This window comes from Phyllobates terribilis, unplaced genomic scaffold, assembly GCF_046119375.1.
Source record: "Phyllobates terribilis strain yellow unplaced genomic scaffold, ASM4611937v1 Scaffold_4__5_contigs__length_816908805, whole genome shotgun sequence".
Lineage (NCBI taxonomy): Eukaryota > Metazoa > Chordata > Amphibia > Anura > Dendrobatidae > Phyllobates > Phyllobates terribilis.
In genome coordinates, this window is record NW_027362764.1 from 679,804,107 (window position 1) to 679,859,724 (window position 55,618).

General features: G+C 47.5%; 1 non-coding gene and 10 pseudogenes across 1 annotated transcript; all 11 read left to right on the forward strand.

Moving 5' to 3' along the window:
- Nucleotides 1-11,202: 11,202 nt before the first annotated feature.
- LOC141267386 (5S ribosomal RNA) lies at nt 11,203-11,322 on the forward strand (annotated as a pseudogene).
- A 932-nt stretch (nt 11,323-12,254) lies between these two features.
- LOC141267942 (5S ribosomal RNA) lies at nt 12,255-12,373 on the forward strand (annotated as a pseudogene).
- A 620-nt stretch (nt 12,374-12,993) lies between these two features.
- On the forward strand, nt 12,994-13,113 carry LOC141269657 (5S ribosomal RNA; annotated as a pseudogene).
- A 7,628-nt stretch (nt 13,114-20,741) lies between these two features.
- LOC141268772 (5S ribosomal RNA) lies at nt 20,742-20,861 on the forward strand (annotated as a pseudogene).
- A 933-nt stretch (nt 20,862-21,794) lies between these two features.
- Nucleotides 21,795-21,913, forward strand: LOC141269406 (5S ribosomal RNA; annotated as a pseudogene).
- A 621-nt stretch (nt 21,914-22,534) lies between these two features.
- On the forward strand, nt 22,535-22,654 carry LOC141270252 (5S ribosomal RNA; annotated as a pseudogene).
- Nucleotides 22,655-23,586: 932 nt separating this feature from the next.
- On the forward strand, nt 23,587-23,705 carry LOC141269012 (5S ribosomal RNA; annotated as a pseudogene).
- Nucleotides 23,706-24,326: 621 nt separating this feature from the next.
- Nucleotides 24,327-24,446, forward strand: LOC141268615 (5S ribosomal RNA; annotated as a pseudogene).
- Nucleotides 24,447-33,375: 8,929 nt separating this feature from the next.
- On the forward strand, nt 33,376-33,494 carry LOC141266601 (5S ribosomal RNA). Its single transcript, XR_012320632.1, has one exon. It is a non-coding gene; the product is annotated as a 5S ribosomal RNA (ribosomal RNA).
- A 621-nt stretch (nt 33,495-34,115) lies between these two features.
- LOC141267623 (5S ribosomal RNA) lies at nt 34,116-34,235 on the forward strand (annotated as a pseudogene).
- A 20,310-nt stretch (nt 34,236-54,545) lies between these two features.
- On the forward strand, nt 54,546-54,665 carry LOC141268004 (5S ribosomal RNA; annotated as a pseudogene).
- The last annotated feature ends 953 nt before the right edge of the window (nt 54,666-55,618 follow it).

The window sequence follows — 55,618 nt, forward strand, 5'->3', positions numbered from 1 at the left end:
TGAAAAAATATTTGGGCTTCTAGCAGTGTGTGGGACTTGGTCTATTAGTCCATCTATACTGACCTCCATCAGGTTGCAAATTAAAAATAATTTTTTTCTTCATTTAGCTCTGAAAAAATATTTGGGCTTCTAGCAGTGTGTGGGACTTTTTCTATTAGTCCTTCTATACTGACCTCCAGCAGGTTGCAAATTGAATATAATTTTTTTCTGCATCTAGCTCTGAAAAAATATTTGGGCTTCTAGCGGTGTGTGGGACTTGGTCTATTAGTCCATCTATACTGACCTCCATCAGGTTGCAAATTAAAAATAATTTTTTTCTGCATCTAGCTCTGAAAAAATATTTGGGCTTCTAGCGGTGTGTGGGACTTGGTCTATTAGTCCATCTATACTGACCTCCATCAGGTTGCAAATTAAAAATAATTTTTTTCTGCATCTAGCTCTGAAAAAATATTTGGGCTTCTAGCAGTGTGTGGGACTTGGTCTATTAGTCCATCTATACTGACCTCCATCAGGTTGCAAATTGAATAAAAAAAATTTCTGCATCTAGCTCTGAAAAAATATTTGGGCTTCTAGCGGTGTGTGGGACTTGGTCTATTAGTCCATCTATACTGACCTCCATCAGGTTGCAAATTAAAACTAATTTTTTTCTGCATCTAGCTCTGAAAAAATATTTGGGCTTCTAGCAGTGTGTGGGACTTGGTCTATTAGTCCATCTATACTGACCTCCATCAGGTTGCAAATTAAAAATAATTTTTTTCTTCATTTAGCTCTGAAAAAATATTTGGGCTTCTAGCAGTGTGTGGGACTGGTTCTATTAGTCCTTCTATACTGACGTCCAGCAGGTAGCAAATTGAATATAATTTTTTTCTGCATCTAGCTCTGAAAAAATATTTGGGCTTCTAGCGGTGTGTGGGACTTGGTCTATTAGTCCATCTATACTGACCTCCATCAGGTTGCAAATTAAAAATAATTTTTTTCTGCATCTAGCTCTGAAAAAATATTTGGGCTTCTAGCAGTGTGTGGGACTTGGTCTATTAGTCCATCTATACTGACCTCCATCAGGTTGCAAATTAAAAAGAATTTTTTTCTGCATCTAGCTCTGAAAAAATATTTGGGCTTCTAGCAGTGTGTGGGACTTGGTTTATTAGTCCATCTATACTGACCTCCATCAGGTTGCAAATTAAAAATAATTTTTTTCTGCATCTAACCCAGCCAATAGTTTTGGCCTAATACCACAGTTTGGCCACTCAGCTCTGCTCGGTTACCATCCATTGTTTTTTTGTGCAAACAACTCCAGAGTTGTGAATTAGTTAACCACCAAAATGAGTGGAAAAAGGCCTGCTGCTGGTGGAAAGGGGAATAGGCGTGTTGGGAAGGGGAAAAAAGGTTGTGTCCGTGGGGTAGGTGCAGAAGAAAGACCATCTTCCAGCCAAACTAAAATGTCTACTTCTTTTAGCGGACAATGTGATAAGATCCCTTTCTTACGGCCACGCCAATCGCTACAAATTCCAGATGAGGCACAAAAACAGCAGGTGCTTCAACGGATATCAAGTGCTCCTTTAAGTGGGCTCTCCTCCACATCAACTTCAACATCACAAATACTCCAGTCCTCAAAGGTGTCACCCAAATCGCACTTGCTTCCTCACAGCTCCCAAATCTCCAGCTGCCCGTCTGAGTATGAGGTAGAACAGATGGTTGAGTCTGCAGAGCTGTTTACTCATACTATAGCCTGGGAATCAGAGGTCGACTCCAGCGCTTCTGTGAATCCAGACGAGGAAATGATCTGCACTGATGCCCAGAATCTTTATGAGTCGGATCCAGGACCAGACGCAGAAGGTTCTGACCATAATGTAGACCCTCATTCCCAAACTGTAACTCCTGTTGGTGGAGACAATGAGGAAGACGATGATAAGACTCAAATACCTGATTGGAGCGACAACTTTAGTTTTTTGTCAGGGCAGGAACAGGTTGGCTCTGAGGACGACGGGTGTGATAACGCACAGGGTGATGATGATGAGGTCGGAGATCCCACTTACTGTCAACCCACAGTCAGCCAAGAGATGAGGTCAGCAGAGGAGGTGGAGGAAGATGCTAGTGACGACGAGGTCAGGTTGCGCCTTCCTGGACAGAGACGTAGTACTGGAAGCACGTCAACAACTGCATCCTCAAACACAACTCTGCCTCTCACCACAAGTCGTGGTGGCTCTTCAGGTCGCATGGGTGCTAAGCCTTGCATAGCCTGGGCATTTTTTCAGATCGATAAAGATGACCCAACTCGTGTTATCTGTAACATTTGTCAGCAAAAGCTAAGTAGAGGCCAAAAAATACATAGTTTGAGTACTTCATGCATGAACCGGCACATGGACATGAAGCATAAGTTGCAGTGGGAAGCTCAGTGTGCTACAATGCGGCCTAGCCGGCCGGGCCAATCACCGTCTGCCATATCTTGTGCATCCACGGCCTCTTCATCCTCTGTGACTGGGGGGACAGCAGTCACACCTGTTTTGGGGCGCAGACCTGCCACCTCTTTACCCGCAACAGCCAGCGTGATTGGCAGGTCATCATTTTCTTTGGAGGTGGTAACACCAGCTGGTGTTGAGCGCTGTCCGACATCGATAGCACCACCTTTGGATCAAGGCAACCTAACATGTCCGCCTGCATCTTCCTCACAGACCGGCAGTTTGCCGGGGACACCCTTATCAACCCCGTCTAAGCACAATAGCCAGCCCTCGGTCCCTCAGATGTGGACAAGTAAAAGACCATTTCCTCCTAGCCATGAGAAAGCTAAGAGGTTGAATTTCACCATCTGCAAGCTCTTGGCTACAGAAATGCTGCCTTTCCGCCTGGTGGACACAGAGGATTTTCGAGACCTTATGTCCGTCGCAGTGCCCCAGTACCAGATGCCCAGTCGGCACTACTTCTCAAAGAAAGGTGTGCCTGCGCTCCACCAGCATGTCGCACACAACATCACCGCTTCTTTGAGAAACTCTGTGTGTGACAGGGTGCATTTCACCACAGACACTTGGACGAGTAGGCATGGACAGGGGCGTTACATGTCGCTGACTGGGCACTGGGTAACTATGGTGACAGCAGGACAAGGGGCTGCTGTCCAAGTCTTGCCGTCCCCACGAGTTGTGCGTCAATCCTCTTTATGTCAAAGTTCCTCCACTGCTTCTGCCTCCTCAACCTCCTCTCGGTCTTCCACCTGCACCCAAAGAATGTCTGGTCATGCCACAAGCTTTCTAACTGCGCAGAAGGGATCCTGCACACCTCCTTACTATGCTGGCAGTAGGGCTCAACGTCATCAGGCGGTTTTTACATTGAAATGTCTGGGAAATGTGAGTCACACAGCTGAGGAGTTGTGGTCAGCTCTGGAGAACCAATTTCATGAATGGTTGTCTCCACTGGACCTGAAACCAGGGAAGGCCGTGTGCGACAATGCTGCAAACCTGGGTGCGGCCCTTCGCCGGGGCAATGTCACACACGTGCCTTGTATGGCTCACGTGTTGAACCTGGTTGTCCAGCAATTTTTAGCCCACTATCCCAGACTAGATGGCCTTCTGCAGAGGGCACGGTCGCTGTGTGCTCACTTCCGCCGTTCGCATCCCGCAGCTCAGCGACTTACATCTCTACAGAAGTCGTTGGGCCTGCCACTTCACCGGCTAAAATGCGATGTGCCTACCCGGTGGAATTCAACTCTGCACATGTTGCAGCGACTGTGGCAGCACCGACAAGCCCTGGTGCAATACGTTCTGACGTATAGCCTGGGCCAACGAGATTCAGAGGTGGGGCAAATCACGCTGGAGGAGTGGTCTCAGATCAGGAACCTATGCACCCTTCTGCACAGTTTTGAAATGGCGACGAAGATGTTTAGTGCTGACGATGCCATTATCAGCATGACTATTCCGGTGATTTACATGCTGGAGCACATGTTAAACAGAATTCGGAGTCAGGTGGTGGCACAAGAGGAGGTGGAGGAAGTAGAGGAGGAGGAGTTGTATGCGGAAGGGCTAACATCTGCAAGGTCCAGACGGTCGGCAGCACCAAGGCGGCAGGCATGTGAGGGTGGGGGAGATGGTTTTACCAGGGCGCATGGTAGCAGCCAAACTAGTGAGGAAGGTGCAGGAGCCCAGGAAGAAGTGGAGGACGAACTGATGGAAGACTCATCAGATGAGGGAGACCTTGATCACATTTCTGTTGTGCGAGGTTGGGGGGAGAGGACAGAGGAAGGAAGCATGATTGTTACCTCGCCACCAACACAACAGGGACTTGGTGCTCCTGGATGCGCAACACACATGAGTGCCTTCTTGCTGCACTACCTGCAACATGACCCTCGAATTGTGAGAATTAGAAATAATCCTGACTACTGGGTTGCCACACTGTTAGATCCCCGGTACAAAAGTAAATTTGCAGAAATTATTCCTGCCATAGAAAGGGATGCACGCATGCAGGAGTATCAGCAGAGACTGTTGCAGAATCTTACATGTGCTTTTCCACAAAATACCAGTGGTGCACGTAGTGAATCTCACAGTTCCAACTTGCCAACCGTGGGACCGTCAAGTGTTCAGCACTCAAACCGTAACAGAACCACAGTATCTGCTGGTAACATCAATTTTGCGGAATCATTTCACCACTTTTTTAGCCCATCCTTTGCAAGGCCACAGGAGACAAGAAGTCTGACACATAGTCAACGCCTAGAGACGATGGTACAGGAGTATCTCCAAGTAAACATTGAAGCCACGACTGTGTCACTGGACCCTTGCTCTTTTTGGGCTTCCAATCTGGATAAATGGCCGGAGCTAGCCACTTACGCCTTGGAGATCTTGTCATGCCCCGCAGCCAGCGTTCTGTCTGAACGTGTGTTCAGCGCTGCTGGTGGTGTGCTGACAGGTAAGCGCACGCGGCTCTCCACTGATAATGTAGACAGACTCACGTTCATAATGATGAACAAATCATGGATCCGAAACGACTTTTCTACCCCTTTGTCATCCTGGGGAGAGTAAAAGCTTGATGATTGGTTAAAATCACCCTACCAACCGTTTTAAGCTTTCAAATTACTAATCATGTTTATCTGTATCTTGACTGGAAAATAATTTGGGCTTTGTAGCAGTGTGCAGCACTGATCCTATTAGGCCATCTATAATAAGCTTCACCAGATTTAAAATTAAAAATAATTTTTAGCTGCATCTAGCCCGGAAAATAATTTTGGGGCTCCGAGATGCGCAAGACACATAAGTGCCTTCTTGCTGCACTACCTGCAGCATGACCCTCATATTGTCAGAATTCGAAGTAATCATGACTACTGGGTTGCCACACTCTTAGATCCCCCAAACTTTTCGATCAACCTTTTCATTTTAATAAAGACCAAAAAAATGGTCATTTTTGAAATTATAAGCATTAGCAGGTTGTTAGAAACTGAAATCAAACAGTTTTCAACTCAAAACTTTATTCTAGTTGATGTTACATTTTCACATAGGACACCTTGTTCGAAAGGAGCTTCTGAACTCTCTCGTCCATTGAATTTGTCAGGTTTTGGATGGTTTCTGCTTCAATTGTTTTGCATGAGGACAGAATACCCTCCCAGAGCTGTTGCTTAGATGTGAACTGCCTCCCGCCATCATAGACACTTCTTTTAATGATGCTCCAAAGGTTCTGAATGGGGTAGAGGTCAGGGGAGCATGGGGGTCACACCATAAGTTTGTCCCCTTTTATGCCCATATCAGCCAGAGATGCAGATGTTTTATGTGCAGCATGAGATGGTGCATTATCATGCAGAAAAATGATCTTGCTGTGAAATACACGGTTCTTCTTCTTGAACCATGGCAGGAAGTGCTGTTTGAGAAAATCCACATACATTATGGAGTTCATCTTTAGCGCCTTCAGGGATCCTAAAGGGGCCGACAATCTCTCTCCCCATGATTCCAGCCCAAAACATTACTCCACCTCCTCCTTGTTGGCGCTGTAGCCGTGCTTGCGTGGGGTGTCCATCAACCAGCCATCCTCCACTCCATTCATCTGGACCATCGAGCGCTGCACGGCACTCATCCGTGAACAAAACAGTTTTGAAATCAGTCTTCATGTAATGTTTGGCCCACTGGAGCCGTTTCTGCTTGTGTGAAGTGGATAGAGGAGGTCGACAGGATGGCATATGCACAGCTGCAAACCTCTGAAGGACCCTGCATCTTGTTGTTCGGGGGACGTTGGAGGCACAAGCAGCTTCAAAAACTTGTCTGCTGCTATGACAAGGCTTTTTTGCCGCTGCTGTTTCAACCTGACGTAATTGCCTGTAGGAAAGAGTCCTCAATTTGCCCTTATCAGCACGCACACGTGTGTACTGTGAATCAGCTACATACTTCTTGATTGCCAAGACACTTCATCCTGATCATCGCACAATGTTGATTGTAGTCATGCCTTGACCTAAACACTCCACAATTTGTTGCTTCTCAGCAGCCGACACATCCTTTTTCTTTCCCATTTTGGCAGAAAATGTAGGCTGCTTAATAATGTGAGAGAGCCTTCTTAAGTAGTCTTGCCTTTCATTGGACACACCTGCCAAACTAATTAGCACAGGTGTCTGCAATTGCTTACAGTGATATAAAGAGCCCTGACACACATCACCATCAATGAGTTTAACTGACAAACAAACAAATTCTTCCCTTATCACTCCTAAACACTTTTTGCATAATAATTTGGAACGCGGTGTACATGTGCTTTTCCACAAAACACCAGTGGTTCACGTAGTGAATCTTACAGTTCTAACTTGCCAACCGTGGTCTGTATGGAATTGTTCAATAAAGGGCCCAAAATTAAGATAACATAGATGGGAGAGGTCTCTATGAATAGGAATTCCTAAGTATTTGATACCCTGTGAGGGCCAGGCAAAGGGAAAGTTGGACTGGATGGAATCCTATATGGATTTAGGGAGGGAGACATCGAGGGCCTCAGACTTCGCTGCATTGATTTTAAAATTTTACCATGTAACAAAGTGATCTATTTCAGCCATAACAGCAGGGATGGATATATGTGATTGAGTGATATATACTAGGACATCATCAGCAAATAGAGAGCACTTGTACTCAGTGCCTCCCACCTCAATCCACCTAATATTGGGGTTATGGCGAATTGATGAGAGCAGGTGCTCCGTCACTAGGATGTATAAGAGAGGGGACAGAGGACATCCCTGCCTTGTCCCATTGGTGATTGTGAAGTGATGAAAATGTTCTGACGCACCCCCTGGGCCTTGGGACACCCGGAGCCGGACCCTTTTTGGTGGATGCTGGTGGTTGTAGTCTTCGTGGCGGCGATCCGGTTCCGTGGCTCAGGGCGGTCAAACCAGTGGCGGAACTATTTATGTGGTTTTGATGTTTAAATGTCCGACTACGCCACCCGTGGATTGCGGTCAGAGTGAACCGCCGCTACAGGGCAGACCGCTAAGGCTGGTGTTGTGGGTGCAGCAGAGCGTAGCATAACTCCCCACGGGAGGAGTATAGCCTCAGGGCAGTGTATGCGGAGGATGGGGGTGATGGTGCAAGGCAGCAGCAGTAACGACACGGAGTCAGTGATGCAGTTCAGGGCCTTTACTCACAGTTCTTATTATCCAGACCACGTCTGCAGGTAACGGCTGCCCACGTCGTACTGTGCTCACCAGGTGAGGGGCTCAGACAACTCCCAGATAACTTTGGAGCGCTTCACAGGACCCCTTTTGTGTGTCCTTTGTCTGGCCTTTCTTACCAACACTTCTGTCCGGCTGCCTCGGGCCTCCTCTTGGTAAACTTGGCGCCAGTTTCCCTGACCCTATGTGGTGCCTTCCTAGCGGGTGGAGCAAGGGGATGCGCCACATAAAATGTCAGAGCCTCCGGTTTCTAGCTGAGGGTCGTTTCCTGCCTCCACTAGTTCGGGGACCGGTCTCCCCCTTTGGCCTGACCCCTCCACGCAGGTGGATTCGGGCGTGCGGTGGCGACTCGCCCGTCCGCACCCCTGGGATCCCTTCATTCCTCGTTCCTGGAGCCTTCTCCGCTCCTCTTCCTTCCTTCTCCCTCTTGCAGGCCTGGACCTCTGTTACTAGGCCCGCCTCCGGAGCAGAGCTCATGCAGAGCCCCTGCTCCCTGCCACTTCTGCTCAGACTTCTCTGCACTGAACTAAGATGGTGCCCACCTTTTATACTCCCTTCTCAATGCACCCAGGAACTGCTTCCTCCCTGCTCCTGCACTGCAGGGTTCCCCTTCCTCAGTGTTCCCTCCCCCCACTCCAGCCAGGGACAGGGACTGTCGTGCCCATCTCAGGGGCATATTGGTCGCCCTGCCCCACGGCAATGTGGTGTAATGCATGCAGGTGTCGGGTCCTGATCCACACTCCATCCTTATCTGAGAGTGAGATATCACACCTCTGGGTGAGGTGCAATACGTCTGTAGCAACCGAGCCCTCGGTGCTACAGTTCCATTTATCTTCAGCCTAGGTGACGTATTGTGATACAGGGCCGTGATTTTGGCTATAAAAGGGTCCCCTAGACCCCTACCCCAAGCTTTTTAAGAGAATCATATATGGCGTGCCAGGAGACTCTATGGAATGCTTTCTCAGCATCCAACGAGAGTATCTACTTACAAATTTTTAACTGCATCTAGCCCAGGAAATACTTTGTGCCTAGTAGCAGTGTCTGCTAGTCAGCGGATTATCCCGGCTGTTAAGCAAGCTACACCACCTGTAGTTTGGACACTTAATTTTTTCAAAGGAAATGCTTCGGGACCACGGGATACTTAGTGAAGAGCATCAGGAGGCACCCCAAGGCATAGGGGCTGGGACTGGCACTAGGATGCCTTGCGGTGGACAGCCGAGCTCGATCCTTATAAAAGCTTTTTAACTGCAGCAGCTTTAGTGGACGCTACTGGAGCTGGAATTACGCGGCTGCTGGCATGAGACTTGCCCTCCAATAGATCCTTGTAAATGGATTTAAAGTGTATTCATTCAAATTAGAGGGACAATTTAAATTAAAAAGCTTAGAGCTGCCTCCACCACAGGGGGGCTCTCTCGACCCACCAGCGGACAGGCACCAGTATTGGGAGAGGGGGGCTGGCCGTCAGGGTTCACCGCGGCTCTGGCACAAACCCGGCGACACGGAGGTGGCACGGGCAGGAGCGGACTGGCCGTCTCGGCTTCTCACTTTTTGGATTTTAGAAGGGCATGACATGCCTATATCTGTGTCTCCCCCTCCTTTTACTCCTCCACCTCTTTTCTTTTCGCATGACTATATGTACTTGTCACTTTTCCATGTGTTAGTTGTGTCTTCTGAGCAGTTTGTCAGCTTTTGGACACCTTTGAAGGTGTTTTCTATGTGTTTCTATGTGTTTTTGTTTGCCTGCCATTGTTTTTAACGGTGTTCGAAGGTGTTCGACGAACAGTTCGACGAACAGTTCGGCGAACACACGGGTGTTCGACGAACCGAACCGAACTCGAACACTACGGGGGTGGCTCAACACTAGTTGGCAGGTCATCCAGGAATTTCTGAGACCAAGAGAATTGTGGGTCGCAGTTTTTGGTGGCCTGGATGGCAGAATGAAGTCATTAAGTGGGTGCGCCAATGTACTGTGTGTGCAAGATCCAAGTCTTCGCATGCTCCTGCTGCGGGGTTGCTTTGCCCTCTGGAGGTTCCTAGTGCACCTTGGACACATCTGGCTATGGACTTTATTACTGACCTTCCTCCCTCTGAAGGTTTCACGGTCATCTGGGTGGTCATGGACCGTTTTAGCAAGATGTGTCACTTGGTTCCCTTCATCAAACTGCCTTGCGCTAAGACACTCGCTAAGGCCTTTGTCAAGGAGATTGTCAGACTACATGGTGTTCCTACTAACATTGTTTCTGAAAGGGGACCTCAGTTCGTGGCTCGTTTTTGGCGTGCCTTTTGTGACAGGTTGGGAGTTCATTTGTCGTTTTCATCCGGATATCATCCTGAGTCTAATGGCCAGACAGAAAGGAAGAACCAGGATGTTGAGCAGTTCTTGCGTTGTTTTGTGGCAGACAATCAAGAGGGGTGGTCTGAATTTCTGCCACTTGCTGAATTTGCTCTTAACAACCATACATCCTCTTCTGCTGGGTGTTCGCCTTTTTTTTGTTGTTCTGGGAGACATCCGTCTTTTGGGTCATTTTCCAAATTGGTTTCGGCTGTGCCTGAGGAGGATAGTTTTTCCGGTGATTTGGAGAGAGTTTGGACGGATGTGCGTGGTAATCTTCAGGAGGCTAACAAAAAATCTAAGAGGTACTTTGATAGGAAACGGCAAGAGGTTTTGTTTGCGGTTGGTGACATGGTTTGGTTGTCCTCTAAGAATCTGCGATTGAGGATTCCTTCTAAAAAATTGGGTCCCAAGTTCGTAGGGCCCTTTAAGGTACTTCAGATAGTTAACCAATCTGCTGTTAGGCTGGAGGTTCCTACGTCCTGGAGGATTAATACAGTGTTTCATGTTTCTCTGTTGAAAAAACCTGATGTGTCGGATGGTGACGCCTCTGCCACTGTTCCTCCGGTGGTGGAGGACGGGGAATATGAAATTTCCCGCATCCTAAATTCTAGACGGTATAGAGGGAGTTTGCAGTATCTCGTCGCTTGGAAGGGTTTCGGACCTGAGGATAACTCATGGGTGAGAGCGGATTATGTTTCTGCCCCCAGACTTGTCCGAGCGTTTCACAGGAGGTTTCCTGGTAAGCCTGGGCCTGGGGGATCCGGAGGATCCTCTTAGAAGAGGGGGTACTGTTACAACTCTCCTGTTAGTTTTTTTTTAGTTTGCTGGTCACATGACCATTTTGTCTATTTAATCCGGCTCCGCCCTCCTGGCTTTGCTGGACTTCATTTGTATTTACTACTGTTGAGCTAGCTTGTTGCTCTGTTGCCGTTCTCTGTTAGTTTTGCTAGGTCTTCTGACCCCTATGCCTTTTTGTTGTGTGTTTGTCTTTGACTGCTACTATTTCTGCTAGGAGGTGTCCAACTTTTCCCAGTCCCTAGATCTTGTAGGGATCCCTCCCTCACATCTATAGGTCTGCGTTCAGACTAGCCGAGGACTTTAGCGGGTCTGATCGCAGGATCAGGTTCCCCGTTACATCGTAGGGATCTAGTTTAGTTCTATTGTAGGGATAGATCTCCTTTCTTTCCATACTCTCTGTAGCAGATCATAACAAAGCGATCCTGAGAAAGGCTGGCCGGGCGATGGATCAAGCAGCGTCTACTGGCCATACCACCTTGGATACGCCTGATCTCGTCTGATCTCGAAAGCAAAGCAGGGCTGGGCTAGGACAGTACTTGGATGGGAGACCTCCTGGGAACACCGGGTGCTGTAGACCATTTTGATGACATTTTGCCCTACTGCCCAGCTCGGCTAGCATGGAACGGCGCCTTGCCGGACACCGACCTTAAGTAACTTAGATGATGGAAGCCCCAAGGCCTCTGAGCCAGTTGGCAGCTAAGTACGCTACCCCGCCGCCTTCACGCAGGCTTGACACCGAGCTCCTTGCCACGGCTAGGAGTGCTTATTGACTCCGCAGCTCGCCGTGTGGAAATGATGGCGTTAAAAGCACCCGGGGCCGTGAAGGGGCCAGGCTTTCAGCAGGTGCCCAGGGAAGGTTTTGGATGCCGGCCGCCTAGCGAGGGCCAGCAGAAGTAACATGTTTCTCTGCAAAGAAGCTTGTGTAACCAAGCCAGACAGCTGACAAAGATCTAACCTCAGTGCAAGGAAGGCAAGGAAGGAATTGGGGAGGGGGGGGTGATTCCTGCTAGGGCCCTGAAATCATAAAACAGGCAGGAGAGTCTGACGCATGGTGACGGAGAGGTTGTAGGGGCAGATAGGGGGTGTTGTCACGTGTGAGCACGTGTGCATGCTGGCTTGTGTGTGAGATTGCGCTTCCTAGGTGTGGCGCGCTGCAGACAGTCAAAGGGATTGTTCCCTTTCATTAAAAGTTAATCCCCGGCTGCAGGCTATTAGAAAGCAACTAACCGCGCTCTGATCACCCTACCCGGGTCTACCGGTGAGTCTCGCCTCTGCTCCCGGCCTGTGGTATTGGCCGTGAAGCTGACGTTCCGTCGACAGCGCTGCAGCCGATCAGTGAGCTCAGCGGCTCTGAGTGGGACGTTGTGTCTACAAGACCTTTTAAGGAAGCCAGCAAAAAAATTGAAGAGAAGGGAAAGCACAAAAGGACCTGGTCTTGCTGAGCACTGGAAAGGGCAGCCGGCAGCCAGATGTCACAGTAGAAAAGCAGCAAGTGAGAGGCTTGTCTCTGATTATGGCCACACCACCCTGAACACGCCTGGTCTCCTCTGATCTTGGAAGATAAACAGGGTTGGGCCTGGTTAGTACTTGGATAGGAGACCGCCTGGGAATACCAGGTGCTGTAAGCTTTTGCTTTTTCCTTCCTTCCACCAGCAGGGGGCACTCTCTTCTATGCCTTTTTTCCATTCCGTTTCACAAGTGCACACATAAATTCTCTTTTCTTTTTTTCATTTGCTTTCGCTCTTGCGCTATTTCATCTCTGCAAAATACCAGCATCCTTCTGATCACCGTGGGCCTCCAGCATTGTTGCTTCTTTACTTTTAATACTAGGCTCCTTTTCACCAGGACCAGCGTCTCCTGCGTGGCTGGAGGCAACCACCGGTAACCCCAAGCAGAAGACCTTTGCAGGCAACACTACCCTCCCCCCGAAGAACAGCTCAAAGTCACTGGCAACCATCTCACCCTCTTCCTTCATTCACCCCTGGACGTCTCGCTCCGCCCCCAAGTTACGGGTCCAGCGTGCTCTTTCTGTCACATTACCGCGATGAAGGGTTTAGCCTGCAGGAGACCATGCGCCGAGACATTTTTGAAGACACCTGATGCGGCGGGTGAATCACTGCTAAACAAACCACACCTGTAGGGACGGCAAAGCCTTTGCATGGACCTTTTGGAGCCCGCCCCGTCACGGCCAGATTGCTCGCCACCATGCGATCCTGAGAAAGGCTGGCCGGGCGATGGATCGAGCAGCGGCTACTGGCCATACCACCTTGGATACGCCCGATCTTGTCTGATCTTGAAAGCAAAGCAGGGCTGGGCTCGGACAGTACTTGGATGGGAGACCTCCTGGGAACACCGGGTGCTATAGACTATTTTGATGACCTTTTGCCCTACTGCCCAGCTCGGCTAGCATGGAACGGCGCCTTGCCGGACACCGACCTTAAGTAACTTAGATGATGGAAGCCCCAAGGCCTCTGAGCCAGTTGGCAGCTAAGTACGCTTCCCTGCCGCCTTCACGCAAGCCTGACACCGAGCTCCTTGCCACGGCTAGGAATGCTTATTGACTCCGCAGCTCGCCGTGTGGAAATGATGGCGTTAAAAGCACCCGGGGCCGTGAAGGGGCCAGGCTTTCAGCAGGTGCCCAGGGAAGGTTTTGGATGCCGGCCGCCTAGCGAGGGCCAGCAGAAGTAACATGTTTCTCTGCAAAGAAGCTCGTGTAACCAAGCCAGACGGCTGACAAAGAGCTAACCTCAGTGCAAGGAAGGCAAGGAAGGTGCGGAAGGAATTGCGGAGGGGGGGGGTGATTCCTGCTAGGGCCCTGAAATCATAAAACAGGCAGGACAGTCTGACGCATGGTGACGGAGAGGTTGTAGAGGCAGATAGGGGGTGTTGTCACGTGTGAGCACGAGCACGTGTGCATGCTGGCTTGTGTGTGAGAGTGCGCTTCCTAGGTGTGGCGCGCTGCAGACAGTCAAAGGGATTGTTCCCTTTCATTAAAAGTTAATCCCCGGCTGCAGGTTATTAGAAAGCAACTAACCGCGCTCTACTCACCCTACCCGGGTCTACCGGTGAGTCACGCCTCTGCTCCCGGCCTGTGGAATTGGCCGTCAAGCTGACGTTCCATCGACAGCACTGCAGCCGATCAGTGAGCTCAGCGGCTCTGAGTGGGGCGTTGTGTCTACAAGACCTTTTAAGGAAGCCAGCAAAAAAATTGAAGAGAAGGGAAAGCACAAAAGGACCTGGTCTTGCTGAACACTGGAAAGGGCATCCGGCAGCCAGACTTCAAAGTAGAAAAGCAGCAAGTGAGAGGCTTGTCTCATGCTACGGCCACACCACCCTGAACATGCCCGATCTCATCTGATCTCGGAAGCTAAGCAGGGTCTGGCCTTGTTAGTACTTGGATGGGAGCCTGTAAAATAAAACTCTTCCTGTATTATTTTATTCTACTGAGGAGTTCTCAAAGTATCAATATCACGATATTCTTATAAAAAAATGTATCTATTTATTCTTGGATTGTCCATTAAAAAGAATCAGATTGCAGCAGGTACATACAATAATTAGTTATAAAGTAATTGTCCATTTGTCCATAATTAGCTTAATTGTTGAGATTCACCCATCTTTCCTTGGATCCTGGCTGGTAAACCATGTCTTTGTCCAGCATGTGTCCAGGCCTACATGTCATCTGCTTCTCAGCATGAAGATTCTGTGTCTTGTGCGGTGGGCAGAGCAAGAGAGCCCCCCCTTTCTGTACCATGGGCTTTTATAGCCAGTCGTATGGACACCTGTTCTACATATGGTAGTGAACCAAAAATACACACACAAATAGCGCATGTCAACTAGACACGATGGCTGAGGCATAGAACTCAGAAAAATGATTATCGATTAACATTCCAAATGAATTTCCATAATTAACCATTTAACATTTCCCCCTTTTTTGAGAATAAAAGGACTTTAACTGAAATAACTCAAAAGAAGATACATTCATCAATCATTTTTTCTTTCCTTCTTCCTTGGCAATATCATTAAATTTCCATAATAATAATAATAGTAATAATAGTATCAATATCGGATTATTGTTATATAATGATGTGAATTCATGTTATGGTAAGCCGTGACTAATATTCATTTAATATGTATAATTATACTTCCCTATATCTAAATTGAAGCAATCGCGGGTTCAATCGTCATCATTTGATGTCATCGGGTCGTCGTCTCGTCTTCTTCTTGGTTCTTTTATAACACAGTCTTTAGATGAAAACTCCTTTGAAATAAATTACAGCATGTAGATATTGTACAGTCCATAATTGTGTTCATTATTGTTCAGTCCATAAACTGTACTCTTTATTAGAAAGATCATGTGTGTCAGTTGATAAGAAAACAAAGTCCATGGATGAAATGTAGCTTTAATATCTGTGCAGTGTAACCTGGACTTACGTTGGATCGTCTTTGGAATCTTCCATGTGTCCGCACTGGTCTCGTGTCACTTTTGGAACAGATGTGACGTCTTTGGTCAGTAAAGCAAGGGTTAACTTGACACTTTCCTGCTTTATATAGCACCATAACCAGTACTCAGTCCTTTATATACAGGACACATATGCCAGGTATTACCTGTTCACCAGCTTTCATTGAAGCGTTGCAGGTGATAAGAAACCACTGGAACGTGATTAAACTTGAACACAACACAGTACATATAGGATCATCGTCCTCTGCCGTCCTGGTGATCAGTGGTGTGAATTGTATTGTATGTAATGGACACAGTCTATTATAACACTCAGCATTCACACCTGTTACCTTCTGAGACGTCCGGATATCAGTTGCTTCTTCTTGTAACTTTTGAGAATCTCTTTGATTTATAAAAATTAAAAGTCTTTATTAAGATAGAATTCATAATTGCGATGTCTTGATTGAAGTCTTCATTCCCTAATCTGATACCAAATCTGGCAGTTTTTCCTAACCTATAATATCACAGCGTACCATAGCAATCAGTAATATCCATCTAATTATTATCAAAATATTAAAATAAATTATGTTTGGAATAATAAACAATAATAGATAATAATTTATTATCAATCAAGTTCTCCATATGATAGAACATTTTTATGTCATAGGTGTAATTACCTTTTCCAACCCATAGTTGTCAGTGCATTTTTAAAAAACAAGTTTTAATATCTTTATTAAACCAATAATATCAAAGAATGTATACTCCTGAACCAAAATGAATAAATATATGAATGTATGAATGAATGAATAAATGAATGAATGAATTGTTGTGTTTACTCAGAAAATGTAAACATTTTTTTCCTTAGCAATATATATTTAATGAAGCAATACTCTTGTATTAGACATTACTTTATTAAATATTAATGTGTTTTCTCAATTGAGATATTGAACTCAAATAAAATCAAATGAGAATTAAAAAAAAAAAAATAGAAAAATAAGAAGTATAAAGTAAGAATAAAATTTTAAAAATGGAAAATAAAATTAAGAGTAAAAATAAGAATAAAAATAAAAATAAGGCCTTTAAATTTTAATGACAAATGCAGAGTAATTATATTCTCCATAAAAAATACCCTTATATCTCCATTATCTGGATGATTTCATATTTGTCATAACCTTGTACCACCAAAAAATATTAAATTATGCAACTTTGCATGTAATACCCTTCTTAATTATACCATAGTACCTTATTATTATTTCTTCTTTATTAAAATGTGTGTAAAATAAGTATTGATCAAAAGTGATTATGTAATCAGGATCAAAAACACATTTTCCCCCTTAATACCAAAAATATTATTTTATAAAATTTATGTATATATCAGAACCAAATTATAAATTTCATATCGATGAGTAGCATAGATTTGACTAAAGAGAGGTGTGTACCTATTTAGGTAACCATTAAAAATAATATTATAGTTATTCAAGAATATTATCATGTGGAAAATTATTCTAAATATAAATTTGCTTTGTAAACCATTTTGATGTGTGGTTGCCCTTATCCACTATTAGTTAAATCAAGAAATAATAATTATTAAAGAAATATAGAAATATATATATGTAGATAATACCTAATTATGTATTATAATTTCCTCAGAATTAAATATATTTTTGTACCTTCACATAAAGAAACATTTTTATTTTTTCAAACATACAAACATACGAGGCCTCTGTCACATCAATCACACTTAGCAGCTGCTGATTTACTCATCTGTCACCTTCACTCTGACATTCACAGATCTGTTCAACTCAAACATTCCACATATGAAGTTTTAGATATATATATATATATATTTAACCCAAAATTGTTGTATCCCAATTTATTAATGCGCATTGCCATATCAATTGAATATCTTTATATTTCTTTGAATATTCCCCAAGTACATATTATATAATATGAGAGTAAGTCACTGGAATTTCAGACACTTGAAAAAACTCTTGTCTTAGATTCTTTTTTCACTGGCTGTCCGGTCTTAAGTTACATCAGTTGAAAATAGAATGAATGGGATCCTATACTATTAGCTCAAAGTTCAAAGGCCGCAGCTGTCACACGTCATGCTGTAAAGCTACTTTAATTTGCACGAACACTTCATGCACAGAAAATATTAGCAACACAAAAGAATTAATAAGTATTACATATATATTATAGTTCAACTAGATATATTGTTATTATTTTAAAATGTTATACACATAAAATCATGCAATTTTTTCGCTTCCTGTGTGAATAAAGAAATAAATCCATTTTAGAGTTCTTTGATCAAATCCTGCTTTGGAATGAAAACTCTAAGGAAATATAAGAAAATAAAATTAAATATCAAATTCATACAGAAACAGAATTATTTAAATATCTTATACATATATTGGTTGGTTCTAATGTAATTCAAAATATTGCTACTTAAATTTATATATATGAAGTTCTAATTTATTAATTAATATATATATATATATTTTATAAACGTATATATAAATACAATTATACACAATCTCTACTTAGACAAGTGTATATATATATATATATATATATATATATATATATATATATATGAACTATTAGAAACTATGTAACTACAATTTTACTGTATAAGATTATAAATAAATATTGAGACATTGTATTACATTTTGATACAACATTGTAATTACAGTTTTTCCTTAGCCACTCCCTAAACCAAATCTTCTGTCTCTCTCAAATATCTCCAGGAACGCCCTATTTAGGAAAGACATTTTTCTATCCTTCAAAACCTCAGAGAACTGCCTGTTCTTCTGTCCACATTCCATGACGTCACTGTGAGTTGGTCGTCTCACCTGTCTCTGTCCATCAGTTTCAGCCATTTTCCTTTTTAGAGAATCACAGTTCTGACTGAGAATTAACTCATTCTGTGGAGAGATGGATCTTTGTACTGGCTGATATGGCTTATAACATATATGAAATCTTCTGCGTATTTGATAGAGTTCACTATGGGGATGACTCAGTCTAGGAGAGTTTGATATTGGCTTTTGGTAAGATTTTACCTTTCCTGGTTTTATAAATTTAGCTTGATTTATTTTCTTTTCACGATTCTCATGTTTTCTAACAAAATCCAGCATCTGCGCACATTCAAATAATGAATTTTTTTGTGATGCCATAACTTGGGAAACTGAATTTAGGAATTTGAATTTTTGTACAAAAGTTGTTATCATATGTTGTACTTTTCCATTTTTGATGAGAGCTTTGTACAACCGTTCAAATATGGACATGAATGTATATGTACATTCCTTCCTACCAATCCTTAGTTTCTGCAGATCTTCTATGTTGGGAAAATCCTTTGTGACACAATAAATCAAATATCTTAATCTGTCCGAATCATTTTCCCATCCATTAGGAGAGTCATTTTCACAGGGCATTAAATGTAAACGTCTGGACAATGTCAGAGGAATCCATATTTTAAATAATTGATTCCTCTCCTCATTGGATAAATCAAACTTATCAGAGAAGCTCTCAAATGTCTCTGAATTTCTACAGGCATGGATTTTGACATCATATTTTGGCATGATTTTGTATAATTTCAGCAAATTTTTCCTCATTTTAATTTGGAGTTGAGCCTGGGTAATTCCAGAATTCTCTGATATTTTTAGTGGCTCTTGTACGTCCGTTCCTCCTACGTCACTCACGTCTCCTCCCACATCACCTAGTATATCGGTTTCTCGTATGTCAGTCATGTCTCCTCCCATGTCAGGTTTCTGTATGTCCGTCTCTTGGTCAGACCCAAGGTCACCTTCAGTTACACACACGTGTCTTACTTATTGTTCATTTTCCACATTACAGTCAGAATCAGTATCACCGTCTGACACTTCTACACCATTTTCCTGCTTAGAAATCTCAAACACAAGACTATGAAAAAAATCTACCAAATGTAGAATATTTCTCAATTTCTGTTTGTCTCTATTTACCAATTTAGAAGTTAACTGTAAATTCTGCAATTCACATTCTTTGTATAAACTGAGCCACAAAACTTCTATGTCATCTCCTACATTAACTTTGAAATTAATATTACTTTGTTAAGCAAAAGAAGAAATTATATCCATATTTTGCTTACCTTAAGATTCCTTGGCTTCTCTTTATCAGCACGTCCTGTCTTCAGTACGTCTGATTCTTTTCCTGTGTGATTCTGTTCCTTGTTAGTACCTCTGCTTCCTGTCTTTCCTCAGTCTGTAGGTCCTTTCTGCTTCTCGTGACAAACTAGTGAATTTACTGACACGTGAACAACAGCTGTTCAGCTCGTCAGGACTTCCCCCTTGTTCACGGAAGAAATTCACTTACTTAATTTAAAAAACAAAAAAACAGGACTGACTGGCTCACCATTGTAAAATAATACTCTTCCTGTATTATTTTTTTCTACTGAGGACTTCTCAAAGTATCAATATCACGATATTCTTATAAAAAATGTATCTATTTATTCTTGGATTGTAAATTGAAAAGAATCAGATTGCAGCAGGTACATACAATAATTAGTTATAAAGTAATTGTCCATTTGTCCATAATTTGCTTAATTGTTGAGATTCACCCATCTTTCCTTGGATCCTGGCTTGTAAATCATGTCTTTGTCCAGCATGTGTCCAGGCCTACATGTCATCTGCTTCTCAGCATTGAAGATTCTGTGTCTTGTGGGGTGGGCAGAGCAAGAGAGCCCCCCCTTTCTGTACCATGGGCTTTTATAGCCAGTGGTATGGACACCTGTTCTACATATGGTAGTGAACCAAAAATACACACACAAATAGCGCATGTCAACTAGACACGATGGCTGAGGCATGGAACTCAGAAAAATGATTATCGATTAACATTCCAAATGAATTTCCATAATTAACCATTTAACAGAGACCGCCTGGGAATGCCAGGTGCTGTAGGCTTTTGCTTTTTCCTTCCTTCAACCAGCAGGGGGCACTCTCTTCTATGCCTTTTTTCCATTCCCTTTCACAAGTGCACACATTCATTCTCTTTTCTTTTTTTCATTTGCTTTCTCTCTTGCGCTATTTCATCTCTGCAAAATACCAGCATCCTTCTGATCACCGTGGGCGTCCAGCATTGTTGCTTATTTACTTTTAATACTAGGCTCCTTTTCACCAGGACCAGCGTCTCACGGGTGGCTGGAGGCAACCACCGGTAACCCCAAGCAGAAGACCTTTGCAGGCAACACGACCCTCCCCCCTGAAGAGCAGCTCAAAGTCACTGGCAACCATCTCACCCTCTTCCTTCATTCACCTCTGGACGTCTCGCTCCGTCCCCAAGTTACGGGTCCAGCTTGCTCTTTCTGTCACATTACCGCGATGAAGGGTTTAGCCTGCAGGAGACCCAGCGCCGAGACATTTTTGAAGACACCTGATGCGGCGGGTGAATCACTGCTAAACAAACCACACCTGTAGGGACGGCACAGCCTTTGCATGGACCCTTCGGAGCCCGCCCCGACACGGCCAGATTGCTCGCCACCAAGCGATCCTGAGAAAGGCTGGCCGGGCGATGGCTCAAACAGCATCCACTGGCCATACCACCTTGGATATGCACGATCTCGTCTGATCTCGGAAACAAAGCAGGGCTGGGCTCGGACAGTACTTGGATGGGAGACCTCCTGGGAACACCGGGTGCTGTAGACCATTTTGATGACGTTTTGCCCTACTGCCCAGCTCGGCTAGCATGGAACGGCGCCTTGCCGGACACCGACCTTAAGTAACTTAGATGATGGGAGCCCCAAGGCATCTGAGCCAGTTGGCAGCTAATTACGCTACCCCGCCGCCTTCACGCAGGCCTGACACCGAGCTCCTTGTCACGGCTAGGAGTGCTTATTGACTCCGCAGCTCGCCGCGTGGAAATGATGGCGTTAAAAGCACCCGGGGCCGTGAAGGGGCCAGGCTTTCAGCAGGTGCGCAGGGAAGGTTTTGGATGCCGGCAGCCTAGCGAGGGCCAGCAGAAGTAACATGTTTCTCTGCAAAGAAGCGTGTGTAACCAAGCCAGACATTTGACAAAGAGCTAACCTCAGGGCAAGGAAGGTGCGGAAGGAATTGGGGAGGGGGGGGGGTGATTCCTGCTAGGGCCCTGAAATCATAAAACAGGCAGGAGAGTCTGACGCATGGTGACGGAGAGGTTGTAGGGGCAGATAGGGGGTGTTGTCACGTGCGAGCACGTGTGCATGCTGGCTTGTGTGTGAGAGTGTGCTTCCTAGGTGTGGCGCGCTGCAGACAATCAAAGGGATTGTTCCCTTTCATTAAAAGTTAATCCCTGGCTGCAGGCTATTAGAAAGCAACTAACCATGCTCTACTCACCCTACCCGGGTCTAGTGGTGAGTCTCGCCTCTGCTCCCGGCCTGTGGCATTGGCCGTGAAGCTGACGTTCCGTCGACAGTGCTGCAGCCGATCAGTGAACTCAGCGGCTCTGAGTGGGGCGTTCTGTCTACAAGACCTTTTAAGGAAGCCAGCAAAAAAATTGAAGAGAAGGGAAAGCACAAAAGGATCTGGTCTTGCTGAGCAGTGGAAAGGCAGCCGGCAGCCAGACTTCAAAGTAGAAAAGCAGCAAGTGAGAGTCTTGTCTCTGCCTACGGCCACACCACCCTGAACACGCCTGATCTCATCTGATCTTGGAAACTAAGCAGTGTTGGGACTGGTTAGTACTTGGATGGGAGACCACCTGGGACTACCAGGTGCTTTAGGCTTTTGCTTTTTCTTTCCTTCCACCAGCAGGGGGCACTCTCTTCTGTGCCTTTTTTCCATTCCCTTTCACAAGTGCACACATTCATTCTCTTTTCTTTTTTTCATTTGCTTTCTCTCTTGCGCTATTTCATCTCTGCAAAATACCAGCATCCTTCTGATCACCGTGGGCCTCCAGCATTGTTGCTTCTTTACTTTTAATACTAGGCTCCTTTTCACCAGGATCAGCGTCTCCCGCGTGGCTGGAGGCAACCACCGGTAACCCCAAGCAGAAGACCTTTGCAGGCAACACGACCCTCCCCCCTGAAGAGCAGCTCAAAGTCACTGGCAACCATCTCACCCTCTTCCTTCATTCACCCCTGGACGTCTCGCTCCGCCCCCAAGTTACGGGTCCAGCTTGCTCTTTCTGTCACATTACCGCGATGAAGGGTTTAGCCAGCAGGAGACCCTGCGCCGAGACATTTTTGAAGACACCTGATGCGGCGGGTGAATCACTGCTAAACAAACCACACCTGTAGGGACGGAACAGCCTTTGCATGGACCCTTCGGAGCCCGCCCCGTCACAGCCAGATTGCTCGCCACCAAGCGATCCTGAGAAAGGCTGGCCGGGCGATGGATCGAGCAGTGTCTACTGGCCGTACCACCTTGGATACGCCTGATCTTGTCCGATCTCGAAAAAAAAGCAGGGCTGGGCTCGGACAGTACTTGAATGGGAGACCTCCTGGGAACACCGGGTGCTTTAGACCATTTTGATGACGTTTTGCCCTACTGCCCAGCTCTGCTAGCATGGAACGGCGCCTTGCCGGACACCGACCTTAAGTAACTTAGATGATGGAAGCCCCAAGGCCTCTGAGCCAGTAGGCAGCTAAGTACGCTACCCTGCCGCCTTCATGCAGGCCTGACACCGAGCTCCTTGCCACGGCTAGGAGTGCTTATTGACTCCGCAGCTCGACGTGTGGAATTGATGGCGTTAAAAGCACCCGGGGCCGTGAAGGGGCCAGGCTTTCAGCAGGTGCCCAGGGAAGGTTTTGGATGCCGGCCGCCTAGCGAGGGCCAGCAGAAGTAACATGTTTCTCTGCAAAGAAGCTTGTGTAACCAAGCCAGACAGCTGACAAAGAGCTAACCTCAGTGCAAGGAAGGCAAGGAAGGAATTGGGGAGGGGGGGGTGATTCCTGCTAGGGCCCTGAAATCATAAAACAGGCTGGAGAGTCTGACGCATGGTGACGGAGAGGTTGTAGGGGCAGATAGGGGGTGTTGTCACGTGCGAGCACATGTGCATGCTGGCTTGTGTGTGAGAGTGCACTTCCTAGGTGTGGCGCGCTGCAGACAGTCAAAGGGATTGTTCCCTTTCATTAAAAGTTAATCCCCGGCTGCAGGCTATTAGAAAGCAACTAACCGCGCTCTGCTCACCCTACCCGGGTCTACCGGTGAGTCTCGCCTCTGCTCCCGGCCAGTGGTATTGGCCGTGAAGCTGACGTTCCGTCGACAGCGCTGCAGCCGATCAGTGAGCTCAGCGGCTCTGAGTGGGGCGTTGTGTCTACAAGACCTTTTAAGGAAGCCAGCAAAAAAATTGAAGAGAAGGGAAAGCACAAAAGGACCTGGTCTTGCTGAGCACTGGAAAGGGCATCTGGCAGCCAGCCTTCAAAGTAGAAAAGCAGCAAGTGAGAGACTTGTCTCTGCCTACGGCCACACCACCCTGAACACGCCTCATCTCGTCTGATCTCGGAAGCTAAGCAGAGTTTGGCCTGGTTAGTACTTGGATGGGAGATATCCTGGGAATACCAGGTGCTGTAGGCTTTTGCTTTTTCCTTCCTTCCACCAGCAGGGGGCACTCTCTTCTATGCCTTTTTTCCATTCCCTTTCACAAGTGCACACATCCATTCTCTTTTCTTTTTTTCATTTGCTTTCTCTCTTGCGCTATTTCATCTCTGCAAAATACCAGCATCCTTCTGATCACCGTGGGTCTCCAGCATTGTTGCTTCTTTACTTTTAATACTAGGCTCCTTTTCACCAGGACAAGCGTCTCCCGGGTGGCTGGAGGCAACCACCGGTAACCCCAAGCAGAAGACCTTTGCAGGCAACACGACCCTCCCCCCTGAAGAGCAGCTCAAAGTCACTGGCAACCATCTCACCCTCTTCCTTCATTCACCCCTGGACGTCTCGCTCCGCCCCCAAGTTACGGGTCCAGCTTGCTCTTTCTGTCACATTACCGTGATGAAGGGTTTAGCCTGCAGGAGACCCTGCGCCGAGACATTTTTGAAGACACCTGATGCGGCGGGTGAATCACTGCTAAACAAACCACACCTGTAGGGACGGCACAGACTTTGCATGGACCCTTCGGAGCCCGCCCCATCACGGCCAGATTGCTCGCCACCAAGCGATCCTGAGAAAGGCTGGCCGGGCGATGGATCGAGCAGCGTCTACTGGCCATACCACCTTGGATACGCCCGATCTCGTTTGATCTCGGGAGCAAAGCAGGGCTGGGCTCAGACAGTACTTGGATGGCAGACCTCCTGGGAACACCGGGTGCTGTAGACCATTTTGATGACGTTTTGCCCTATGCCCAGCTCGGCTAGCATGGAACGCCTCCTTGCCGGACACCGACCTTAAGTAACTTAGATGATGGAAGCCCCAAGGCCTCTGAGCCAGTTGGCAGCTAAGTATGCTACCCCGCCGCCTTCACGCAGGCCTGACACCGAGCTCCTTGTCACGGCTAGGAGTGCTTATTGACTCCGCAGCTCGCCGTGTTGAAATGATGGCGTTAAAAGCACCCGGGGCCGTGAAGGGGCCAGGCTTTCAGCAGGTGCCCAGGGAAGGTTTTGGATGCCGGCCGCCTAGCGAGGGCCAGCAGAAGTAACATGTATCTCTGCAAAGAAGCTTGTGTAACCAAGCCAGACGGCTGCCATAGAGCTAACCTCAGTGCAAGGAAGGCAAGGAAGGTGCAGAAGGAATTGGGGAGTGGGGGGTGATTCCTGATAGGGCCCTGAAATCATAAAACAGGCAGGAGAGTCTGATGCATATGACTCGCCCCCTGGGCCGTGGGGCACTCGGATCCGGGCAATAGGGAGACGATGGGGGTAGTAGTGGCGACCCGGTTCCGTGGCTCAGGGTGGTCAGGCCAATAGTAGTCTGCTACGTTCTGCTAATAATGTCCGACTACGCCACCCGTGGATTGCGGTTATTAGGAACCGCTCCTGCATGCAGACCGCTGGGGCTGATGAGGTGTGCAGCTAGGGTAGTGTGACTCCCCACGGGAAGAGTGCGGCCCCAGGGCAGTATAATGGATGGTGGGAGTGATGGTAGTGAGAATCCCAGTGCTGATAGTGCGGGAGGAGCAAGGAGCACACAGACAACAAGTTGCAGTCCAGGGTCTTTACTACAACAGGTAAACTGACCCATAAACAGTCCCGGCTAGGAGGGGACCTGGACGTCTGAGAGCAACGGGGAAATTGGCCCTGGTCAGGGTGAGGGTGTAGGCCTTCAGTGCTTTCTGCGCTCCTTCTGGCTATCTCCTCCTGATAGGGTAACAGCCCACGTTTCCGAGCTTTCCGTGTATTCTCGCCTGTATGGCCTGCGACGTGGGTTCCTTTCTGCTCCCAGCCTTGTACGGCTTTACTGGTCCCTTCAGTTGTGGCAGGGCCTCCAGGCTTCTTAGGCCAAGGAATGTACAGTCCCTTGCGGACTGGTTCTCTTCTGGGGGATGTGGAATTCTTCCAGCCTCAGACACCAAAGTCTGGTAAAATTAAGTCTTTTCTCTGCCAAGACAGACTCTCTTCGCCTCTTGTCTCTGGCTTGTGGCTCTCCTCCTGCCACACTTCCTCTTAGGTGCAATCAACTTTCTGTCCCTGCTCCACTCTGGGACACGTCTCAGAGCTGAGACAGGCAATCCAGTTCTCTCTAACCCTGCCCCCAGCACCAGCTTTTATAGGGGCAGCCTGCTCCCCCTACTGGCCTGAGACAGGAGGCATTGCATGCTAATGTTCCCCTGACCAGAGAACCTCCCCCTTGCTCTCAGACACAGCTTTAATACATTTTGTGGCATCCAGGCCAGGGTGACACATTCCCCCCTAGTGAAATTTAGTGCTCCGGGACTAAACAATAAACAAAGACAATATGCATAACAATAAAACATTAATAGACAGACGACGCACAAATTGAGTTCTTAAGGTCACAGTGTGGCCTGTGACCGGGTGTCCATATCACCAATACAACGGGAGCCTTAACCAGGTGGGGGTCTGTCCTACCCCAAGTCCTTCACAGTCTTAGTTCATTCCTGGGTTAGGCTCAGAATGCAGTCCATACAAGGTCCCGGTTATAAAAAGTCCATAACCTGTGAGTCCTTACGGTAGCTGCAAGAAACTGAAACACACTATTAATAAAAATGCAGGTAACTTGGCAAACATTTCAGCATTTGGCAACAGGGTTATTTACAATCTTAGTACACTCTATATTCTCCAGCGAGCGGGTATCTGCCCCTTTGTGCTCCTGGTTGACCTCCTTAACCCACTGTCTGGTGGTGGACCAACCTGGCTTTCCCCACTAGCGTTAGGGGTACAGCTACCAGCTGGGTGTACAGGTAGGGCAGGCAGCTGTCTGCGGGTTCTTTGGCTTACCGCAGGCATGGCAGGCTCACTGTCAGCAGAGGGTTGACTCTCCTGGGCTGCTGGTACAGGCTCTTCTGCCTCTGGAACTGCTGGCTCCTCTTCACCTTCCGGCTCTGGTGTTGGTTGTTGCTGGGCCGGTTGAAGGAAATGCAGGACGGGTACCACTATGGCATCATTTATGCGAGTCCAGGACTGAGGGAACTCTCCGATAATGGTGCTGATCATTTCTTCCTTGTCCTCTGCGGGTTCAAGGTCACTCTGATCCTCTTCTGCACTACGGAGTTGCTCGGGGCACCTTTTGAGGTGGTCTCTGGAGACGACACTAGTGGTTTCTCCTCCGTCCTTGGTGATTACGCACACCTTTGGGTTGTCGTGGTCAGACTGCAGTACGGTGTAGGGTTCCCTTTCCCACTGGTCGTCCAACTTATGTAGCCTTCTTTTTCGCTTTAGGACTTGCTCACCAGGTTCTACGGGACCAGCAGGGGCGTGTTGATTGAAGAGTCTTTCTTGCTTCTCTCTCACCTGGGCCAGGCTCTTCTCCACACTCTCCTGTACCTTCTTGTACTGCAGTTGCCTTTCCGTATCCCAGTCCGCATCCGGGGAGGTGTCCTCAGGTATTAGGACTCCCATCTCCAGGTCTACGGGCAGCTTACCCGGTCTGGCTCGCATCAGGTAAGCCGGGGTGCAGTTGGTAGCATTCACCGGGATATTGTTGTATAGGTCTATCAGGTCCGGCAGTTTTTCTGGCCACAGGCTGCGTTCCTCCAGGGGCAACGTCTTCAGGAGATCAATGACTATATTGTTCATCTTCTCACACATCCCGTTGGTTTGTGGATGGTAAGGCGTTGTCCGAATTTTCTTACAGCCATAGAGGTTGCAGAACTCCTGGAAGATTTCAGCCTCGAACGCTGGACCCTGGTCTGTCAGGACCTGTTCCGGATACCCGTGTGGACGGCAGAAGTATTGCTGGAAGGCTCTGGCCGCTGTTTGGGCTGTCAAGTCCTTTACCGGGACCACCACTAGAAAACGGGAATAGTGGTCCACGATTGTCAGGGCATAGATGTATCCTGACTGGCTGGGAGCCAATTTGACATGGTCCAGAGCTACCAGCTCAAGAGGCTGCGTGGTGACGATGGGCCTCAAGGGTGTCTTCTGGCTGGTGCGGTCCTTCCTCCTCAGGTGACAAGGGCCACAGTCTCTGCACCATTTTTCTACAGCTCCTCTCATGCCGACCCAAAAGAACCTTCCTCTTAGTAGGAACTCCAGTTTCTTCCAACCGAAGTGTCCTGCTCTGTCATGGAAAGTCCCCAAGACCATAGCTGCATCTCGCCTTGGGACCACGACTTGCCAGGTCAGCTCGTGCGTCCGGTGGTTGACAATCCTTCTGCACAACTTGCCTTCGTAGAGGAACAGCTTGCTCTTCTCCTTCCATAGCTGCTTGGCTTCCTCTGGGGCATCTGGATCTAGGCGGGCGTCTTCCCGGGTCAGCAGATTTTTCACCAGGCGGACTGCAGGGTCACTATCTTGGGTCTCGGCCCAGCTGTGGTGAGGTAGGGGATTCATCATCACAGTTGTTAGATCCTCCTCCTTCACACGGTGAGAGTGTTGAGCGGCTCCATACCGGTGAAACGCGGGGAGTTCTACCTCCTCCAGCTCTTCTGGGTCTTCGTCACCTTCAGGTAAGTGAGGCATTCTTGATAGGGCGTCCGCGTTGGCGTTGGTTTTGCCTGCCCGGTACTTGATCACGGAGTCATAGTTGGAGAGACGGGCCATCCACCGCTGTTCCAGGGCACCCAGTCTTGCATTGTCCAGGTGTGTCAACGGGTTGTTGTCCGTGTACACGGTGAACTTTGCGGAGGCCAGGTAATGCTTGAAGTGTTCCGTCACGGCCCACACCACCGCCAAGAATTCTAGCTTGAAGGAGCTGTAATTCTCCGCGATCCTCTCGGTGGGCCTCAGCTTCCGACTGGCGTATGCGATCACCCGTTCTCTGCCCTGTTGGTTTTGGGACAGTACGGCTCCCAGTCCCACATTACTGGCATCTGTGTGGAGAATGAAAGGCTGGCCGTAATCAGGGTAGGCCAGGATCTCATCCCCCGTGAGGGCCATCTTTAGCTGGCGGAAGGACTCCTCTTCCGGTTTATCCCACTTGAAGGGTGGCTTTTGACTTCGGGACTTAGACTGTCCGATCAGGAGGTCCTGCATAGGAGCTGCCATCTTAGTGAACCCGGGGATGAACCTTCGGTAGTAGCCTACCAACCCGAGAAACTGTCTCACCTCTTTGATGTTCGAGGGGCTTGGCCAGCTCTTGATTCCCGTGACTTTGTCAGGGTCGGGGGCCACTCCTTCCGTGCTTACCACGTGCCCTAGGTACTGGACCTTTGGTTTCAGCAGGTGACACTTCCATGGTTTCACCTTCAGGCCATAGCCTGCCAGGGCTTCGAACACCTCGGCCAGGTGCTTTAGATGGTCCTCGTAGGTCTTCGAATAGACGATCACGTCGTCCAGGTAAAGGAGGACCGTATTGAAGTTTCGGTGCCCTAGACAGCATTCCATCAGCCGTTGGAAGGTCCCTGGTGCGTTGCAGAGCCCGAAAGGCATACAGTTGAACTCGCTCAGTCCCATCGGGGTGGTGAAGGCGGTCTTCTCCTTGTGAGCCTCTGCCACAAGAACCTGCCAGTACCCGCTAGTAAGGTCCAAAGTAGAAAAGAAGTTAGCAGATTTTAGTGCGGCTAAAGACTCCTCTATTCTAGGCAGCGGGTATGCGTCTTTGTGGGTGATACGGTTGATTTGTCTATAGTCCACGCACATTCTCATGGTGCCGTCTTTCTTTTTCACCAGAACCAAGGGGGCTGCCCAGGGGCTACAGCTATATCTAATGACCCCAGCTTCCTTCATCTCTCTTAGCATGCCCTTGGCGTTCTGATAATGTGCAGGGGGTACAGGCCTGTGTCTCTCTTTTATTGGTGGATGGCTCCCTGTCGGGATGTGGTGTTCTATCCCCTTTACTCTGCCGAAGTCCAGCGGGTGCTTACTAAAGACTCTCTCGTACTCCTGTACCACCCGGTAGACTCCTTGTTTTTGGTGCAGGGGAGTGGAGTCAGCACCCACATGGAGTTTCTGGCACCAGTCCTCCTTTTGTTTCTGGGAGCCATTACCCTCCGCCTGAGGAGATGGAGGCAAGGGTTCCACGGCCCTGATAGCTTGGTGTTCGACAACAAACAGTTTGGCGAGTGTAGCGTACCTGGGTAAGTGTACTTCCCTCTCCCCAATGTTGAGGATGCGGACGGGCACCCTCCCATGACGGACATCAACCACCCCCCGGGCTGTCAAAATGGTGGGCCTGCTGTCTGAGTACACGGGTTCTACCATGGCTTGGTAGTCTCTACCTCTCAACCCGATTGCAGTCCGACACCAGATCATCATTTCACTTTTGGAAGGCATGGAAATGGGGAATGGGTCACTCAGTCTTACACTACCGATCTCACCACCAGACAGTTCTACCTGCTGCCGTCTCATCAGGGCTTTTATCTCCTTGTTGAGGACCCTCTGTTGGCTGGAACTAGCATTCACCGCCACCTGTTGTAGAATTACAATTACCTCTGAAAGACAATTTTCAATTATGTTAGTACCCACAGTTATTTTAGGGTGACTTTCATGACCGTCAATGTCCACAATAATCACTCCCTGTGCCGGCAGTTCAACTTTACCAATTTTAATGGTCATCTCCTTGAACCCCATCTGCGGCACGGGTAAGCCATTACTGGCGATGATGCTCAAGTTACTGTCTGGATACCGTGTGATATCAGCATCAGTCCAATACTGCTTAAAAAGTACATAAGGGATTGTGGTTACTTGCGACCCAGTATCCAGCAAGGCGCTCATGGGGATACCGTCCAGCACCACGGGTAAAACTGGGTGCCCCCCAACGTACTTATCACGCCAATTATAAGGGCCTGGTGATCTTATGCCTGGGGGTCGGCCCTCTGCCCCAGGTTGGACCCGTTTAAATTACAGTACCTGGAAATGTGTCCGGGCTGGTTGCATCGACGGCAAATGGGCTGTCCATCCTCTGCGTAGCGGTCTGTGGGCCTCCCTCGGAATGACGGGATCCTCCTCTGTCGACGCCACGGGACATCCTCCAGACTTGAAGCCAGCTCGATGGGTCTTGACGGGTCCACTTGCAACGCCTGAACGGTTCTGGTCAACGCCGCGACGCTCCTGGTTAGCTCCTGGACTTGGTGGTGCAGGCCTTTCGATGGGGCTTGGTTCAGGGCCTGTGCATCAGCCTCCACGGAGTCCATAGAGGAGGGCGCCACCTCCTGGTGGTAGGTGATAGCAGGGTGCGGGGGTTTATAGCGCCACTGGTTACAGATTCACGGAGCACCCTTATGGCCCTGTCCTTAAATTGGGCAAAGGTCAGGTCGGGGTTCTGAAAGAACACGAGGCGCAGTTGGGCCCTGTGGGCGCTAGACAGCAGACCTTCTATAAATTGTTCTGTTAGCAGCTTATCGGTTTCCTGCACACTGCCAGGGTCAGTTTGTTGAATAGCCCTCAAGGCTTCCTGCAGATTTAGGGCATAGTCTCTAATGCTGTCCTGTGCCCGCTGCCTACATCCATAGAACCTCATTTTAATCTCAGCGGAGGTACGTGTATCAAAGGTACCCCGCAGCCGGGCCAGGATACCCTTCACAGTCCTTTTCTCCTCAGTGGGCCATGATTTTACCTCCCTTTGGGCTGCGCCAGTTAACTGCCCTGTCAATATGCTGACCTTCTGCTCCTCTGTCAAGGGGTAAACCTGGAACAAACTGTATAGCCTTTCCTTAAAGTCAGTTAGGGCATGGGGCTCCCCTGAGTATTTGGGCAGCCAGGCCGCTCCAGGGATGTAGGGCAGGGAAAAGGGCATCACTGCTGCTGCAGCTGCGTTGGTGGTAGTGGGCGCCTCTGTGTCTGACATCTTCCTCCCCCCTAGTTAAGCGTGGCCTACCTTCCGGCGATCCTCTTCTGTAGGCCGCAGCTCCGCTGCTGCTGCTATGGACGAGGACCTGGCGTAGCGTCCTGATGACGTCAGCGTCGCTCTCTCTCCCTTCCAGGACCTTGCGCAGCGTCGGAGCGTGGGGCGGAGCTTCGGATCTCGTGCGGTTTTGACGTCCACGCCCCTCTTCTTCCCGCGCGGCGTCCTGAAGATGGCGTCCGATGGCGGGAAGCAGCTGCGGATGGCGGGAAGAAGGCAGAAGACGGCGGGAAACGGTCCAAGATGGCGTCCGATGGCGGGAATCGGCTCCGGATGGCGGGAAACTTCGCCACAGGTAAGTGTACAAAAGTCTTTTTCAGGCACGCAGTACCCGGTGGTTGCGGGCACGAAATCCTGCCGACTACGCCAAAGCTGACTCGCCCCCTGGGCCGTGGGGCACTCGGATCCGGGCAATAGGGAGACGATGGGGGTAGTAGTGGCGACCCGGTTCCGTGGCTCAGGGTGGTCAGGCCAATGGTAGTCTGCTACGTTCTGCTGATAATGTCCGACTACGCCACCCGTGGATTGCGGTTATTAGGAACCGCTGCTGCATGCAGACCGCTGGGGCTGATGAGGTGTGCAGCTAGGGTAGTGTGACTCCCCACGGGAAGAGTGCGGCCCCAGGGCAGTATAATGGATGGTGGGAGTGATGGTAGTGAGAATCCCAGTGCTGATAGTGCGGGAGGAGCAAGGAGCACACAGACAACAAGTTGCAGTCCAGGGTCTTTACTACAACAGGTAAACTGACCCATAAACAGTCCCGGCTAGGAGGGGACCTGGATGTCTGAGAGCAACGGGGAAATTGGCCCTGGTCAGGGTGAGGGTGTAGGCCTACTGTGCTTTCTGCGCTCCTTCTGGCTATCTCCTCCTGATAGGGTAACAGCCCACATTTCCGAGCTTTCTGTGTATTCTCGCCTTTATGGCCTGCGACGTGGGTTCCTTTCTGCTCCCAGCCTTGTACGGCTTTACTGGTCCCTTCGGTTGTGGCAGGGCCTCCAGGCTTCTTAGGCCAAGGAATGTACAGTCCCTTGCGGACTGGTTCTCTGCTGGGGGATATGGAATTCTTCCAGCCTCAGACACCAAAGTCTGGTAAAATTAAGTCTTTTCTCTGCCAAGACAGGCTCTCTTTGCCTCTTGTCTCTGGCTTGTGGCTCTCCTCCTGCCACACTTCCTCTTAGGTGCAATCAACTTTCTGTCCCTGCTCCACTCTGGGACACGTCTCAGAGCTGAGACAGGCAATCCAGTTCTCTCTAACCCTGCCCCCAGCACCAACTTTTATAGGGGCAGCCTGCTCCCCCTACTGGCCTGAGACAGGAAGCATTGCATGCTAATATTCCCCTGACCAGAGAACCTCCCCCTTGCTCTCAGACAGAGCTTTAATACATTTTGTGGCATCCAGGCCAGGGTGACACACATGGTGACGGAGAGGTTGTAGGGGCAGCGTGTGCATGCTGGCTTGTGTGTGAGAGTGCGCTTCCTAGGTGTGGCGCGCTGCAGACAGTCAAAGGGATTGTTCCCTTTCATTAAAAGTTAATCCCCGGCTGCAGCCTATTAGAAAGCAACTAACCGCGCTCTACTCACCCTACCCTTGTCTACCGGTGAGTCTCGCCTCTGCTCCCGGCCTGTGGCATTGGCCGTGAAGCTGACGTTCCGTCGACAGCGCTGCAGCCGATCAGTGAACTCAGCGGCTCTGAGTGGGGCGTTGTGTCTACAAGACCCTTTAAGGAAGCCAGCAAAAAAATTGAAGAGAAGGGAAAGCACAAAAGGACCTGGTCTTGCTGAGCACTGGAAAGGGCAGCTGGCAGCCAGACGTCAAAGTAGAAAAGCAGCAAGTGAGAGACTAGTCTCTGCCTACGGCCACACCACCCTGAACACGCCCAATCTCGTCTGATCTCAAAAGCTAAGCAGGGTTGGGCCTGGTTAGTACTTGGATGGGAGACCACCTGGGAATACCAGGTGCTGTAGGCTTTTGCTTTTTCCTTCCTTCCACCAGCAGGGGGCACTCTCTTCTATGCCTTTTTTCCATTCCCTTTCACAAGTGCACACATTCATTCTCTTTTCTTTTTTTCATTTGCTTTCTCTCTTGCGCTATTTCATCTCTGCAAAATACCAGCATCCTTCTGATCACCGTGGGCCTCCAGCATTGTTGCTTCTTTACTTTTAATACTAGGCTCCTTTTCACCAGGACCAGCGTCTCCCCCGTTGCTGGAGGCAACCACCGGTAACCCCAAGCAGAAGACCTTTGCAGGCAACACGACCCTCCCCCCTGAAGAGCAGCTCAAAGTCACTGGCAACCATCTCACCCTCTTACTTCATTCACCCCTGGACGTCTCGCTCCGCCCCCAAGTTACGGGTCCAGCTTGCTCTTTCTGTCACATTACCGCGATGAAGGGTTTAGCCTGCAGGAGACCCTGCGCCGAGACATTTTTGAAGACACCTGATGCGGCAGGTGAATCACTGCTAAACAAACCACACCTGTAGGGACGGCACAGACTTTGCATGGACCCTTCGGAGCCCGCCCCGTCACGGCCAGATTGCTCGCCACCAAGCGATCCTGAGAAAGGCTGGCCGGGCGATGGATCGAGCAGCTTCTACTGGCCATACCACCTTGGATATGCCTGATCTCATCTGATCTCGGAAGCAAAGCAGGGCTGGGCTCGGAGAGTACTTGGATGGGAGACCTCCTGGGAATACCGGGTGCTGTAGACCATTTTGATGACGTTTTTACCTACTGCCCAGCTCGGCTAGCATGGAACGGCGCCTTGCCGGACACCGACCCAAAGTAACTTAGATGATGGAAGCCCCAAGGCCTCTGAGCCAGTTGGCAGATAAGTACGCTACCCTGCCGCCTTCACGCAGGCCTGACACCGAGCTCCTTGTCACGGCTAGGAGTGCTTATTGACTCCGCTGCTCGCCGTGTGGAAATGATGGCGTTAAAAGCACCCGGGGCCGTGAAGGGGCCAGGCTTTCAGCAGGTGCCCAGGGAAGGTTTTGGATGCCGGCCGCCTAGCGAGGGCCAGAAGTAACATGTTTCTCTGCAAAGAAGCTTGTGTAACCAAGCCAGACGGCTGACAAAGAGCTAACCTCAGTGCAAGGAAGGCAAGGAAGGTGCGGAAGGAATTGGGGAGGGGGGGGTGATTCCTGCTAGGGCCCTGAAATCATAAAACAGGCAGGAGAGTCTGACGCATGGTGACGGAGAGGTTGTAGGGGCAGATAGGGGGTTTTGTCACGTGCGAGCACGTGTGCATGCTGGCTTGTGTGTGAGAGTGCGCTTCCTAGGTGTGGCGCGCTGCAGACAGTCAAAGGGAGAATAATAAACAATAATAGATAATAATTCATTATCAATCAAGTTCTCCATATGATAGAACATTTTTATGTCATAGGTGTAATTACCTTTTCCAACCCATAGGTGTCAGTGTATCTTGAAAAAACAAGTTTTTATATCTTTATTAAACCAATAATATCAAAGAATGTATACTCCTGAACCAAAATGAATAAATATATGAATGTATGAATGAATGAATGAATGAATAAATGAATGAATGAATTGTTGTGTTTACTCAGAAAATGTAAACATTTTTTTCCTTAGCAATATATATTTAATGAAGCAATACTCTTGTATTAGACATTACTTTATTAAATATTAATGTGTTTTCTCAATTGAGATATTGAACTCAAATAAAATCAAATGAGAATTAAAAAATGAAAAAATAGAAAAATAAGAAGTATAAAGTAAGAATAAAATTTTAAAAATGAAAAATAAAATTAAGAGTAAAAATAAGAATAAAAATAAAAATAAGGCCTTTAAATTTTAATGACAAATGAAGAGTAATTATATTCTCCATAAAAAATACCCTTATATCTCCATTATCTGGATGATTTCATATTTGTCATAACCTTGTACCACCAAAAAATATTAAATTATGCAACTTTGCATGTAATACCCTTCTTAATTATACCATAGTACCTTATTATTATTTCTTCTTTATTAAAATGTGTGGAAAATAAGTATTGATCAAAAGTGATTATGTAATCAGGATCAAAAACACATTTTCCCCCTTAATACCAAAAATATTATTTTATAAAATTTATGTATATATCAGAACCAAATTAAAAATAATTATTCTTCTAGAAATATTGTGCATAAATTTCATATCGATGAGTAGCATAGATTTGACTAAAGAGAGGTGTGTACCTATTTAGGTAACCATTAAAAATAATATTATAGTTATTCAAGAATATTATCATGTGGAAAATTATTCTAAATATAAATTTGCTTTGTAAACCATTTTGATGTGTGGTTGCCCTTATCCACTATTAGTTAAATCAAGAAATAATAATTATTAAAGAAATATAGAAATATATATATGTAGATACAGTGCCTACAAGTAGTATTCAACCCCCTGCAGATTTAGCTGGTTTGATAAGATGCAAATAAGTTAGAGCCTTCAAACTGCAAACGAGAGTAGGTTTTATGAACAGAAGCATAAATCTTACAAGCCAAAAAGTTATGTTGCTCAGTTGAATTTTATTAAATTTTAAACATAAAAGTGTGGGTCAATTATTATTCAACCCCTATGTTTAATATTTTGTGGAATAACCCTTGTTTGCAATTACAGCTAATAATCGTCTTTTATAAGACCTGATCAGGCCGGCACAGGTCTGTGGAGTTATCTTGGCCCACTCCTCCATGCAGATCTTCTCCAAGTTATCTAGGTTCTTTGGGTGTCTCATGTGGACTTTATTCTTGAGCTCCTTCCACAAGTTTTCAATTGGGTTAAGGTCAGGAGACTGACTAGGCCACTCCAACACCTTGACTTTTTCCCTCTTGAACCAGGCCTTGGTTTTCTTGGCTGTGTGCTTTGGGTCGTTGTCTTGTTGGAAGATGAAATTACGATCCATCTTAAGATCCTTGATGGAGGAGCGGAGGTTCTTGGCCAAAATCTCCAGGTAGGCCGTGCTATCCATCTTCCCATGGATGCAGACCAGATGGCCAGGCCCCTTGGCAGAGAAACAGCCCCACAGCATGATGCTGCCACCACCATGCTTGACTGTAGGGATGGTATTCTTGGGGTCGTATGCAGTGCCATCCAGTGTCCAAACGTCACGTGTGTGGTTGGCACCAAAGATCTCGATCTTGGTCTCATCAGACCATAGAACCTTAAACCAGTCTGTCTCAGAGTCCTCCAAGTGATCATGAGCAAACTGTAGACAAGCCTTGACATGACGCTTTGAAAGTAAAGGTACCTTACGGGCTCGTCTGGAACCGAGACCATTGCGGTGGCGTACGTTACTTATGGTATTGACTGAAACCAATGTCCCCACTGCCATGAGATCTTCCCGGAGCTCCTTCCTTGTTGTCCTTGGGTTAGCCTTGACTCTTCGGACAAGCCTGGCCTCGGCACGGGAGGACAACTTCAAAGGCTGTCCAGGCCGTGGAAGGCTAACAGTAGTTCCATAAGCCTTCCACTTACGGATGATGCTCCCAACAGTGGAGACAGGTAGGCCCAACTCCTTGGAAAGGGTTTTGTACCCCTTGCCAGCCTTGTGACCCTCCACGATCTTGTCTCTGATGGCCTTGGAATGCTCTTTTGTCTTTCCCATGTTGACCATGTCTGAGTGCTGTTCACAAGTTTGGGGAGGGTCTTAAATAGTCAGAAAAGGCTGGCAAAAGAGATCTTTAATCCACACATGTGAAGCTCATTATTCTTGGTGCCTGAACTACTTCTTAATACTTTAGGGGGACCAAACAGAATTCTTGTGGTTTGAGGGATTGAATAATAAATGACACTCTGAATTAACTTTTAACGTTTTAAAAAAACAAAAAACCAAAAAAAAGTTGCTGCAGTGCATTTCCCACTTCCAGGCTGATCTACAGTACAAATGTCACAATGCCAAGTTAATTCCGCATGTGTCAACCACCTAAATCTGCAGGAGGTTGAATACTACTTGTAGGCACTGTAATACCTAATAATGTATTATAATTTCCTCAGAATTAAATATATTTTTGTACCTTCACATAAAGAAACATTTTTTTTTTCAAACATACAAACATATGAGGCCTCTGTCACATCAATCACACTTAGCAGCTGCTGATTTACTCATCTGTCACCTTCACTCTGACATTCACAGATCTGTTCAACTCAAACATTCCACATATGAAGTTTTAGATATATATATATATATATATATATATATATTTAACCCAAAATTGTTGTATCCCAATTTATTAATGCGCATTGCCATATCAATTGAATATCTTTATATTTATATACTGGATTTTGGCTGCTGGAGCTGAAAAGAGGATATTGGTAAACCAGGGGAGGAGTCCTGAGTAGATAATTTGCATATTCCCACTGCATTTTGGGGTAAGTGAAGAGTCTCCACGAGCTCAAAGAACACTGGATTTTGGCTGTTGGAGCTGAAAAGAGGACATCGGTAAACCAGGGGAGGAGTCCTGAGGAGATAATTTGCATATTCCCACTGCATTTTGGGGTAATTGAAGAGTCTCCGCGAGCTCAAAGAACACTGGATTTTGGCTGTTGGAGCTGAAAAGAGGACATTGGTAAACCAGGGGTGGAGTCCTGAGGAGATAATTTGCATATTCCCGCTGCATTTTTGGGTAAGTGAAGAGTCTCCGCGAGCTCAAAGAATGCTAGATTTTGGCTGTTAGAGCTGAAAAGAGGACATCGGTAAACCGCGCGCCTACTGGCGCGCGCATTTTGACGCTTTTTTTTTAAGCTTTTTTCACTGTTTTCAGAACATTAACAATAAGAACATGGAAGAGTCCAGGAGCCATTTGGTGAGCTGCATATCCTGCTACATGTTCACAGACTTGCCAGTGGAAAAGCCAAACTTCACATGCCAGAAATGCAAGCTTGTGTCCCTGTTGGAGGAAAAGTTGCGAATTCTAGAAGAGAGGTTAACTACCTTGAAAATCATTAAGGAAGGTGAAGAGTTCTTAGACAGAGCAGAATTATCTCTTCATGATTCAGAAAGAGAAGAAATTCGAACTGCACCTGACGAAACAGAGGAATGGAAGCATGTGACCCACAGAAGCAGGAGGATCGAGAGGCAGTCAGCACCCATACTGCTCAGGAACCAGTACCAGGCTCTCACGCAGGAGAACCATGAAGAAATACAGCAAAATAAGACTTTGCCAGTAATGAATAACCTTGTAAGCCCTCAGAATCCTCCTGGATGGAAAAAGAAGAATGTTGTGAAGAAAAAACGGAGAGTGGTGGTCATGGGGGATTCCCTGTTAAGAGGAACAGAGGCCGCTATCTGCAGACCAGACATAACCTCAAGAGAAATGTGCTGTCTTCCAGGAGCAAAAATTAAAGATGTGTCTGACAGGATATCAAGATTCTTCAGACCTACAGATCACTACCCATTCCTGCTACTACATGTGGGGACAAATGACACCGCAAGAAAGGACCTGGAAACCATCTGCAGTGACTTTGAAGACTTAGGCAAGAAAGTGAAAGAATTGGGAGTGCAGGTGGTCTTCTCATCCATCCTCCCAGTGGATGGCCATGGAACAATGAGGTGGAATAAGATTCTACAGGTGAACAACTGGCTACGTCGATGGTGCCGTCAACAAGGATTTGGATTTCTGGATCACGGAATGAATTACCTATACGATGGACTACTTGCTAGAGATGGGGTGCACCTTACGAAGACTGGAAAACATGTATTTGGAAGTCGCCTTGCTACACTCATCAGAAGAGCTTTAAACTAGAACAATGTGGGAAGGGAAGCAAAAGGCCAGAAAAAGCCATACAGCTGACAAATACTATTGAGATCTCTGCTACTGGAAGTGGAAAGGAAGAACAAAGACAAAACAATTTAAATAATAAAAATATGGGAGGAAGAGAAACCAATCACAAACTAAAATGTTTTTATACAAATGCACAAAGCATGGGCAACAAACAAGGAGAATTGGAACTACTAACGCAGGAAAAGGAATATGATGTCATTGGAATCACTGAAACTTGGTGGGACGATACACATGATTGGAATAAAAGGCTAAAAGGATACAACTTATTTGCAAGAAACAGACTTGATAAACGAGGAGGAGGTGTTGCATTGTATGTTAGAAAAGCGTATATCTGCACAGAGATTGAAGCTTCAGAGACTGGGAGTTCTGTGGAAACTGTTTGGGTAAGAATACAAGGAGAGAACAACGGAAAGGACACCATTGTAGGCATTTACTACAGGCCACCTGGGCAAGCTGAAGATATGGATGTACTCTTTATGTATCAAATGACCAAGTTCTCCAAAAAATATGACGTAGTGGTCATGGGAGATTTCAACTATCCAGACATTTGTTGGGAATCTCTGTCAAGTAAAACTAACAGGTCAAGCAAATTCTTATCCTCTCTTGCTGACAACTTTATCTTCCAAAAGGTAGGGGAGAAAACAAGTGGATCTGCTACTTTGGATCTAATCCTTATAAACAGGGAGGAAATGGTTGAGGAGGCAAAGGTGGCTGGGACCCTAGGAGGCAGCGATCATGCTATTATAGAATTTTGGATAACTAGAGGAGGAAGACATGTGAAGACTCAAACTTCAAGGTTAGATTTTAGAAAGGCAGATTTTAAGAGACTCAGAAAGAGAATAGGAGGGATCCAATGGCTGGATGTCCTTAAGGACAAAAATGTCCAGGAAGGATGGAAAATTTTTAAAAATGAGATTCTCAAAGCACAATCGTTAACAATCCCGAAAAGTAGGAAGAATGGGAAGCATTTAAGGAAACCAGGATGGATGAACACAGAACTTAAACACATGCTAAAAAGAAAGAAAGAAATGTTTATTAAATGGAAAGAGGGAGCCATATCTAAAGAAGATTATAATGCAGTCTGCAGATCCAGTAGGGCACATATCAGGTTAGCTAAAGCTGACAATGAATTAAGGCTTGCAAGAGATGTCAAAAGCAATAAAAAAGGATTTTGGGGGTATGTCAAAAGTAAAAGAAAAGTCAAAGATGCTATAGGATTTTTACAGGATGAAAATGGAGAAATGGTAAGAGAGGATGTTGAGAAGGCCGAACGTTTTAATTCTTATTTTGCATCTGTTTTCTCTCAGAAAGAAAATGTAACATCAACTGATCTCCACTGTCCTTTTAAAGGAATAGAGGAATCCAAGTTATCTGTAAACAGAAAGATTGTGAGGGAATATTTAGCTAACATAAATGAGTTCAAGTCTCCAGGTCCAGATGAATTACACCCCAGAGTACTGAAGGAGATCGTAGAAGAAATTTTAGAACCACTCTCCATAATCTTTGAAAATTCTTGGAGAACAGGAGAAGTCCCAGAAGACTGGAGAGGAGCAAATGTTGTTCCTATCTTCAAAAAGGGGAAGAAGGTGGACCCAGGGAACTATAGGCCGGTGAGTCTGACTTCTATACCAGGAAAGATCTTTGAACAAATTATTAAACAACATGTATGTAAGTACATGGATAAGAATGAAGTGATTAACCAGAGTCAGCATGGGTTTGTAACTAACAAGTCATGTCAGACTAACTTAATTTCCTTCTATGACAGAATCACTGACTGGGTGGATCAGGGAAATGCTGTAGATATAGTATATCTTGACTTCAGCAAAGCATTTGACAAAGTATCTCACACCATCCTTATTGAAAAAATGACCAAGTATGCAATGGACCAGGCAACTGTTAGGTGGATTCATAACTGGCTTAGTGATCGGACTCAAAGGGTGGTTGTAAATGGCTTCACATCCAGCTGGATGAATGTCTCAAGTGGGGTACCACAGGGCTCCGTCCTGGGACCTGTATTGTTCAACATCTTTATCAATGATTTAGAGGAAGGAATAGAGGGTAAACTGATTAAATTTGCTGATGACACAAAGCTAGGAGGGATAGCTATTACTAGAGAAGAGAGAGAGAGGATTCAAAAAGACCTAAATAAACTGGAGCAGTGGGCAGCAACCAACAGAATGGTTTTTAACAGGGAAAAATGCAAAGTACTACATCTGGGCAATAAGAAATGAAAAAAGCATATACAGAATGGGAGGAATAGAGCTAAGCAACAGTACATGTGAAAAAGACTTAGGTATACTAATAGATCATAGACTGAACATGAGTCAACAGTGTGATGCAGCAGCAAAAAAGGCAAATACAATTCTGGGATGTATTAACAGAAGCATACAGTCTAGATCACGTGAAGTCATTATCGGTCTTTACTCCTCTTTGGTCAGACCTCATCTGGAATACTGTGTACAGTTTTGGGCACCACATTTAAAAAAAGACATAGACAAACTGGAGCAAGTTCAGAGAAGAGCGACCAGAATGGTGACTGGTCTGCAAACCATGTCCTATGAGGAACGGTTGCAGGATTTGGGAATGTTTAGCTTGCAAAAAAGAAGACTGAGAGGAGACTTAACAGCTGTCTACAAATATGTCAAGGGCTGTCACATTGTAGAAGGATCATCTTTATTCTCGTTTGCACAAGGAAAGACTAGAAGCAATGGGATGAAACTAAATGGGAGGAGACACAGATTAGATATTAGAAAAAACTTTTTGACAGTTAGGGTGATTAATGAGTGGAACAGGCTGCCACGAGAGGTGGTGAGTTCCCCTTCAATGGACGTCTCCAAACAGAGGCTGTGTAACATACCTGGCGGCGTCCTTGCATAGTGGTCCATCTCCCACTGTGCAAGAGCGCGCACTTGATCTCCTGTCCAGAATGTCTCTCTGGCTTCCCTCCATGCTGTCTGTTTGTGTCTGTTTCTGCTGCTTAAGGGCGGCGCCCGATCACTTCCTGCTTTTTGTACCTGCTGTGGGTCACACCCCTTGTGCGTCCTCAGCCTATTGCTGTCTGTCACCTGGTATATAGCTCAGCTGCTCCCATCTATCCCTGCCTGAGCATAGTGTTTCTTTCAGTGTGTGCTTGCACTCTGAAGGTGCCAGGTCCCGTTCTGTGTTCTCTTTTCTGCCTATCCTGGAGGCTGTATTTCCAGGCCTGTCTGAACACGCTCCTAGCCTGTTCCTCCTGCCTTCTAGGGGCCGATTACCTAGACCTGTTCCTGTATCTTGTCTGACCTGTCTGAACACGCTCCTAGCCTGTTCCTCCCGCCCTCTAGGGGCCGATTACCTAGACCCGCTCCTGTATCTTGTCTGTCCAGTCTGAACACGCTCCTTGCCTGTTCGTCCTGCCTCTCTGGGGGCCGTATTCCCAGACCCGCTCCTGTATTTTGCTGCAGTGTCGGTCTCCTCCGTACACTCAGTTCCAGTCTGAACTCTCTCCTATCCTTTACCTGTTTTGCCGCTATGTCCGTTCCCTTCCTTTTTCTGCAGAGTCTGAACTCTTACCTAACTCCTGCTTGTTGTCTCTGTACTCCCGTTTGTGAGTTTGTGGTCCACTCGCTACTTCTCTGCAAGTACTCTGTGAGTATCTGGCTCTGCCTTTCCCTTCCTGTCTGTTCCGTGTGAACAGAGCCCTGTCCCCCCTGCTCAGCCTTGCCAGCTCTGACTCCTTTGCTCACCGCTCCGGCGGTTCTAGCCTGCTCTGACTCCTTTGCTCACCGCTCCGGCGGTTCTAGCCTGCTCTGACTCCTTTGCTCACCGCTCCGGCGGTTCTAGCCTGCTCTGACTCCTTTGCTCACCGCTCCGGCGGTTATAGCATGCTCTGACTCCTTTGCTCACCGCTCCGGCGGTTCTAGCCTGCTCTGACTCCTTTGCTCACCGCTCTGGCGGTTCTAGCCTGCTCTGACTCCTTTGCTCACCGCTCCGGCGGTTCTAGCCTGCTCTGACTCCTTTGCTCACCGCTCCGGCGGTTCTAGCCTGCTCTGACTGCTTTGCTCACCGCTCCGGCGGTTCTAGCCTGCTCTGACTCCTTTGCTCACCGTTCCGGCGGTTCTAGCCTGCTCTGACTCCTTTGCTCACCGCTCCGGCGGTTCTAGCCTGCTCTGACTCCTTTGCTCACCGCTCTGGCGGTTCTAGCCTGCTCTGACTCCTTTGCTCACCGCTCTGGCGGTTCTAGCCTGCTCTGACTCCTTTGCTCACCGCTCCGGCGGTTCTAGCCTGCTCTGACTCCTTTGCTCACCGCTCCGGCGGTTCTAGCCTGCTCTGACTCCTTTGCTCACCGCTCCGGCGGTTCTAGCCTGCTCTGACTCCTTTGCTCACCGCTCCGGCGGTTCTAGCCTGCTCTGACTCCTTTGCTCACCGCTCCGGCGGTTCTAGCCTGCTCTGACTCCTTTGCTCACCGCTCCGGCGGTTCTAGCCTGCTCTGACTCCTTTGCTCGCTGCTCCGGCAGCCTTGCTCCGCTCAGACCCTTTTGCTCACTGCTCCGGCAGTCTCGCTCCGCTCTTATCCTTTTGCTCACTGATCCGGCAGTCTTGCTCCACTCTTGCTCACCGCTCCAGGCGGTCTCGTCCTGCTTTACTCTTGCTCACTGCTCCGGCAGTCTCGCTCAGCTCTGATCCTTTGCTCACCGCTCCAGGCGGCCTTGTCCTGCCCTGTTCTCGCTCACCTCTCTGGGCGGCCTCACTCTGCTGTGTTTGTCCGCCACATCTGTGGTTCTGTTCCTGAGTCTCAGTGTGTACTGGGTCCTATCCCGCCAGTGTCCCTACCTGCTAGTGCCTCCCTGTCTGCACTCTAGCTGTGCTTGCCTGTACCCCTCTGCCTGTATTGTTCCTGAGTCCCAGTGTGTACTGGGTCCTATCCCGCCTGTGTTCCTACCTGCTAGTGCCTCCCTGTCTGCACTCTAGCTGTGCTTGCCTGTACCCCCCGGCCTGCATACCCACCTGCCTGCATACCAGTCGTGCCTGCCTATACCCACCAGTCTGTGTGCCAGCCTACCAGTCTGTTGCTGTATTCCCCTGTGTGGGTCAACAGCCGTGTCCGGGGTCTGTCCTGGAGTAGCACCTGGTCCCTCTGCTCGGTTCCTCCTTGGTGCACTGGCGTCGTATGCCGTCGTGCGACCCTGGTCGGATCGGGTGAATACCTAGTTACGCCCCTCCAGGCATTCACTCTCCGGCACGGTCCAGTGGAATCACTACAATCACACGCACACGCCGCTCAGCCCGGGCGTGTGCATAACAGCATGCTCAGGCCATGGTTCCCGTTGAGCCCCACGGCCTTCGCTCTCTGAGAAGTTTTTCAGCGAATACATGCATTAAAATAAATAAATAAATATTTTTTTTTTCCTTTTTTTCCAGGCGAATTACGCACCCGTCCAGATGGATCTATCTGCTCTCGTTCCCGCGGATCCGCTACGTTATTATGGGGATCCTAGACAAAGTCGTGCATTTGTGGAGCAATGCATGCTACACTTCAAGTTCTACCCTCTATGTTTTCCCACCGATCGGGTTAAGGTGGCATTCATTATGTCTTACCTGGCGGGTGATGCCTTGGAATGGATCAACCCCCTATATGAAACACAGGATCCGATCCTCCTGGACCTAATGGCCTTCCTGGTGGCCTTTCTAATGGTCTTCGATGATCCTAACCCGGAGGCTCCTGCTGAAGCTTCACTTCCCAATATCCCGGAGCAGCCCCAATGGGTAATGTGTGTGGGTAGCGCAATAGTCCTCCAGCCCAATAAGACTACTGCCCACCCAGAATCCTCACAGGGTGACTACGCTTTCTGGAATACTTCTCCCAACCTCAAGAGGCAGTCCAGACGTGCTAGACGTAGAGGCAAGCCGTCACGCCAGGGTCTGTCCTCCCTGAGACCTCCTGACCCCAACCTTGAAGTCCCTACTGAAGCTTCATCTCCCTGTATCCCGGAGAAGCCCCAACGGGTAATGTGCGTGGGTAGTGCACCAGTTCTCCTGCCCGAAGAGACTTCTGCCCATCCAGACTCCACACAGGAGAACTTCCTGCACCCGGCATCAGATGCTTCACCCACTTTAACCGGTGTGCATGTCCAAGGATGCTCCAAAGCTGTGGTTACCTCAGAGTCTGTGCACCTCTACTACCTGGCGGAGGACCCCCTGTTGCCTCCTGAATCCTCCGGGATACCACTCGATGACAAATGGAGAGAGAATTCTCTACACCCGGTACTCGATACTTTGTCCGCTTCGTCCTGTGAGCCTGACAATGGGTACCCCAAAGTGGTAGTTACCCCCGAGTCTCTACACCCCTCCGACCAGGCGGAGGACCTCCAGTTGTCTCCTGAACCCTTCGGGGTGCTACCTGGTAGCGAAAGGACAGAGACTCTCCTATACTCTGTACCTGATACCTCGCTCGCTTCGTTCAGTGAGTCCAACCTAGTGTACTCCGAAGCAGAGGTTACTCCCGAGTCTCTACACCCCTCCGACCAGGCGGAGGACCTCCAGTTGTCTCCTGAACCCTTCGGGTTGCTACCTGGTAGCGAAAGGACAGAGACTCTCCTATACTCTGTACCTGATACCTCGCTCGCTTCGTCCAGTGAGTCCAACCTAGTGTACTCTGAAGCAGTGGTTACTCCCGAGTCTCTACTCTCCTCTGACCAGGCGGAGGACCTCCAGTTGTCTCCAGAACCCTTCGGGGTGCCACCTGGTGGTAAATGGACAGAGACTTTCCTATATCCTGGATCTGATACCTCGCTTGCTTCGTCCAGTGAGTCCGACCTAGTGTACTCTGAAGCAGAGGTTACCCGTGAGTCTCTACACCCCTCTGACCAGGCGGAGGACCGCCAGTTGTCTCCAGAACCCTTCGGGGTGCCACCTGGTGGAGAATGGACAGAGACTTTCCTATACTCGGTACCCGATACCTCGCCTGCTTCGTCCAGTGAGTCCGACCTAGTGTACTCTGAAGCAGATGTTTTCTCTGAGCCTCTGCACTCTTCTGACCCGGCGGAGGACCTCCAGTTGTTTCCTGAATCCTCCGGGGTACCACCAGAAAACAAAGAGACAGTGACTTTTCCTCATTATGTACCTGATAACCCGTCTATTTCTTCCTGTGAGCTTGACAAGATGTACCTCGAAGCAGAGATTACCCCCAAGTCTCTGTCCCCCTCCAACCCGGTGGAGGACTTCCAGTTGTCTCCTGTACCCTCTGGGGTGCCACCTGAAAATATGTGGAGAGAGACTTCCTTGTGTGCTGTTCCTGGTACTCCACCCGTTTCGTCTGTTGCTAAGGGTGGCTGGATGGGAGGTAGCATCCTAGCTACCCAGAGGAGACCAGTATTTCCGGTGGACAGTGGAAGTGATCTCTTCGAAGTGAAGAATTGGCCCTCGAATTCCCTGCGGAAGATTCTGGCAGGCCTGAAGAAGAGGGGGCGTAAGGGGGGTGGTACTGTAACATACCTGGCGGCGTCCTTGCATAGTGGTCCAACTCCCACTGTGCAAGAGCGCGCACTTGATCTCCTGTCCAGAATGTCTCTCTGGCTTCCCTCCATGCTGTCTGTTTGTGTCTGTTTCTGCTGCTTAAGGGCGGCACCCGATCACTTCCTGCTTTTTGTACCTGCTGTGGGTCACACCCCTTGTGCGTCCTCAGCCTATTGCTGTCTGTCACCTGGTATATAGCTCAGCTGCTCCCATCTATCCCTGCCTGAGCATAGTGTTTCTTTCAGTGTGTGCTTGCACTCTGAAGGTGCCAGGTCCCGTTCTGTGTTCTCTTTTCTGCCTATCCTGGAGGCTGCATTTCCAGGCCTGTCTGAAAACGCTCCTAGCCTGTTCCTCCTGCCTTCTAGGGGCCGATTACCTAGACCTGTTCCTGTATCTTGTCTGACCTGTCTGAACACGCTCCTAGCCTGTTCCTCCCGCCCTCTAGGGGCCGATTACCTAGACCCGCTCCTGTATCTTGTCTGTCCTGTCTGAACACGCTCCTTGCCTGTTCGTCCTGCCTCTCTGGGGGCCGTATTCCCAGACCCGCTCCTGTATTTTGCTGCAGTGTCGGTCTCCTCCGTACACTCAGTTCCAGTCTGAACTCTCTCCTATCCTTTACCTGTTTTGCCGCTATGTCCGTTCCCTTCCTTTTTCTGCAGAGTCTGAACTCTTACCTAACTCCTGCTTGTTGTCTCTGTACTCCCGTTTGTGAGTTTGTGGTCCACTCGCTACTTGTCTGCAAGTACTCTGTGAGTATCTGGCTATGCCTTTCCCTTCCTGTCTGTTCCGTGTGAACAGAGCCCTGTCCCCCCTGCTCAGCCTTGCCAGCTCTGACTCCTTTGCTCACCGCTCCGGCGGTTCTAGCCTGCTCTGACTCCTTTGCTCACCGCTCCGGCGGTTCTAGCCTGCTCTGACTCCTTTGCTCACCGCTCCGGCGGTTCTAGCCTGCTCTGACTCTTTTGCTCACCGCTCCGGCGGTTCTAGCCTGCTCTGACTCCTTTGCTCACCGCTCCGGCGGTTCTAGCCTGCTCTGACTCCTTTGCTCACCGCTCCGGCGGTTCTAGCCTGCTCTGACTCCTTTGCTCACCGCTCCAGCGGTTCTAGCCTGCTCTGACTCCTTTGCTCACCGCTCCGGCGGTTCTAGCCTGCTCTGACTCCTTTGCTCACCGCTCCGGCGGTTCTAGCCTGCTCTGACTCCTTTGCTCACCGCTCCGGCGGTTCTAGCCTGCTCTGACTCCTTTGCTCACCGCTCCGGCGGTTCTAGCCTGCTCTGACTCCTTTGCTCACCGCTCTGGCGGTTCTAGCCTGCTCTGACTCCTTTGCTCACCGCTCCGGCGGTTCTAGCCTGCTCTGACTCCTTTGCTCACCGCTCCGGCGGTTCTAGCCTGCTCTGACTCCTTTGCTCACCGCTCCGGCGGTTCTAGCCTGCTCTGACTCCTTTGCTCACCGCTCCGGCGGTTCTAGCCTGCTCTGACTCCTTTGCTCACCGCTCCGGCGGTTCTAGCCTGCTCTGACTCCTTTGCTCACCGCTCCGGCGGTTCTAGCCTGCTCTGACTCCTTTGCTCGCTGCTCCGGCAGCCTTGCTCCGCTCAGACCCTTTTGCTCTCTGCTCCGGCAGTCTCGCTCCGCTCTTATCCTTTTGCTCACTGCTCCGGCAGTCTTGCTCCACTCTTGCTCACCGCTCCAGGCGGTCTCGTCCTGCTTTACTCTTGCTCACTGCTCTGACAGTCTCGCTCAGCTCTGATCCTTTGCTCACCGCTCCAGGCGGCCTTGTCCTGCCCTGTTCTCGCTCACCTCTCTGGGCGGCCTCACTCTGCTGTGTTTGTCCGCCACATCTGTGGTTCTGTTCCTGAGTCTCAGTGTGTACTGGGTCCTATCCCGCCAGTGTCCCTACCTGCTAGTGCCTCCCTGTCTGCACTCTAGCTGTGCTTGCCTGTACCCCTCTGCCTGTATTGTTCCTGAGTCCCAGTGTGTACTGGGTCCTATCCCGCCTGTGTTCCTACCTGCTAGTGCCTCCCTGTCTGCACTCTAGCTGTGCTTGCCTGTACCCCCCGACCTGCATACCCACCTGCCTGCATACCAGTCGTGCCTGCCTATACCCACCAGTCTGTGTGCCAGCCTACCAGTCTGTTCCTGTATTCCCCTGTGTGGGTCAACAGCCGTGTCCGGGGTCTGTCCTGGAGTAGCACCTGGTCCCTCTGCTCGGTTCCTCCTTGGTGCACTGGCGTCGTATGCCGTCGTGCGACCCTGGTCGGATCGGGTGAATACCTAGTTACGCCCCTCCAGGCATTCACTCTCCGGCACGGTCCAGTGGAATCACTACAATCACACGCACACGCCGCTCAGCCCGGGCGTGTGCATAACAGGCTGGACAGACATCTGTCTGAGATGATCTAGTGAATCCTGCTTTGAGCAGGGGGTTGGACCAGATGACCCAGGAGGTCCCTTCCAACTCTACCATTCTATGATTCTATGATTCTATTTCTTTGAATATTCCCCAAGTACATATTATATAATATGAGAGTAAGTCACTGGAATTTCAGACACTTGAAAAAACTCTTGTCTTAGATTCTTTTTTCACTGGCTGCCCGGTCTTAAGTTACATCAGTTGAAAATGGAATGAATGGGATCCTATACTATTAGCTCAAAGTTCAAAGGCCACAGCTGTCACACGTCATGCTGTAAAGCTACTTTAATTTGCACGAACACTTCATGCACAGAAAATATTAACAACACAAAAGAATTAATAAGTATTACATATATATTATAGTTCAACTAGATATATTGTTATTATTTTAAAATGTTATACACATAAAATCATGCAATTTTTTCACTTCCTGTGTGAATAAAGAAATAAATCCATTTTAGAGTTCTTTGATCAAATCCTGCTTTGGAATGAAAACTCTAAGGAAATATAAGAAAATAAAATTAAATATCAAATTCATACAGAAACAGAATTATTTAAATATCTTATACATATATTGGTTGGTTCTAATGTAATTCAAAATATTGCTACTTAAATTTATATACAGTACAGACCAAAAGTTTGGACACACCTTCTCATTTAAAGATTTTTCTGTATTTTCATGACTTTGAAAATTGTACATTCACACTGAAGGCATCAAAACTATGAATTAACACATGTGGAATTATATACTTAACAAAAAAGTGTGAAACAACTGAAAATATGTCTTATATTCTAGGTTCTTCAAAGTAGCCACCTTTTGCTTTGATGACTGCTTTGCACACTCTTGTCATTCTCTTGATGAGCTTCAAGAAGTAGTCACCGGAAATGGTTTTCACTTCACAGGTGTGCCCTGTTAGGTTTAATAAGTGGGATTTCTTGCCTTATAAATGGGGTTGGGACCATCAGTTGTGTTGTGCAGAAGTCTGGTGGATACACATCTGATAGTCCTACTGAATAGACTGTTAGAATTTGTATTATGGCAAGAAAAAAGCAGCTTAGTAAAGAAAAACGAGTGGCCATCATTGCTTTAAGAAATTAAGGTCAGTCAGTCCGAAAAATTGGGCAAACTTTGAAAGTGTCCCCAAGTGCAGTTGCAAAAACCATAAAGTGCTACAAAGAAACTGGCTCACATGAGGATCGCCCCAGGAAAGGAAGACCAAGAGTCACCTCTGCTTCTGAGGATAAGTTTATCCGAGTCACCAGCCTCAGAAATCGCAGGTTAACAGCAGCTCAGATTAGAGACCAGGTCAATGCCACACAGAGTTCTAGCAGCAGACACATCTCTACAACTGGTAAGAGGAGACTTTGTGCAGCAGGCCTTCATCGTAAAATAGCTGCTAGGAAACCACTGCTAATGACAGGCAACAAGCAGAAGAGACTTGTTTGGGCTAAAGAACTCAAGGAATGGACATTAGACCAGTGGAAATCTGTGCTTTGGTCTGATGAGTCCAAATTTGAGATCTTTGGTTCCAACCACCGTGTCTTTGTACGACGCAGAAAAGGTGAACGGATGGACTCTACATGCCTGGTTCCCACCGTGAAGCATGGAGGAGGAGGTGTGATGGTGTGGGGGTGCTTTGCTGGTGACACTGTTGGGGATTCAAAATTGAAGGCATACTGAACCAGCATGGCTACCACAGCATCTTGCAGCGGCATGCTATTCCATCCGGTTTGCGTTTAGTTGGACCATCATTTATTTTTCAACAGGACAATGACCCCAAACACACCTCCAGGCTGTGTAAGGGCTATTTGACCAAGAGGGAGAGTGATTGGGTGCTACGTCAGATGACCTGGCCTCCACAGTCACCAGACCTGAACCCAATCGAGATGGTATGGGATGAGCTGGACCGCAGAGTGAAGGCAAAAGGGCCAACAAGTGCTAAACATCTCTGGGAACTCCTTCAAGATTGTTGTAAGACCACTTCCGGTGACTACCTCTTGAAGCTCATCAAGAGAATGCCAAGAGTGTGCAAAGCAGTCATCAAAGCAAAAGGTGGCTACTTTGAAGAACCTAGAATATAAGACATATTTTCAGTTGTTTCACACTTTTTTGTTAAGTATATAATTCCACATGTGTTAATTCATAGTTTTGATGCCTTCAGTGTGAATGTACAATTTTCAAAGTCATGAAAATACAGAAAAATCTTTAAATGAGAAGGTGTGTCCAAACTTTTGGTCTGTACTGTATATGAAGTTCTAATTTATTAATTAATATATATATATATATATATATATTTTATAAACGTATATATAAATACAATTATACACAATCTCTACTTAGACAAGTATATATATATATATATATATATATATATATATATATATATGAACTATTAGAAACTATGTAACTACAATTTTACTGTATAAGATTATAAATAAATATTGAGACATTGTATTACATTTTGATACAACATTATAATTACAGTTTTTCCTTAGCCACTCCCTAAACCAAATCTTCTGTCTCTCTCAAATATCTCAAGGAACGCCCAATTTAGGAAAGACATTTTTCTATCCTTCAAAACCTCAGAGAACTGCCTGTTCTTCTGTCCACATTCCATGACGTCACTGTGAGTTGGTCGTCTCACCTGTCTCTGTCCATCAGTTTCAGCCATTTTCCTTTTTAGAGAATCACAGTTCTGACTGAGAATTAACTCATTCTGTGGAGAGATGGATCTTTGCACTGGCTGATATGGCTTATAACATATATGAAATCTTCTGCGTATTTGATAGAGTTCACTATGGGGATGACTCAGTCTAGGAGAGTTTGATATTGGCTTTTGGTAAGATTTTACCTTTCCTGGTTTTATAAATTTAGCTTGATTTATTTTCTTTTTACGATTCTCATGTTTTCTAACAAAATCCAGCATCTGCGCACATTCAAATAATGAATTTTTTTGTGATGCCATAACTTGGGAAACTGAATTTAGGAATTTGAATTTTTGTACAAAAGTTGTTATCATATGTTGTACTTTTCCATTTTTGATGAGAGCTTTGTACAACCGTTCAAATATGGACATGAATGTATATGTACATTCCTTCCTACCAATCCTTAATTTCTGCAGATCTTCTATGTTGGGAAAATCCTTTGTGACACAATAAATCAAATATCTTAATCTGTCCGAATCATTTTCCCATCCATTAGGAGAGTCATTTTCACAGGGCATTAAATGTAAACGTCTGGACAATGTCACAGGAATCCATATTTTAAATAATTTATTCCTCTCCTCATTGGATAAATCAAACTTATCAGAGAAGCTCTCAAATGTCTCTGAATTTCTACAGGCATGGATTTTGACATTATATTTTGGCATGATTTTGTATAATTTCAGCAAATTTTTCCTCATTTTAATTTGGAGTTGAGCCTGGGTAATTCCAGAATTCTCTGATATTTTTAGTGGCTCTTGTACGTCCGTTCCTCCTACGTCACTCACGTCTCCTCCCACATCACCTAGTATGTCGGTTTCTCGTATGTCAGTCATGTCTCCTCCCATGTCAGGTTTCTGTATGTCCGTCTCTTGGTCAGACCCAAGGTCACCTTCAGTTACAGACACGTGTCTTACTTCTTGTTCATTTTCCACATTACAGTCAGAATCAGTATCACCGTCTGACACTTCTACACTATTTTCCTGCTAAGAAATCTCTAACACAAGACTATGAAAAAAATCTACCAAATGTAGAATATTTCTCAATTTCTGTTTGTCTCTATTTACCAATTTAGAAGTTAACTGTAAATTCTGCAATTCACATTCTTTGTATAAACTGAGCCACAAAACTTCTATGTCATCTCCTACATTAACTTTGAAATTAATATTACTTTGTATAGCAAAAGAAGAAATTATATCCATATTTTGCTTACCTTAAGATTCCTTGGCTTCTCTTTATCAGCACGTCCTGTCTTCAGTTTGTCTGATTCTTTTCCTGTGTGATTCTGTTCCTTGTTAGTACCTCTGCTTCCTGTCTTTCCTCAGTCTGTAGGTCCTTTCTGCTTCTCGTGACAAACTAGTGAATTTACTGACACGTGAACAACAGCTGTTCAGCTCGTCAGGACTCCCCCCTTGTTCACGGAAGAAATTCACTTACTTAATTTAAAAAACAAAAAAACAGGACTGGCTGGCTCAACATTGTAAAATAATACTCTTCCTGTATTATTTTTTTCTACTGAGGACTTCTCAAAGTATCAATATCACGATATTCTTATAAAAAAATGTATCTATTTATTCTTGGATTGTCCATTAAAAAGAATCAGATTGCAGCAGGTACATACAATAATTAGTTATAAAGTAATTGTCCATTTGTCCATAATTAGCTTAATTGTTGAGATTCACCCATCTTTCCTTGGATCCTGGCTGGTAAATCATGTCTTTGTCCAGCATGTGTCCAGGCCTACATGTCATCTGCTCCTCAGCATGAAGATTCTGTGTCTTGTGGGGTGGGCAGAGCACACTTTCTGTACCATGGGCTTTTATAGCCAGTCGTATGGACACCTGTTCTACATATGGTAGTGAACCAAAAATACACACACAAATAGCGCATGTCAACTAGACACGATGGCTGAGGCATAGAAATCAGAAAAATGATTATCGATTAACATTCCAAATGAATTTCCATAATTAACCATTTAACAGAGACCGCCTGGGAATGCCAGGTGCTGTAGGCTTTTGCTTTTTCCTTCCTTCCACCAGCAGGGGGCACTCTCTTCTATGCCTTTTCTCCATTCCCTTTCACAAGTGCACACATTCATTCTTTTTTCTTTTTTTCATTTGCTTTCTCTCTTGCGCTATTTCATCTCTGCAAAATACCAGCATCCTTCTGATCACCTTGGGCCTCCAGCATTGTTGCTTATTTACTTTTAATACTAGGCTCCTTTTCACCAGGACCAGCATCTCCCGGGTGGCTGAAGGCAACCACCGGTAACCCCAAGCAGAAGACCTTTGCAGGCAACACGACCCTCCCCCCTGAAGAGCAGCTCAAAGTCACTGGCAACCATCTCACCCTCTTCCTTCATTCACCCCTGGACGTCTCGCTCCGCCCCCAAGTTACTTGTCCAGCTTGCTCTTTCTGTCACATTACCGCGATGAAGGGTTTAGCCTGCAGGAGACCCTGTCCCAAGCCATTTTTGAAGACACCTGATGCGGCGGGTGAATCACTGCTAAACAAACCACACCTGTATGGACGGCACAGCCTTTGCATGGACCCTTCGGAGCCCGCCCCGTCACGGCCAGATTGCTCGCCACCAAGCGATCCTGAGAAAGGCTGGCCGGGCGATGGATCAAGCAGCGTCTACTGGCCAAACCACCTTGGATATGCCCGATCTCGTCTGATCTCGGAAGCAAAACAGGGCTGGGCTCGGACAGTACTTGAATGGGAGACCTCCTGGGAACACCGGGTGCTGTAGACCATTTTGATGACGTTTTGCCCTACTGCCCAGCTCGGCTAGCATGGAACGGCGCCTTGCCGGACACCGACCTTAAGTAACTTAGATGATGGAAGCCCCAAGGCCTCTGAGCCAGTTGGCAGCTAAGTACGCTACCCTGCCGCCTTCACGCAGGCCTGACACCGAGCTCCTTGCCACGGCTAGGAGTGCTTATTGACTCCACAGCTCGCCGTGTGGAAATGATGGCCTTAAAAGCACTCGGGGCCGTGAAGGGGCCAGGCTTTCAGCAGGTGCCCAGGGAAGGTTTTGGATGCCGGCCGCCTAGCGAGGGCCAGCAGAAGTAACATGTTTCTCTGCAAAGAAGCTTGTGTAACCAAGCCAGACGGCTGCCAAAGAGCTAACCTCAGTGCAAGGAAGGCAAGGAAGGTGCGGAAGGAATTGGGGAGGGGGGGGTGATTCCTGATAGGGCCCTGAAATCATAAAACAGGCAGGAGAGTCTGACGCATGGTGACGTAGAGGTTGTAGGGGCAGATAGGGGGTGTTGTCACGTGCGAGCACGTGTGCATGCTGGCTTGTGTGTGAGAGTGCGCTTCCTAGGTGTGGCACGCTGCAGACAGTCAAAGGGATTGTTCCCTTTCATTAAAAGTTAATCCCCGGCTGCAGGCTATTAGAAAGCAACTAACCGCGCTCTACTTACCCTACCCAGGTCTACCGGTTAATCTCGCCTCTGCTCCCGGCCTGTGGCATTGGCTGTGAAGCTGACGTTCCGTCGACAGCGCTGCAGCCGATCAGTGAGCTCAGCGGCTCTGAGTGGGGCCTTCTGTCTACAAGACCTTTTAAGGAAGCCAGCAAAAAAATTGAAGAGAAGGGAAAGCACAAAAAGACCTGGTCTTGCTGAGCACTGGAAAGGGCAGCCGGCAGCCAGACTTCAAAGTAGAAGAGCAGCAAGTGAGAGGCTTGTCTGTGCCTTCAAAGTA